Source organism: Equus caballus, chromosome 19 (genome assembly GCF_041296265.1).
Source record: "Equus caballus isolate H_3958 breed thoroughbred chromosome 19, TB-T2T, whole genome shotgun sequence".
NCBI lineage: Eukaryota > Metazoa > Chordata > Mammalia > Perissodactyla > Equidae > Equus > Equus caballus.
The window spans coordinates 30,011,005-30,083,093 of NC_091702.1; positions in this window are offsets into that span (position 1 = coordinate 30,011,005).

Here is a 72,089-nt window from a genome sequence, read left to right on the forward strand (position 1 = left end):
TATGTTGAAGCCCCAATCCCCAGTGTGATGGTATTTGGAGGTGAGGCTTTGGGGAGGTAATTAGGTTTCGATGAGGTCGTGAAGGTGGGGCCTCCATGATGGGTTTAGTGCCCTTATATGAAGAGGAAGGACTATGAGAGTTCTCTGTCTCTCCATGCACACACACTGAAGGAAAGCCATGTGAACACACGACAAGAAGGAGACTGTCTACAAGCCACGAAGAGAGCCCTCACCAAGAACCAAATCAGCCAGAATCTTGATCTTGGATTTCCCAGCCTCCAGACTGTGAGAAATAAATGGCTAGTGTTTAAACCACCCAGTCTGTGTATTTTTTTATAGCAGCTTGAGCAGACTCACACAGCGCCTGATTTAGTGCCTGGAACACTGAAGATGGCTAATACATAACTGCTTTTGTTGAATATATGCTTGACTGACTGCCTGACTAACTGAATGAATGATTATGGTCCTTCCAGGTAGTATCGATATTCTCTGAAAATGTTTCTCATTACTAATATCAGTAGTATTTAAATGTCTTTTATGTCTTTTTTAAATCTAAAAAAATTTTAATTATAAACTATAACATAATACAGAAAAGTACATAAAAATATACAGTTCAATGAATATTAAAAATCAAGCACCTATGTAAACTGCCACCCAAGTCAAGAAATAGAACATCCCATCACTCTAGAAGCAAACTGAGTTGCTTGCTAATCACAACTCTGTCCTTACTCTGGAAGTAACCACTCCCCTGACTTTTTTGAAAATTATTTGTGTTTTCATTAGAATTTTTTGGTTATGTATTCCTCTTATTTTGCTTGTTATTGAACTTTGTATAAATGAAATCATTCTGTATTCTTTTGTATCTGATTTCTTTTGTTTCACATAATGTATGTAGCTGCATAGTAGTCTATCATTAATTTTTCCATTCTACTATCAGTAGAAATCTGGGCTGTTTCTATTTTGAGACTACAGTGAACACAATTGCTGTGAACATTCTCGTACATATGTTCTGGTGTACATATTTTTCTTCAGGGTATATTCCCAAAGTAGAAAAACTGAATAATATCTTCAACCTCAGTGGATAAAGCTAAACTATTTCCCAAAGTTGTTGTACTCGTTTATACTCTTACCAGAAGTATATGAGAATTCCTTTTCCTCCACTCTCTCAGTAAGATTTGATATTATGAGACTTTTAAATTGGAGCCAATCTGTTGGATGTTACCTGAGGTATATTGTGATTTAAATTTGTATTTCTCTGATTACTAATTATGTTGAGTACTTTTTCATATATTTATTGAACATTTGGAGATCTTTTGTAAATTGAGATATTTTTCTTCATTATCTATTTGTTGTATTCCTTATTGACTTCTAGGATTCTTTATATATATGAATCATTTATTGGTCATATGTATTTTTCTTTGACATATTTTTTAAAAAGATTGAAACCCCTTTAAATTACATTTTTGGTCTCTCAATTTTCAAAATTCAAGATACAAACAAATCTAAGTTTTAAAAAAACAAATAATACTGTAAAAATGGTGGAGTGAGGAGCTTAGCAAATCCTTTCCCCAAAGAGCATCAATAAATCTTGAACAAAATGTCAAAAACAACTATGTAAAAAACTGGAAATTCACCAAAGGCATACACAAAAATTGAGAACAGTTTATTCAAGGGAAACTACTGACCACTGCACAAGAAAGGAGTTTGTGGCATTTTAACCTGGGGCTGCCCCACCACCCTTTCCGGCTTCTTCAGTGTGGTAGCTCTACCGGGTGGGGAAAAACTGTGAAAACCAGCAGCTTTGCTGATGGAAGGCACTGACTTGATTTGGTTCAGTTTGCACAGAAATGAATGACAGCAATGACATAAAGGACAGAAGGGAGGAATTAGGAATATTTTGTTATTATAAGGTACTTGCACTCCTTGTGAAGTGGTATAGTGTTATTTGAAAGTGGACTTGGATTAGTTGTAAATGTACATAGCAAACTCTAGGGCAATGACTAAAAAAAGTGAAAAAAGAAGTCTGATGTGCTTCTCCCCAGGAAGGGAGAGAAAATGGAGTCACATAAAATACTCACTTAAAACCACAAAAGGTAGAAAAAGTGTGGAAGACAAAAATAGGAACAAAGAACAAGGGCAAGAAAAGAAAACTGTAACAAATATGGTGGTACTAATCCAACCATATCAATAACCACATTAAACATCAAAGGTCTAAATACATCATTTAAAACAAGACCCAACCATATCGTCTACAAGAAGCTCTATTTAAATATAAAGATGCATATATATTAAAAGTAAAGGGATAGTTAACAGTAATCAAAAGAGTAAGAGTAGGTATATTAATTTCAGATAGAGCAGAATTAAAGCAAGGAAAGTTATCAGGGAAAAAGAGTGGCATTACATGATAATAGAGGGGTCAATATCCAGGAAGATATAACAATACTTAATGTGTATGTGTCTAACAACAGAGTCAAAATATGTGAGGTAAAACATGATAGAACTGCAAAGAGAAATAGATGCATCTACTATCATTATTGGAGACTTTAACATTCCTCTATCAGAAATGGACAGATACAACAGACAGAAAATCAGCAAGGAAATAGTTGAACTCAACAACGCCATCAGTCAACTGGCTAAAATGGATTAGATTATTTCATCAAAGAACTGCAGAATACACATACTTCTCAAGCTCACATGGAACTTCCACCAAGATAGAACATATTCTGTGCCATAAAATACCCCTAAATAAATTTAAAAGTATAGAAATCATATAATGTCTACTTTCAGACCACAGTGGAATTAAACTAGAAATCAATAACAGAAAGATAGCTGGAGAATTGCAAAATACTTAGAGGTTAAACAACGTACTTCCAAATAACACTTGAGTCAAAGAAGAAATATCAAGATAAATAAAAAAATATTTTGAACTAAATGAAAATGAAAACACAAATTATCAGAATTTGTGGGATGCAGCAAAAAGAGTGCTTAGAGGGAAATTTATAGCATTGAAAGCATGTATCAGAAAAGAAGAAAGATCTAAAATCAATCATCTAACCTTCACTTTTAGGAAACTGAAAAAGAAGAGCAAATTAAATTTAAGCAGAAGAAAAGACATAAGAAGATGTTAGAGTAGGTAGCAATGGAATTGAAAACAGGAAATTAATAGAGAAAATCAGCAAACCCAAAAGCTGGATTTTTGAAAAGAGCAATAAAATTGACAAACCTTTAGCAAGACTAACCCTCTCTTCTCCTGCAAAAAACTGAGGAGACAAAAATTAGCAAAATCAGCAATGTTAAGAGGGCACATCACTATTGACCCTACAGAAATTTAAAAAAAAAAACAAAACCTATTTTGTGCCAACAAATTAGACAATATACATTAAATGGACAAATTTCTTGAAAGGAACAAATTACTAAAACTGACTAAAAAAGGAAAGAAAATGTAAACAGACCTATAACAAATATAGAAATTGAATTAGTAACTTAAAATCTATCCACAAAAGAAAGCCCAGGCCCAGATAGTTTCATTGGTATATTCTGTCAAATATTTAAAGAAGATATTATACCAATATTTCAGAAACTCTTCCAGAAAATAGAGGAGGAAGGAACATTTCCCAGCTCATTCTATGAGGCTAATGTTACTCTGATACAAAATCCAAACAACGATATCACAGTAAAAGAAAACTACAGACTGATATCCTTCGTAAATATAGATAGAAAAGTCCCCAACAAAATATTAGCAAACTATATCCAGAAACCTATAAAAAATATTATACCCCAGGATCAAGTGGAATTTATCCCAAGAATGTAAGATCTATTTAAGATGTAAAATTAATGTGATACACCATCTTAATAGAATAAAAGAGAAGAATCACAGTCATCTCGATAGTTGCAAAAAAAGGGCATTTGACAAAATCCAATACTCATTCATAATAAAAACTCTTAAGAAACTAGGAACAGATGGGAACGTCCTCAACTTGATAAACTACATCTATATATTAAAAAACCTCACAGCTAAAATCATACTTAATGGTGAAAGACTGCTTTCTTTCATAAGTTTGGGAATAAGGCAAAGATATTTATTCTCACCACTTGTATTCAACATTGTACTGGAGGTTTTAGCTACAGCAATAAGAAAAGACAGAGAAAAAGAGAGAGAGAGAGAAAGGAAGGGAGAGAAGGAGGAAGGAGAAGGGGGAGGAAAGAAGGAAGGAAAAGAAAGAGAGGGGAGGAAGAAAGAGAAGAAAAAGTGAAGAAAGAGGAGAGAGGGAGAGACAGAGAGAGAGAGAAAGAGAAAGAGGCAGAGAAAGGGAAGAAAGAAAGAATAAAAGACAGCCACATTGGAAAGGAAGAAGTAAGAAATAAATTGTATTCGCAGAAGACATGAAACTTTAAGGAATTCACACATGAAAAACTGCTACAACTAATAAACATGCAATGCTGCAGAATACAAGACCAATATACAAAAATCTATTTTATTTCTCTTTAAATTAATCTGTAGATTCAATATGACACCTAACAAAATACCAAAAGACATTTTTTGCAGAAATTTGACGTACTGATCTTAAAATTTATATGGAAATGCAAAAGATGCCAAAAAGCCACAACAATTTTGAAACAGAAGAAAAACTAAATGTAGGACTTAAACTTCTTGCTTTCAGAATTTACCATAAAGCTACAATAGTCAAGACAGTGTGGCACTGGCATAAGTATAGACTTATAGATTGATAGAACAGAATTGAGAGTCAAAAAATAAACCCTTACCTTTCTGGTCAATTGATTTTGGACAAAGGTACCAAGCCAATTCAATGGGAGAAAGTATCGTCTTTTTAACAAATGTTACTGGGAAATTGGATATCCATATACACAAAAATTAATTTAAAAAGGATCATATCCTAAATGTAAAAGCCAGAATTATAAAACTTCTAGGAGAAAATATTTGTGACTTTAGGTCAAGCAAATAGCTTAGATACAACACCCAAATCATGACCAATAAAAAAATAAATTGGTAAATTAGACTTCAGCAACATTAAAAATTTTTGCATTTCAGAAGACATTAAGAAAATGAAATGACAAACCACAGAATGGGGAAGTATTTTCAAATCATATATCTAATAAAGGATTAGTATCCAGAGTATATATGAAAAACTCTCAAAACTCAATAATAAGATAAAGCAACCCAGTTAAAACAAAAGACTTGAATAAATATTTCACTAAAGAAGATATACAAATGTTTAACAAACATGAAAAAGATACTCATCATCAAGAGCCATTAAAGAAATGCAAACTGTAACCACAATGAGACGGTGGCTCTTTACACTGGCTAGAATGTCATACAGTTGGAATCATACAATATGTAGCTTTTCAGATTAGATTCTTTCACTTAGTAATATGCATTTAAGGTTTATCCACATCTTTTCATGGCTTATAGCTCATTTCTGTTTAGTGCTGAATAATGTTCTGTTGTCTGGATGCACCAGTTTATGTATCCACTCACCTACTGAAGGGCATCTTGGTTCCTTCCAGGTTTGGGCAATGATGAATAAAGCTGCTGTAAACATCTGGTGTGCAGGTTTTTGTGTCAGCCTAAGTTTTCAGCTCATGTGGGTGAATACCAAGGAGTACAACTGTTGGCTTGTATGAAAAAAATGTCTTTTTAATGAAGGATAGCATGTTACCATTATTGCAGAAAAGATTTTTGGGTTTAGGAGGGAAGGGTTCTTAGTAAACTTTTAAAATTTAGTTTTAACATACATGCAGACAAGAAGCAAGCTTAATTCAGAAAACAGCTTATAATAGTATGCATGATTAAGTGGATTCTGATTTTTTTTAATCAACTCCAGCCATCAGAATTTTTTAAATTAAAGTTTTATGGACATTTTTTCATTAAAATCATATTACATGCCCACTTAGAAAAGTAAAGAAAGAAGTGAAGGTCTTCCACAATCCTCTTCCCTAGAGGTAATTATTAGCAGTTTATATATACTCGCTGACATTTTAATGCAGAAACAAAGGTATGTGTAATGTATATGTGTATTTAATATAATCAGGGCTTATACGATATGTGCTGTTCTGCCTCTTTCTCTTTTTATTTTGTCTTGCACGATCTTTCATGTTAGTACAAAGCTTGATCTCATGTTTAAGTGCTCAACAATAATCACATGAGTGCAAAAAGAGAGGAAAGGCTTCATTCTAGGATTGAATAGCTAAAGTCAGAAATTGTTAAGAGTGGTCTTACTTATTTGTCTTTTTACTTGTCTATTTTCTATTTCCTCTGCTAGAATTGAAGTTCCACAAGGGAAAGAACTTTGTTTATTTTGTTTAATGTAATATTTCCAGCATCTAAAATGGCGACAGCCAGAGCACCTACTGTTTCATCTATTTTCTCTCCTTAACTGCTTAAAACAACTTTATGAAGTGGATACTATCAATATACCCATTTTACAGATTAGGAAACTGAGACACAGAGAGGTTGGGTAACTTGCCCCCAACCACACACTATTAAGAGGTGGAGCCATGATTTGAACCCAGGCTGATTGGACCCATGCTTTTAACCACTAAACTAGACATGGAGCTAAGGGGTGCAAGGTCAAGAAGAGACATGCCTGGATCCAGTGAAGAAAAGTCCGTGTCACCTTCACATCCTGAACTCTGACTGGATGCATAAACAGAATACAGCTTTGGATTGTTTCCCTTGTGGGAGGAGTGAGTGCTTTTCTTTTCTGGGTGTATGTGGGATGATTACATTATAGTAGATATGTGTGGAGTGGCGTGGAGTGCAGTGGACTTTTCTGCCCAGCACACCCTCCTCGCTTCTTTTGGTAGTAGCCTCCCCTTTGCTTTGAACTTTCTTACTCCCTGCTCCAATCAGAGCAAGCTGTCCCTCTTGCTTACATGGGCCTATGAGAGCATGTTTCTGGGGTTCTTATATACTAGAGTGGAAAAGAGAAGCCCTCTCTTTATTCTCCTGCATAAGTGAATTTGATTGGCACTTTAACTTAGAGTTTCATAAAGACAGCAAAGAATTTTTCAAGATTGACTGTACCCATGTTACGGAATAAAATTAGATACAATTCACAGTAAAGTTAAGCAAAACTTTTGTGTCTTGAACTACAGTAATTATGCTGCTTTAATTTCCAATTATCCCCTCATTAAAGCATTAGGAAAACACTTAATCAAGTACGATTATTGTCTGGTTCAGGAGGGATTCCTTTTCTTGCGCTAGTTCCACTGGTCTTCTGTGAGTTCTGCGGTGTTCTTGTGTCTCACTGGTCTATGCTGGTCAGCTATTACCTTTCATCGGTTTGCTTCATCCTTGCAGAAGGCTGAAATATGACCTACTTGCTGGAATGTACTAGGTCCTAATTGCTGGAACCTGGAAATGTTACCTTATTTGGGAAAAGGGTCTTTGTAGATGTGATTAAGTTAAAAATCTTGATGGGAAGATTATCCAGGTTTATCCACGTGGGTCCTAAATGCCATCCTATGTATCTTTATAAGAGGAAGGCAGAGAGAGATTTTACACACACAGAGGAGAAGGCAATGTGGAGACAGAGCAGAGAGAAATTTCAAGTGCTGGCCTTGAAGATCAGAGTGCTGTGGCCACAAGTTAAGAAATGCTGGCGTCTGCAAGAAGAGGGGAGAAGCAAGGAATGGATCTGGCACTAGAACCTCTGGAGGGAGCGCAGCCATGCCAACACCTTGTTTTGAGTCTAGTGATGCTGATTTCAGACTCTAGTCTCCAGAACTGCTGGGAATAAATTTCTATTGTTTTAAGCCACCAAGTTTGTGGTAACTTGTCACAGCAGCCACAGGAAATGAATGCAGTTTTTCCTTGATACTTTCTACTTATCCCAAATTCCTTTGAATTTAAAATCTTCATCAGTAAGATTACCAGGGTGACTTTCATTTTCTCCAACAATGTTTTGCAAAATGTTGGCTGCCTGTTCCACCTATTGACTCACATTGTTGTGTGAATCTTCCCTTCTCTCTTGCCTCTCTCTTATGCAAGTACTCTTTGTTCTGGCTATCCGATGTTTTATTTTGGTCTATTTCTGAGTGGTCTGCCCTTCTAGGACAATCGGGAGAGTCTTACTCTCATCCTTTCGGTAAAAAAATAACTTTATTATTGGGGGCCAAATTGATATGGATTTCCCCAATGAGAAAAAAAGTGACCATCACCCCATGGCTGCAAAGGCCTGGCGGTTACTGTTGCATCATTTTATGCTCAGTACCACATAAGGCACACCCTCTCCTTGGGATGTCTTAAAACATTTTTATATACTTAGAAATGTCAAAAGAAAATTCCGAGAGCTTTACTTGATATGAATATTTATTGAGTGAGAAACAAACTGTGAACAAGGAGACTTGAACAGGGAGACTTCAAATGGAAAGTGGTTAGAGCTCAGCTTTCGGTAGTTACAGCTCGGTTTACAAAGCGTGAATCAGTGAGCACATTGTTTTCTTTTGTGATTGGTTACTAGAAACTAATATTCCTTTTCATTACATAAGTTTCCTTGTTTGGAGCTTGTTAGCTAGGAAGCTGTAAGGTCATGCCATAAGAACTTGAAGAAAGCTAAGTTTTGTTTAAGGTCAGAGACAGCATTTCAAGTAAATGAGGACTGTTTAAGTTTTGGTTATGTGACTATAAGTGTTGGTTTAGTGGTATGTTCAGACATGGCCTCTATTTTGGTTTTTCTTTAAGAGCAATAAATGTGAGCATCTAGGGTCAAAGTACCTAGGATTAAATCTCAGCTGTTACACTTAATTACTTGACATTTTGTAAATTAGTTACTTTAACTTGTTTAAGCTTTGGAATTTCTCATCTGCAAGTAGGGGTAGCAGTTAGGTTGTTGTAAGGAATAAAGGAGTTAATATAGGCAAAGCACTTAGAACAGTGTCTGGCTGCTCTTATCATCATCATCATCAAGATCATCATCATTGTCTAGTGTGAGGGCTGTGCCGTCTCATCTGTGTCTCTATCAGAGCAGGGGCAGTTCCCATCTCTTAACCTTATCATGTCTTTAACTTACCATTTCTTTAACTTACCATCTTTTTAACATGGCTCTCCTGCTGAGAGTGGCAGACCCTATGCAGGACATACCTTTCTATTCACACTTGACCAGGAGGAGTTAATAAAAGGCTTTCTGTTTGAGGTGTATCTGATTTTTATGAAACATTGCCTGTCAAAAGCACTAATTTGGTTGAATTACTTAAAAGAATATTTGAATTTATCAGTTTTATTTTGTAGTATAGAAGTTCAGAAAAAATTTACGTATATATATATATATACACACACACACACACACAATTCTCAACCACCTTTGCAATTGAAGAATGACTGTGGCTTTGTTATAGTAATCCCTTCATTCCACATATATATACTGAACTCCTCATGAGTGCCCAGCCCTCTGTTAAGTCCTGGGGGCAGGGAATGAGACAGACATGGTTGCTTCTCTATGAAGTTTACAATCTAGTGAAGATAGATTAAAAATTGAGCTAATAAAATAATAGTAAATTCAGACAAGTACTATGAAGCCCACAAACAAGATTCTGAGATGGGTATGGAGAACAGCAATGTTGCATGTGGCAGGAGGGGTGCTGAGGTAGCTAGGGAAGGCTTTCTGAGGAGTGGACATGAAGGAGAAATTGGTAGGGTAAGAATGAGTCTGACATGAGAAGAGTGCAAGAAGAACATTCTAGAAAGAGGCTGTAGCATATATTTATAGTTAGAAGAAGACAAAAAATACTAGGGTATCAAGAGGGAAGCAGGCAAGGGAATGAGCTGTAGGAGATGGTTTTGTAGGGGTGAGCAGGTGCTAGACCGTGCACGAAATGACAAGTCCTGGGAAGGAGTTTGGATTTCATCCTAAATGCAGTGGGAAGCCTTTGAAGGTTTTTAAGCAGTGGAGTCTTAAGAGGATTACTCTTATGGCTGTGAGAGACCTGAGGAAGGAGGTGGGCATTGGTGGAGGGAGGAGGGCAATGAGAAAAGTCTCTTGGTTGACCATTGCACCAGTTGAGGCACAGATAATGATATATGGACTAGGGTCCCAACAGCCTATAAGAGACAGATTAGCCATATATTTGGAAGGCGAAATCAAAAAAGCTTGTTGAGTTAATATTTGTGTATGGTATAAGATAATGGTCTACTTTTTTTCTTTTGCATGTGGCTATCCAGTTTTCCCAACACCATTTATTGAAGAGACTCTCCTTTCTCCATTGTATGTTCTTGGCTCTTTTGTCAAAGATTAGTTGTCCATAGATGTGTAGCCAACAGACATTTTTCCAAAGAAGATAGACAAATGGCCAACAGACACATAAAAAGGTGTTTAACATACTAATTATTAGGGAAATGCAAATCAAAACTACAATGAGATATCACCTTACACCTGTCAGAATTGCTATAATTACCAAGAAAAAATAACAAATGTTGGAGAGGATGTGGAGGAAAGGGAACCCTCATACACTGCTTGTGGGAATGCAAACACATGCAGCCACTATGGAAAACAGTATGGAGATTTCTCAAAAAATTAAATATAGACATACCATACAATCCAGCTATTCCATTACTGTTTATCCAAAGAACATGAAATCAACAATACAAAGGGATTTATGCACCCCTATGTTCATTGCAGCATTATTCACAATAGCTAAGACATGGAGGCAGCCCAACTGCCCATCAACTGATGAATGGATAAAGAAGACGCAGTGTTATATATATACACACACACACACACACACACACACACACACACACACACACACAATGGAATACTACTCAGCCATAAAAAAGACAGAATCATCCTGTTTGCAACAACGTGGATGGAACTTGAGGGTAATATGTTAAGTGAAATAAGCCAGACAGAGAAAGACAGACACCATATGATTTCACTCATATGAGGAAGGTAAACAAACATGTGGAAAAAGAGCACAGATTAGTGGTTACCAGAGGGGAAGGGAGTTGGGGGTGGGCAAAAGGGTTAAAGGGGTACATATGTATGGTGATGGATAAAAAACTAGACTATTGATAGTGAGCATGATGCAGTTTATATAGAAACTGATATATAATAATGTACACCTGAAATCCCACAATGTTATAAACCAATAAGACCTCAATAAAATAATTAAAAAAAAACTTGAGTGATTAGATCTGGGGTCTGAGGAAAGGAAGGGATCAGGAATTATGTCAATGTTTTAAAGTAATAATAAAAGAAATGTAGTAACTCATGACATCAGTCATGATTCTTCTTGTTGGCAAATAATTTTTATCTAGGATGTAGGCAGATAGGGTTAGTATATGCAGCTATAATATCATATAGCTATCTGTATTTCCAAGTCAATTGGATTTTGCTCTAATACCGAAGTTGTTTCATTGCTTGAATAACTCTGCCTTGATTAGTATCATTAATAGCCATTAATGTAAATAGAAGTGTTTTAAATTTTGATTAGGACAGTTAAACTTTGCTAAATCAGACTGATTGCAAAATTGACTGAAATGGTTTGAGTTATGTAACATTTTCAAGGAAATCAGCTTTATTACTTTGAAATTCATAGAGCATCTCAAACCAGACTAAGAAAATACTGCCAAGTAGAAATCCCGTAGGACCTACTCTAATGGTTGATAAGAGGGTTTTAATTCACATAGCAAGTATTTGTAATTTAATGTTTCTATAATTGTTGACATTTTTATTCTCTGGTAGATTAACCACATTTATTTCATCTTTATTTACATGATTTCCTTGTCAAGATCCTTTTTAAAATAGATAATACAAATATTATTCTATGTTCAAATTGCTCCAATTTGTTATTAATGGAGTAACAATAATAGAGCTTTATATTTTTATAACATCTTAGTCAATATTTAAATGTGTTCAAGGTATACAACATTAAAGAAGGTTGCTTAACAATTGAAGTTGAGCAGAACTGCAGAGTGTCTGTGAGCTTGCATATTGTTGTGTTATTCTCCTTAGTAGGCATTTCTTATTTAGCATCCATCCATGAAACTGTGGGAGGCTAACTTGTCTTCTTGCAAGTAGGCCCTTCACAGTTCTTGACAGACATCTAGATAGACTACGAAACAATACTTTGTTCCCTTCATAACCTTCAATCCACGTGGTAGTGCAGCCTCTGTCTGAACATTATAAATATTAGGAATCAACCCCTAAATGACCTCATTCCATTTCTGGACCGTGTTAATGTTAGAAACTTTTGTTTTGAGGAAGATTAGCCCTGAGTTAACATCTGCCACCAATCCTCCTTTTTTTGCTGAGGAAGACTGGCCCTGAGCTAACATCCCTGCCCATCTTCCTCTACTTTATATGTGGGATGCCTGCCACAGCATGGCTTGACAAGTGGTGTGTAGGTCCACACATGGGATCCGAACCGGCAAACCCTGGGCGGCTGAAGTAGAACGTGTGAACTTAACTGCTGCGCCACCGGGCCAACCCCAATATTACAAACTTTTTTTTAATGTTGGTATGAAATTTCTCTCTGTAACTTTTACTCGTTAATTTCAGTTTGACTTTTGGAGCTACACAGGACAAGTCTATTGCCCTTCTTCACAAAAGAATGCATGGGTCTGCATCTATATCCACCTCTGCCTCCACATCTACCTCCATGCCTGCATCACAGTCTGTGTCTATGTCTACGTATCTATATCTCTTTATTTTTAGAGTCCTCTGGGGCTCCTCTAGTCTGGGTTAAATATCTCTACTTCCTGCAACAGTTTCTAGCTTAAATAGTTTTGGCCCTTTTTCTGAAGACTTTTTGTTTTGTCTGTCTTCTTTGCGTGGCATTAACTTAAATGTGAAGCAAAATTTGCCTTTTCTGAAAGGTGTCTTGGTGGGCTTTGTCTAGTTTCTGAAGCCTTTTTTCCTCATGCTAATAAGCCTCAGGGGAAACAATTGTGGATTTTTGGTTGTCTTCTGTTGGACAGACATCATTGCCTTTAGTAAATTCTGGGGCTATTGCCTCCTGAAGTTCTGCCACCTTAGGTCACTAGGTTCATGACTCTGCCATTCTTAGAATTTAAAACTCCATCTCTACCCTCAGTTTGGGAAATCTGACCTTATGGAAATGTGGTCACTTTTCCTCCTCAACCGTGGAACTCCACAGCCTTTGTGCTTTCCCCTCTGGAAGCACTTTAGCATGCCATCTATAAGCTTAGGGTTTTGAAAACAAAAGCTCGTGTCAGGGTATCCTCCCCCATTGGGCTCTTTTCTTTTTCACCAGAAAAGACTCTTAACTTTCCTTCAGGCCAAGGCAAGTCCAGGTTTGAAGGACATAAAGGCTTGGCTGATAATTCATTTATTGAACAAATAATTATTTAGTGCTTACTCTCCCTACTCTCTGTCAAGTACTATTTTAGGTGCTTAGTAAATAATGGTAACCAAAAAAGACAGTATTTCTGCCCTCATGCAGCTTATATTCTGATAGAGGAGACAGATGCAAATAATAAACAGAATATACAAGTAAGGATTACATAATAGTTAAAAGTGATATGTGCTATAGAGAAAAGAAATAAAGTAAGATACTCTCCTGTGGGGAGCAGGGAGTCCCATTTTCACTCCAGAGTTAAAATAAGAAATTAGATTTTTCAATAGGTTATTCTGTCATGTTAAAAATCCCAATAAATTGCCCAGATACAATCATAACTACTGTCCCTGAGTGCCTACAGTGTGGCAGATATTGTGGTAGATATTGTGATATTTAATTCTTATGCCAATACAAATCCCACAGAGCACTTACTATGTTTTAGGTAATGTGTTAAGCACTTAATGCAATGTGATCTCATCTATCTTACCACTTGGAAAATTAAATATAATATTCCCATTTTTCAGAGGAGAAACTTGAGACCCTGTGAGGTTAGGTAAGTTGTTCAAGGCGACACAGTCATAAGGCACAAAGTAGGGATTCAAAATTGAAGTAGATCTAGCTGAAGCCCACAGCCTTGGACCTTGGATCACCTTCCAAAGGCATGACTCTGTCCCTCTGTTGCCCCCTGCCTCAGCACCAGCAGCTATTGATCTTTTCCTGAACAATGGTAGACATATTTCATTAATACTGTCGTTTATTCATTCATTCAATAAACATTGATTGTGCTAGGATTTGGATTTTCAAAGATGGAGAAGTTGTGGCTCCCACCCTGAAGGAACTCATGGTCTGATGGTGAAACAGACATGCAAAAATTTACTTTCATAAAATCCAGTCAGTTTTATAAAGAGGTTTGCATACCATGGCAAAGCTCTGAGGCCCTTCTGACATAACCTCTGAACTTAAAGAAGGCATTTTACGGCTTTGAGCTTTTTGTTTTCTACCTATAGTAAGATGCATTTTAGATCATGACCAATATGCATGTATACACACACAATTGAAATAAAATTTTTAATTGAAACAAAATTTTCATGAGAAAGTACTCATGGCTAGTACAGACACTGTACTGTACTAGCCACTCAGTAGGCCTGGAATGGAGTCCCAGTTTCTTCATTTCTAACAAGCTCCCAGGTGATGCATTTTTGTTAGCAAGGTTCTGTACCTTGGGGTACCACTGAAAAGTTTTAATCAGAGCAGTGGCATGGCGAGATTTTTCCATTGTTGTAATGTCCAGGTGGAGGATGAATTTAAAGCATTGGAGAGGGGGCCCAGTTTGGAGTTCTAGTTGCTTAAGTCAGAGCTGCTTTAGATCCAAATTATAGCAATAGGAGTTTGATTGAAAAGATGGGGAGAAACTGTAGAGATGTAATTCAAAGGTTTTGGTGATTGGTTTAGTGATTAGATGCTGGGACAGAAGCTACCAACAAGGATGGGCCTGGGATTTGTTGCTTGAGAAACTAAGTGTGCTTTTTACTAAGATAGAAAGGGAAGAATGCATGCTTGCTCTCTCTCTCTCTCTCTCCCTTTTTTTCTCTCACTTGCTCTCTCTCCCTGCAGGGTCATGGAAGACAATGAGGTTGGTTTTTAACATACTGAACTTGAACTTGAGCTGGCTTTAGGACTGATGCTGGAGAGTGGATTTGGGAGTCATTAGCATGCAGATCATAGGTAGTCTTGAAGAGGGAGAAGTGACGAGAAAATGTGTAGAGAGAAGAGGATCAGAGTCTTTTGGGGGAGGAGGGTGAGTCCCTCGCTGAAGTTGGTAGAGCCAGAAACACAGAATTGGAGAGAGTGGGGAATCAGGGAAGTAGTCAGAGTCCAAGAAGCCATGAGGGAGAGTTTCAAGGATGAGTTAGGAAGTTGATAGTGAGTAAATCAAGAGAGAATTACTGCTCTTCCTGAATGAGGCCATGTAGAGAGAAGACGAGAGGATGAGTTGAGGAACTGTTATATTTTCAGGACTGTCTGTGACTTTAGGAAAGGGCTGGAAGGTCTGGATGTAATATACCAAGGAGAAAAATGGACCCATGGTGATTGACTGTGAGGCACAAAGGAAAGAAAGCATTCAAATATGTTGTCAATATTTTGGGTCTGTGCACTCAGGTTAAAACGAGCAGAATCAGAGAAGTTAGGAGAGGGAGCTGTTTTTTTGTGGGATAGGGCAAGTAGAGATATTTTGGTTATGTTGATTTGAGGTTTCAGTGTCATAGCCTAATAAAAATGTCCTGTAGCTTACCGGAAATATGGCATTAGTTTGGATGGGAGGTCAGGGTTGGAAATGTAAATTTTAAATACCATCCACAGAGAAGGTTTGTAAAAATGGGGTTCCCTGTAATTCTGAAAAGTGAGTAGCATTTGTTTTAGACCTTGAGTCAATTCCTCTTGTCTCATTTAGAGAAGTCTAATTATATATTACATGTTATTACTCCAATTATATGTCACTAGAATGGTGCTGTTCTCTCATATGCTTCAGGAAGGGGTATGTTGAAATAATGCTGGTTGTATTGACGGCAGGAAAGAGCATATGAAAAAGACAATGATGAGCTTGAAACTCCCAGTTGGAAGGTTTTTAGGGAATTAGTGGTCCATTCATTTACAAAAAGGACATAACCAACTCTACCATTCAATCAAAATGTTCGTTCTTAATCTACATACCAGCCTGGCTCCCTTCCAAGGCCTGTTGACACATACAGGACCATTCTACAAATTAATAAAAGATGTTGCCTCTGAGCAGAAGACTTACAAAATGGCACCCCTTCCTCCCAGCTGTTGAAATCCAGCTCCAGGACATACCACTTGGTCAGTTAGATTTTACCCTCTCTGGCATCTGGGTGAAGTGTACAAATTGCACAACTGACTACACATAGCGGTCCTTTCCTCCCCACCCCCACCTCTCTTGCTCTTTCTCTTCCTCTTCTTTTCCTTTCCATTGGATGATAATAAGATAAAAGAGCTGAGGAATTCAGGAAGCAACATTTTCATATTCTTTTTAAAAATATTGTAAAATCTACATAACATAAAACCATTTTTAAGTGTAAAGTTCAGCAGCATTAAGTACATTTACATTGCTGTACAACTTTCACCAGCATCCATCTCCAGAACTCTTTTCATCTTGCAAAACTGATATTCTGTACCCATTAAACAATAACTCTAAATTTCCCCCACCCCCAGCCTCTGGCAACCACCATTCTACTTTCTGTCTCTATGAATTAGACTACTTGAGGTACCCCATGTAAGTGAAATCATATGGTAGTTGTCATTTTCTGTCTGACTTATTTCACTTAGCATAATATCCTCAAGGTACATCTATGTTTTAACATGTGTCAGAAATTCCTTTTTAAGGCTGAATAATATTCCATTGAATGAATATACCACATTTTGTTTATCCATTCATGTGTTGATGGACACTTGGGTTGCTTCCACCTTTTTGGCTATTGTGAATAATACTGCTATGAACATGAGTGTACAAATGTCTGTTTAAGTCCCTGTTTTCAATTCTTTTGGCTATATTTCCAAAAGTGGAATTGCTGGATCATATGGCACTTTCCTATTCTTGAACTTTGCTTTTTATTAACTGAAGTTTCTTGAAAAGTCTAGTACTTAGCCTTGACATTTTTTCTTGTAACAAAGGTATAAGACATGTAACTTGTGTACTGAGCAGTAATCTGAATTCAGTTCTCTTTTGTTTGCCTGCAACTATTCTCTGTCACATTCCTGGCTGTTAATATCTTGCGAAATTCCATAAGTTTTCAGTCATCTTTAGTTACTGAAGACTAGTACAGCCCAATTAAACATTTTAGGCTCCCCCTTTCCCTACCCTTCCCCCACCCCCTAGTTCAGGCTTGACTGAGGGCCCAGCAGGGGTGGTGGGAATGGTCTGCTTTTTCTTGCATCTCTCTTCCTGTCCTCAGTGGGTAGAGGGAGGAAAAGGGACAAGCACCTACTTCTTGGCCTTTACTCCTCTTTTCTAGACATTCCCGTAGAGAGTCCTTTCCTAGGCTGCAACCTACAGTTTCCATGTTTAGCCACCCCTGCAATTGATTAGGTCACTACTCAGGCGGTATTGTTGAAACTTCTTATGATTCCTTGGCCTTGTCCTTTGCCCCTAACCGATTGGATCAAAGCTGTGTTACACACATCCTATATATGTTGGAATGTGCCCATCTTCCCAAGTTCATCCCCGAGTCATTTTGCTAGATGACTGTTGTCAGATGCCTTTGGTAACCCATATACTGATAGCTTCTTGGGGTTGGAACTTTTGCGAATCCATTATGTTTGGATTTTACTTGTTTACGTTTTAGAGTTTAAGTTTACTCCCCAGTTGTTGAAGCACATCTCATTTCCAAATCATGCTACTAAGCACTGAGGTGAACTTTGGCATAGATTCAGACTTTCCCTGTAATCTATCCCTGCTAGATAAACATGGCAAGCTGTGTTCTTCATAAACTAACTCATAAAAATAAGAACATATTGGGCATGCTCATGGGCATATTACATTCTATTGTATTTATTTATCACAATTTAGTTAATAATTTTCCAGATTTGGATCATTTAATATAATAATAACATCTAATACTTATTCGGTACTTACTGCGTGCTAGTAATTCCTTTAATGTTTTACGTATGTTAACCCATTTAATTCTCATAACACATTTTTGAGATCCCCGTTTTACAGGTGAGAAAACTGAGGCATATAGAGAGGTTAGTAACAAAATCATAAGATTGTAATTGGAAATTGGTCCAGTTGTAATTGGAATTCAGGTAGCCTGGCTCTAGAACTTGTAATCCTAACCACTGTCCCATTACTGTCTGAGTCGCTGTATAAGTATCTTTGTGGAAAAAGAAATCTTTATTTGTATTTTTGATAGTTTCTATTTGGAAGACATGGGATAAGTAGGTCAAGAGTTATTGAGGCTCTCAAACTCTTGAAGAATGCTCTCCAGTTACCCTGTGGAAAATTCACACCAATACACGTGTACACCAATAATGGGAAGAGCTTTCCTACACAGTGACTTCCACCACTCTTGTTTAAGTCCTCTTAATAACCTTGAATTTGGGATCTCTCTGAATGGTTAAACAGTTGAAGGATCCAGGGCTCCTCCAAAAACAAAGTACAATTTTATACATATGTGGAGTTGTTTGTATATGTATATGCCTCAGATAATACTATCTCCTTGTTTTATTGATCTATACATAAATGATCGTCCTTATGTCTTCACTACTATATGTGTGAGTGTGAACCAAGACGGCTTGTGCCCAAGATTTGGGGCTCATTACGCTTGTCAAGAGTGCCTTTCAAAATGTAGCCTTATTTTGACAACTGCTGTCACGGGTGATATTTATGGTGTTTTCTCAGGCTTTTAGGCAGTTGGAAGTCCTTTTACATTAATAATCTTATACTACTCTTTTGCTTTAAAAAAATAGCACAGTAAAAATATATCCTGCTCACACATATTTTTACTTTGCATTAGCTTGATGTCATGTGCTGAAAGTGTTACACTGTATCTACATCTCTAGGTGATAGTAAACTTTGGTAACCCAGGTTTTATCTCTGGAACATAAATTCTCCACTACTATTCTGAATTCAAGGAACTCTAAGACTAGCGGGCAGAAATCCCAATTATTTTTTTTAGAAAAGTTGAAGAAAATTCCATGGAAACATAACAGGGAAGATAATTTTAGTAATTTCTAGAGTAATTTGGACAACTTTGGGAATCTAAATTATTCCTTGTAACTGGATGAAAATTAATCACCTATCCTTCACTAGTTCTTTGGATTGGTATTTTATCATCTCTCTTTTCTGAAGGAATCTTCATTGAATCACATGTTTTGTTACGCTTCACTAAGATTCTGTGTCTTTTAGTTGCAGGTACAGCTCAGTCTTTGAAATGCTTTAGATTCTAAGCGAGTGCATGAGAGGCTAGTAACCTGGAGCAAATAACAAATGCACATTCTACTGTGTAATATCTTCAAGCCTGTATTGCTTGTAATTCTTTTTAGTTTTTATTTTTAAGTGCGACTCTTGGTAGAAGCTTTGTCTTGGACACAATGCCGTTGTTAATAGCGAATGAAATGACTGGAGCTGTGCTGAGAAAAAAAAGTCAGCTGAAGGATTTAAAGCAGACCACTGCAAACCAAACGTTGCAATTATCTGCAGCTGAAAACAAGTAGCTTTTAATGTGTCCATTTGGCCAAGAAGAGAGAGGAGAATTACAGACCATTGCTGTTTCCTTTCTCACTCTCATACTCTGTCTTCTCCTTCTTTATATAGTTTATCATCCATAATTTCAGGATGTATTTTGCTTCTTTAAGCTGTTTTATCTGTAGGCTTATGAGGTCACTCATGTGTGAATTCCTTTGTTAGTCACCTCACCTTTTGCCTTGATGATAGAAAATTGATCAGGCCTAAAGTACAAGTTCAATAGACAACCCCCTTGGTCCTTTGTCTAGGAGAATAGCTACCATTGAAGGCCATGAGCAGGTTGCTATTAATATGACAGCCTGCTCTATCTCCCACTGTAATTTATAATGAAATACCTAATCTCCATTATTTTGATCCAAGCAGGCGATCCCATGAAAAAGTCTTTTCATCCAGTTCCCAATGGCTGTTACATGAGAAATGGCAAACCAATAATTTTTGTCAAGTTTTTTAAGCCAACAGAAATGCTTTTCCACTGCTACAGTTTCAAAAGGCACAGATAAAGCTCATTCACTGAGATGAATGAAAAAGCCATCTGGGGTTTTTCTTTTTGACTTCCTTTCCTTTTCTCCATCCTTGTAATCAAATTTGAGCAAAATCAAATGGGGCTTTCTATGAAAGTACCTTTTGTTGATCTGAACGAGCTGGTAATTTACAAAATACCCTTCCTTTGTGAGGAAGGCTAAAGAAAAAAAGAATCAGTAGCTTTTAAAGCTGGGCCTTAGTGGGACTCTAAATGCAATGAAAGCAGTCTGTGTTGAGAGATTGAAATGCATTTCAAAGCCAGGCCTGACTCGGGGTACAAGGAAGAACAGACCTATGTGCATTTTGTAGGAAGAAAAATGTGAATGGAAAAGGGAGAAAAGGAGAGAAACGGGGGGAAAATCTGGATAATACATTAAAGTAACCATAATTTTGGAGATGCATTCGTCTTATTGAAACTCTGTGTGTAACCAGTGATACCGGAGTCGGATATTTGCTCAATCAGGATGCTCAACAATTTGAGCCTTTACTTTAAAGTTTGGAGCTGCATAGGTTTGTGGAGAAAGTCGACTCGTGATGTGTGTGATGTTTTTCTCCAACTTTTTCTTTTTCTTCTTTGCTTTGGGATCTTGTGGGAAGTACCTCAAGAAAACCTGAAGATGCTAATTTCAGACAACTAATACTTGCTGTTTTCCCTCTTTTGCCTGCTAGATTTCCTCGGGGCAGTGATTCTTTTTCACCCCTTTGAATTCAGAAGGATGGCACAGACATCTAAAAAACAGTAAGTAATGTGTGATGTTTTCTTCAGTTACTATTAATAGTTAGTTGTAATAAAGCAGAAATTTGGTTATTGGAGGAATTTGGAATCATGCATGCATAGAAGGATAATAGGTTTTGTGCAGTATTTGCATTATTTGATATGAATTACTTTTGGTTTTATTTAACTGTTTATCACAATGTTACTATTATAACAATGAATGTGTTTTTCACTGCTGCCCTACGCTGTGTATTCTGGTGATAGATAAGTATTGTGTAGCATATAATATATGCATTCTTATCACAACAGTTTAGGAAACAATGCAAAAACTGCAGGGAACTATTTTTGGAGATGGTCAGTTTTCTTGATTCATACACCACACAATCTTCCTCACACATTTATAGTTTTGATTCCTAGCAATCATGTTTTCTAAGAACCTTTCTATTTGTGCTTGAAATAAAATTCTTGTATAAATTACATGAGCTTATGTCTTCAAAATAAATATCCAGAGAGTGGCAGGAGTTGTTTTGATATTACAACCAATCAAGCCATTTTTAAGGAGGTTTAAGCTGTATTTCTTATAATTTAATCAAGCATTTCACTAAAATAGCAAAGCTTTATTTAGAGATATTTTCCCCCATAGGAAAGTGATAAGTCCATTTTCAGCTTCCTAAAAATAAGATAGATATATTTTATCTGAAGACATGATACTTTGAATTAGAGTATATGTCACAAGTATTTTTTTAAATGTAAATGCAGCATTGGCATTTTTAAGTGATTATGGTGGATGTTTTAAATATGTAAATGCATTAGTCAGAATGAAGCCATATGAGGCAGAATCAGTTCTAATGTCTCCGTGATGGTTTGAACAGTATCTGTATCAGTGCGGGCACTGCCAGAGCAGGCGCAATGTGAGAAGTCCATGTAGGCAACATGATACCTTTGTCTCTGGAGCCAAGAAACAAACCAAGATTAAATGAAACCAAGATCTATGTTGTTTAACCCTTAAGGTGACCATCAGAACTTTTTAGAGATGCTGAAATGGGGAATGGGATCCAGACAATTTCACAAATGTCTCTACGAGGGTCAAACACTTTTCCCTTCTAACTGTTCCTCACAGCATATCTGAATTCCTGGAAGTTTGTATTTAAGATGAAGTCTGTCTTCTATGCTTTTGCAGCTTTAGGTCCCATTTCCAACTTCCTACAACATTTATCTTTGCCTCTGGTTTTGAGCCATTTGCTGCCTCCTAATGCCTAACTTTAAAATAGCATGCATGGCAAACTGCCAAGAAAGTGGCAGTGGGGTATTGGTTTGTGTTGGTGTTGAAGTTCCAAGGTTGTTGTTACCCATAATTTACAACAGTTGCTACAAAACAGATGATTAAAACCTGAGGGGCGGAGGGGAGGGAGAAGAGTCAAATTAATTGATGCACTTCTTGATGGATCTAAGTGCGGTTTCTTCCTGTGAAAGCAAGTTGTATTGCTGTGCTGTGTCTGTGGACATGATGTCTAGACGATCTGCACAGTGCCGTTGTAACCCTTGCCTACAGTCTTAGATTGACAGAGAAGCACCATATAAAAGAGCTTTTGTTTGAGAGACATAAGTAATTAATTGTGCAGTTATGCAGAATTTTTCTCATTATATTCATTTCATTCCCTTTTATATTAAGATTGTTGTTAAATTAAGATTGTTGCTGTTTCTTTTTAGTTCTTGGAAACAGTGTTTACTTTTGAGGAGTGTCGTTGTTTTGTTACTAATCCAAGTTAGTACCTGGGTGAGAATGCTTTCTCTTTTGCTTACTGGTTTCATGTCTAGTCAATCTCGTAAGCATTTTAGGAAATTTCTCTTCTATGTTATCTTTAAGTACTGGTGGTAAGAGCTAGAGGTACTTTGCTTTGGTGTGGTTGTAAAGAATCTCTGTAAAGACATGTTGAAGAATAGATAAGCGAGCCTGAATATCAGCTAAAGTTCCTGCTTGCTCAGTTTATCAAGGATGAATGGTTTCAGGGCTCTTGTTAGCGGAGCAGTGAATGTTTCCTCTTTCCCTCAACATAGCTGTAAACATTACTCTGTAAGTACCTGCATTTGGGGAACTGGAGAGCTAGATATTTCCCACTTAACCATTGGGATAAGGGGAACCTTCCCAAATCTTTTGCTTGCAGGCTTCATATTCTTGGATATAACAACTGATATACTATACACTTTACCCTTTGCTAAACCAAAACAAGAACACAGACAAACAAACCAACCAAAAACCACCCCTGGGAAGTTTAGAAATCCAGATCTTTTCAGTGTCTTCAGAAGTTATCAGAGGAAAGGAAAAGGGGGACACATTTGTAAAGACTCTCAAGCATCTGAAATTGACTTTAAAGTTTCATTTTCCTTTTTTGTAAAATTAGAACTTCCTTGGGCTTTGTGTCAGAAACTGGGTCCTACCTTTCCATTACAGTGATGGTATGAGGTTTCAGTGCTTTCATGGACTAGTAAATAGAACCCAAAGGTGGAGGTGAGGCTCATGCACCCCCAGTCCTTCCAGGGTAGGAGCCCTGGCCCCTGCATAAGCTCTGCCAATAGAAGCTATTTTGTGAAAGTCGTTCTTTTATAATCTTTGGCAGGATCAAGTAAATGTGCTGTGCTTTGATGTACCGACAAGCCATGGATTGCTTGACTAATTAGTGTGTGTTGATGCCATACTTTGTAGTGTTCCAGAGGCAGGAAAGTACGTGGCCTGGTTTTAATTCCGGTTTGGTATTGATCATGGCTCTGGGCTGATCACTGGCGTCTTTGGGTCTCACTTCCCTCAGGTGTAAAATGGGAATGTTATCTGTCCTTTGCTTGTTTCTTTTCTTGCCTCTTGAGGGCTATGCAGACATTTTGGCATGAATATGATGGTTGGGTCTGGTCAGCTTGGTTGGAGAAGACGTAATGACAAAGAAGAGAAGACCAATTTTCCAAGACAAGACACTGCTTCACTGCTAATCCCGGTTGGGAGCCAACTTTCAATGACAAAGGCGACAAACCAAGAGAGTAGAGGCAGGTTTTGATCAATGCCTAAGTCATTCCAATTATTGGCCAGACAACACTGTGAAACTAAGCATGACAGCAGCATCTGAAGTGGAAGAAAATGCACCAAATTGCATCATGCCCTAAAATTCAGTATGGAGAGACTGGGAGCATAATAGAGAGAAAAACTCTACTTGTGTAACATCACTTTTTACAAGGGCTTTGATGCAGGTTGTAATAGAGTGCAATAGATATAAATAGTAACTAAACAATTAGGATTAGAGAAAATATAAATTAGTTTAAGACTCAGAAAAAAAGAACAGCACACATATGAAAATCATACATGTTAAAGTTTTGAAGTTTTTAAAGTCACAGACTTAGGGTTTTCAGCAGCTAAAACAAAAATAGAAAAAAATCATCATCAAAAAGGGTAACTTCCATGTAGTGAGCATTTTATGCATATTATCCTTAATTCTCACAACAACTCCAAACCTGGCTATCATTACCCTCATTTTACAGTGGAGAAAATGCAGGATCAGAGAGATTCAGCAACTGGCCTCGGGTTACACAGGCAGCCTGTGACTATGTGGATTAAATCTGGGTCTCTCTGACTCTCACAGCCTGGGCCTACCTTGGGTAACACAGATGTCAGCTGTCCCTGCAGTTTCCTGCATGTGCATATCTTCTTTCTGTTTTTGTCCAAGATCAACCCATAGTCACGGACCACAGCTCTTCATTAAGGTTCTCTAATAGAATCCACTTTCATAGAAGAGTGAGTGAGCAATGTAGATTTTACTGAGGGGGTGATGGGGGGTTACTTTGCATATCCCACATCAAACCACTTGAACATTCTTATTGAACATCTGGTCTGCAAAGTGTCTTCTTAGTTTGCCAACACTGGAGGTTCTTCTCTTTGACCCTTCCCTCCGCCCCGCTTCCCTAGCTGTTTTCTTCTATTCTTGGATTCCCCTTTCTCTCTCCATCTTTAAATTACTTGTACCTCTATTATACAGGAACAGTATGGTTTTGCCCCAGCTCCTAAGACTAAACTGGCATATCTAAGCCCAGCGCCATGCTTAGCACACCCCTAAAGGCCTTCCTGGTAAAAGTTCTTACCATTTTTTTTTGCTATGTACGCAATTATGTAGCAATTCAAAAAATGCCACTACACATTTTCCATTAGGGAAAAACATATCAGTCTCAGCTTTTCAGGCACTTGGTTCTGAAAGAATATTCATCAGTGAGACTTCGTGGAGGATGCAGAGCACAGTGTCTCCATGAACAGGCATAACAGGAGATTTCATTATGCCTTTTGCTTGTAGCTACCCCTGCTGATGAGTCCAGGTTTCCATAGCAAAACTTAGAACATGCTAGTTTGTGTGGGGCTTTGAATGGAAAGTTAAGAATGGAGGGAAAGGTGAAGTTAAGAATGAGAAAAGAAATGAAGGTGGGAGAAACAACTTACCTAGTAATGCAAGGCTAGAAATGAATTTGAGTCTCCTTTTTCAGTTGTGTCTCATAAATTCCATTGTACACTACCTTTGGAAACTCAATTCTTAATTTACATATTAAATGAGCAATGTCATGTTCACTTAAATGATAACAGAATGCTAATGTTAGAAAGAGAAAGGCAGCAGACACTGAAAAATGGGAACCAAGTCTTCAGCTTTCACATCACAAAGGTTTAAACTTGTGGTAATATGTTGAATCATGTGATTAGGTAGTAGGGCTTTTATCAGTTCAGCTTCCATGTACTCTATTTAGAAAATGCGAAGAGAGAAGTGCATGAATCAACTATAATGGCTCAACACATATAATTTGTTTGGAGTTTGGGGCATGGAGTGAAAATTGAGAAACATTTTACAAAAGCGTTTGAAACCCCAGATTTAGAAAGCTTTCAGCAAGTCATTTGCCTGCACACTGGTATACTTTCTGCATAGGTTTTCTTTTAGGTTTCTCAGGTCTTTGCTTATGCATTTTGCCGTAGACAGTTGATGTTACAAGGTTCTTGGGGCCTTGAACTTGATTGCCAGCCAGTGTAGCTCTTTTAGGAGAGGATGTCCAATCTGCCAGCCATCCAAAATTGCCTATATTGTCACAACTCTAATGATTATGTCCTTCAAGAGTGAATTGGAGGCTAAACATAAATGGCTTTTGAGGTTCACAGACTCCTTGTAAAGTGCTCTGAAACCAACATGAAAGATTATAATTTTTTTCCCACTAAGACAGTTACAAGAACAAATTTACTAATGTATAATTTCTTTCATTGGAAGGGCGAGCTCTCTTAACAAATATGTGCTAAACCATTGGGAATGAAAAGACATGGGTATAGTGACAAAAATGTGCTGTGAAAAAAATGCCCCATAGCTATTTTCAATTTCTTTTATAAACTGAAGGAAGGATGAAGCACCTCATCCAATGGAGTTGTTTAGCATCTTAGTACAGTAAGCCTTGTGTTTCCACAGGTTCCGCAATCATGGATTCAACCAATGGTTGCTTCTGTACTGAACGTGTTCAGACTTTTTTTTTCTTTATTCCCTAAACAATACGGTACAACTATTTACATAACATTTACATTGTATTAGGTATTATAAGTAATCTAGAGATGATTTAAAGTATATAGGAGGATGTGCATAGGTTATATGCAAATACTATGCCATTTTATATAAGCAACTTGAGCATCGTGCATTTTAGTATCCATAGAGTTGAGGGATAGGGGCTTGGAACCAATCCCCCACAAATACCCAGGGAGGACTGTAGTTCAAAAGTAGGAGCCAGCAGGACTCAGTGAATTGAAGATGTGAGCACAAGGAAAGTTAAGGCTCCCCCTCCAGCTTCTGCTGTGTGGAAAGTTTGAGTTTAGCTGTGGCTCATGCATGAATTCAGGATTTCTCTTGTCTGTCAGGGAAGCCAGATCTGAATATAAGACCCCTGAAGCATATAGCAGCCTTCTCGTGTCAACCTTGCTTGGATAACTTTCCCAAAACAACTTGGAAAATTTTTTCTTTTCCAAGGAGATAGTCACTTATATTTCCTCATAGAAAACAGACAAGCTACTTTTCTAGCCTCCAGGAAAACAAAGGCCAGCTGCTCACAAGGATAGCATGATCTATGATCAATAGAGTGAAAACAAGGAAAAAAGACGAAAGGGGGAGGGGTTAGGAGTATAAAGGGAGGGTAGAGGACAGAGGATGAGAGCGAGGAAGGGAAAATTCCCCGGGGGCAAAAATGTTTAAAGGCTTTATAACTTAAAGCCATACTGTTTTAGAGCTGCACTCTGCCTTAGAGAGCTTCCAGCACTGGGATTGTCAGCTGGGACAACGAGCAGTAGGAGAGGAAGGGTAACCTGCCTTCACCCCAGGGCAAAAGGATCTCCAGGTTGCTGTATATTGTTTCAAAAAGCCTATGAACATATTTAATATTATAGTATAATCTTATGTTTGGAAAATTCAACAAATACTATTGTTTCAATAATTTAAACATCAGAAACCAATGCTCCATAAAATCATCTTGGTCGATGTCTGATGGGAATATGCAGAGAGTTGTCATTCTCAGCCTGCAAAAACCTCTGGGTGAAGGGTGGGCAACTGTGTCAGAATGTATTTCATACTAGGGGGAGCATAAGGTTTTACATGTTTATTAAGAAGAGAGCATAGGATAAAATAGGTTAAGAAACACTAATCTAGACCAAGAAGAGCACGCTTAGTAAATACTCTTTATTCAACAAATATTTACTGGATTTGGCACTCACATGAGGATGTCTAATACACAACTTGATATGTAAATATGGAACTTAGGTGAGTTCTGGGCTCAAGACAGAAACTTGGGACCATCTTTCAACAGAAATGTCAAGTAAGTTAAGGACTGAGAAGGACACACTGTATTTAGCAACCAAGAGATTGTGATTGACTTTGTGAGAACATTTTGGGTAGAGGGATGACGTAGAAGCCAGATTGTTGTGGGCTAAGAAGAGAGGGTAAAAAGAACGGATTAGTGGTTACCAGAGGGGAAGAGGGCTGGCGGGTGGGCGAAAGGGGTAAAGGGACACATATGTATGGTGATGCATAAAAATTAGACTACTGGTGGTGAGCACAATGCAGTCTATACAGAAATTGACAAATAATAATGTATACCGCAAATTACAAAATGTTATAAGCCTTTATGATTTCAATAAAATAACTGGAAAAAAGAAAATAAGAGTGGGAGGTATGAGAGAGGAGACTGCATCTGTGGGTGATCTTTTCAGGGAGCTCCACTGGGAAAGGGAAGAAAGGGCTAGGGTCAAAACTGGAGTGGAACTTGGGAATTAAGAGAGAGTTTTTTAGATGGGAGACAATTGAATGCAAAGTGTTTTTATACACATGACATAGTTAAATAACTATTAATTCACTGAATGTTCATTGAAAATGCATTATGATGTGGAATATGAGATGAAGAATGCATAGTTCTTGCTCTCAGGGAGTTTGTAAACTAAGTCACTCAGTAAGGTCAATCACTAATAAAAGGCTGGAAACATTATGGCTCATCAAAGTAGTATAAACAGTGCTATGTGGATTACAGTATCAAAGATCAAAAGTTATTCATCCATGTGGGATCAAGAAAGATGTTATGGAGAAAGTAGAATTGGAAAGGATGAAAGATTGCTACAGAAGGAATTCGGGAACCAAAGCACAGAGAATGTGAAAAGCCATGTTGGGTGTTGGATTATTACACAATAGTCTTAAAAGATCATGCAGGAAACATGGGACTTTCATTATGGAGGCTTTGAATTCCAAGTTCATTGATTTGGTTCAATTCTGTGAGCAATTGTAAGGTTTTTGAATAAGATAAGGACATGATCCAGAAATCTACATTAGGAAAATGAACTTGGCATTCATATCTGGAAATGTTTGGAGCAGACTGAAAGTGAGGAAGCTAGTTAGGAAACTTGTAAAATAGGCCAGGTGATACCAGAGGTTCAATCAGGGTAGAGACAGTAGGAATGCGATGAAAGAGAATTAATTCACTCATTAATTCTGGATTAGTTGGTTAGATATTTACTTAGTGCTTACTATGTTTTAGGCAGACATAGCACCTCTTATCTCAAGGAGCTCCCAGCCAAATGTGTGATGTGAATAAGTTCTATAATACAGGGACATACCCAATGACAAGAGATTACAGAGGAGGGAATGTGTGTGGAGGAAACCAGAAACCAAGGGAGTAGACTTTCAAGAAGGAAAGAGAGAGTGACATTACCAAAGGAATACAGTAAAGAGAGACCTGAAATGATTCTGTTGGGTTTTGCAACATGGAGGATGTTAATGATGTTAACTGGAGGAATTTTGTTGAAGCAGTAGGGAAAGAACTAGAACTGTTATGGATCAAAGATTGATTGGGAATTGAGGAACTGAGGATAGGGAGAGAGGAGAAGCATTTTTAGAGGTAAACATGTGGCAGCTATGAGGTCAAGGCAGTGGAGAGTAAGAGATAAGAGATGATTCTTTGATTTTAAGTCTCCAGGAATGATGGTGTCATCTGGCAAAATAGAGGAGTCAGGAGAAAAACTTAATTTTAAGGGAGCTTCGTCTTTGCCCTTAATTGAATTTGAAATATGGATAGACATTTAGCTCAGGGCTTGAAAAAAGAATTAAAAAATTTTGAAGTAATATTAAAGTAATGTTAAAAGCTATGTTAGGGCCAGACACTGCTAATTTAGGTTTGCATAATACAGGTAGTTGAAGCCAAGGTTATAGAAGGTAGAACTGTAGAGGGGGGAGAAGAGTACAGAGGACAGGAGAAAGGGATGGGAAGGAAGATTAGAGCCCAGTGAAGCTGATTAAAAAGGAGTGGTCAGAAAAGCACAAGAAACCACTAGAGTGAGTTGTTACGGTAGCCAAGGAGAGTTTTGCTTTCTTGGTTGTTCAATCTTTGGTGGTTAGAATGTTACTTTTCTCTAAAGCAGAGTAAGTACCAAGAAAATGCCATTGATTTTTGACAGCTAATAATTATTGGTAATCTTGGGAACCATTTTTTCCTAATTGGGAACTGCCGTTTTAGATAGATCAAAATAACAGAAACCGAGTTGAGAGGAGTATAGGTGTGAGTAGGATTTCTTTTTTATTGCTTCAGGGAAAGTGAGGGAAGATCTTAGTATGAGATTGTGGCAAGGCTGAGAGAACTGAGCATGTTTATGTGTATATCTGTATGTGGAGAGGAATAAAGTTATCAAAGGTGAGAACTGGAAGAAAAAGGTGGATAATTGATGAAGCAAGTTTGGGTAGACAGTATGATTTAGCTTCTATCTTGGTGTTTCTGTCAGAATTTAATGAGATAACGTGTACAAAGTATCTGACACATGGTAGGTTTTCAATAGATGTGACCATTAGTATTTTGGAGTCAGATGGAGTGAAGAACCTGCTCTATACCAAGCCCATGGTGTTTCGCTTCACCTTCACAACAGCCCTCTGAGCTAGGCATCGTCAGCCACATTTTATACGTGATAAAACCCAGAGGTTGAGGCCTTGCCTAGGGTCACAACCAACCACCTGCAGAGGGATTTTAACACAAGTCCATCAAATACTAAGGATACTACTAAGCCTTGTGAGTTTTTTGAACAGTTTTAATTTCATATAGAAGTACAGGAAGTGAGGGAAGTAACTTGAAGGAACCCTTATTGAACCGGCTCTATAGTCTGTGTAAAATTAGAGGTGAAGTATCTGCTAAGAGTGAGGAGGTCCAGGTAGAAGAAGGGGATTAAGGAAAGTGAAGAAGACTTGAAGCAGCAACTTTAGGGAGTTAGGACATCAAGAAGAGATGAAGAAAAGAAGTGAAGTTTAGGTAGCATGGAATTTGAGTGAACCTTGTTACACAAGGATATCTCAAGATAAGGTGTCTAATATTGCAACAGGATCTTCTAAGTCAGGGATGAGCAAACTTTTTCCATAAAGTGCCAGATTGCAAATATTTTAGAGTTTGTGGGCCATGTGGTCTCTGTTGCAGCTAGTCAATTTAGCTGTTGTATCATGAAAACAGCCATAGGTAATCCATAAACAAATGAGTGTGGCTGTCTTCCAATAAAACTTTATTAATGTTGGACAGTGAAAATATTCTGCATGCTATTATAATGATGCAGACATGAGACATTTGTCCAAACGCATACAATGAATACAGCAAGAATGAACCCTAATGTGAACTGTGGACTTTGGGTGATAATGATGTGTCCATGTAGGTTCATCAGTTGTAACAAATGTCTCACCCTTTGAGTGATGTTGATAATAGGGAAAGCTGTGCATGTGTAGGGTCAAGAGGTATATGGGAAATCTCTGTACCTTCCTCTCAATTTTGCTGTGAACCTAATACTACTCTGGAAAAATAAAGTCCTTAAAAAAATCTTTATTAATGGACACTGAAATTTGAATATGCATGTCATGAAATATTCTTCTTCTTTTGATGTTTTTTCAATCACTTAAAAATAAACCATTCTTGGGGCCGACCCGTGGTCGAGTGGTTAAGTTTGCACGCTCCACTGCGGCGGCCCAGGGTTTTGCCAGTTCGGATCCTGGGCGCGGACATGGCACCGCTCATCAGGCCACGTTGAGGCGGCATCCCACATACTACAACTAGAAGGACCCACAACTAAAATATATACAACTATATATTGGGGGGATTTGGGGAGAAAAAGCAGAAAGAAAAAAAAAGATCAGCAAGAGTTGTTAGCTCAGGTGCTAATCTTTAAAAAAATAAAAAATTAAAAAATAAACCATTCTCAGCTTGAGGGCAGTACAAAAACAGGCAGTAAGCAGATTTGGCCACTAGGCAGTAGTTTGCCCACTCCTGCTTTAGGTACTTGTTAGAATACAGATTCCTGGGTTTTACACTAGATTGATTCAATCAGTATAATTGGGGGTGGGACCCAGGAACCTGCATTTTAAAAGTGTGTGTGTGTGTGTGTGTGTGTGTGTATGTGGTTTTTGTTTTTTATACCTCTCTGAGACTACCGCTTAAGGACAGAATTCGTATGTGGAGAATGATTGTACATGGTTCCCTGAAGAAAAAAGCAGAATCTCCAGGTCTCAAACCACTGAGTTTGCAGTGCTCAGCAGCACAGGACTGGAGCCAGTGAGGACCCACAGTGATCTGGTGCTTAGCATGGAAGGAACAGCAGAAGATGCAGGGGTGGAAGATTCTAGACTTGTGGTTAGTGCTTCACTGTGTGACCTTCTGAGCGGCTCATACTTGGTAGGAAGGCGAAGGAAGACAGGAGGAGACTGATGGAGTAAAAAAGTCAGGAGGATTGGAGGGATTCGGGCTTATTAGAGTGGGAAACAGACTTGGAAGGTCAAGGGTCAGAGGCAGAAGAGCAGATACGTATGGTTAGAGCAGACTTTCAGAACAGATGAGGACCATGTTAGAGTATGAGGCAGGGCTGCATTAGGACTAACTAGTGTTATGGAAGTGATGTCACTGGAGACGAGAGATCAAGGACTTGTGAGGCAAGGGGCCTAAGGAGAGTTAAGTCAACACAATTGACAGCATAACTAGATGGAGTGGCCAGCATGAAAATGCAGGTGGGCCAGAGAAGTGAGAGAAGAGGCTTGTCAGCATGGGCTAGCCTGGTCAAGGAGGCGTGGAGAAGGGTGCATAATATTTAGACAGGTAGAGAACAAGGGAGGAGGAGGAGAAGAGATGTTCACCAGTTATTTCCTCTGTGCCTCTTTAGTAGCCCTTACACATATAAACTCATTTGACCTTTGCAGCTAACTGCTGAGGGGAGCATTATTCCCATTTCAGAGGTGAAAAAAATGAGGTTCATAGAGGTTAAAAGTCCAAAGTCATACAGAGAATAAAATGAGAAATTGGTCTTTTTCTGTTTTATTTTGTGTATCAACTCTGATAGGCTTGTCAGTAGAGTCCTCAAGCATTCTGTTGAGAAAGATTCTGAGGTGGACACTAAGGTTAGAAAGAGAGTTGTGAGTAATTAGTAAATTTGTCATGGGCACAGAAGGGGAGAGCTGTAGCTTCCACTCCTGTATTTGCTGTCCCTTATGCATGTTAGCTGCCTGCCCAAAGGGGAAAGATGTTCCAGTTTGGGTCGGGAGAGGGTGAATGATGGAGAAAAGCAGTTGAAAAGGAGCATGCTATATTTAATAGACTATGGCAAGACCAACCTGGTTGAATGGAGGACTCAGATAGAGGCCTGGAAGGAATCAGGCTGGTGAATAGGATGACAAGTTCCAGGTTTTAAGTTTGACTTGCTTCTGGGAACAATGGAAGGTTTTTTGCTTTGTTTAAAACAGGAGAACCACATAATGAAAATGCTGGTTTAGGAAGTTCAGTGTGGTGGTTGAGATAAGAGGAGCAAGGGAGTTAACGGAAAGGCTATTATCCAAGTGTGAAATGTTAGAAGCCTAGATCAGGGGAGTTAAAATAGTGTATGAATGGCAGGAATGGAAAGGAAAGAGATATTTCAAAAGAATTATTAGGGTTCAGTAACTACTTAGATACAGAAAATAGCATAAAAGAGAAGGGAGAGTTAAGGATGACTAGGATAGGATTTTGTTATGTCTGTTTCATTGAGGCTGGTTCTTCCTGAGAGAAGCTTCCAGAAAGAGTCCCATAATCAAATATTTTTGCAAAAAATACATACTTAATCCCCATTTTGGAGACATACAAAGCTTATTAGCATATAAATGGCTCTGAGAAGTCCTGCAGAAAAGAAATCTTTTTAATTGTTATTAACCCACCTTTCCTCCAATTGAACTGAACATGTATCTCTTTCCTACCTACAGTAATGGTATTCAACATATACTCTGGAAAAATGCTGGAGAAAATTGTGATGCCATAGATAAAAATTAAGGAAGCTCTTTTGAAGAGAACTAGTGAGTTCTGTTTGGGGCTATGATAAATTTAAGAGCAGGTCTCTTAGAGTAGAGACATTCTAGAGCTTGGCGAGGAGGTTAGGGCTCGAGGTATAGAGTGGAGAGTAAAAAGTATAGAGGGGACTGTTGAAGTTGAGATGGTCTAACAGAAGCAGTTTCCTGAGGGAAAGAGAAAAGGGGCAGCGGGGCATAGATGCTTGTCAGTCCTCCAAGTTAGAGAATGGGAGATGGCAGAGGAGGCAGCTGGAGGAAACAAGGATCAATGCTCAGACAAGTATCAGGAGAATCTGGATAGGGCAGTGCCCTATCCAGTAAGGGAGGAAATAATTTCACGAGGATTCTATGGTGTCAGATGCTGTAGTGTATGAGGAAAGGCCACTGCTTTGACAAGAAGGAGGTTACTGGTTACCCAGAAGTCAGTTCATATTGGTGCTTAAGTGCTCATTGTGCAAAAGGGTACTAAAAATTCCTGAAGAAAAAATATGATCCCTGCCCCTCAGGAGCTCAAATCATCTCCTGTGGAGACGGTCTTCCCGTGAATCACAAATGTACTAGCAGAGGTGTTAAGTGCTACTAAAGCATGGGGGAGGGAGAAGCCATTCCTACTGTCAAAAGCCATACATGCCTTGTTAACAGGGGTGGTACTTGGTGAAACTGTGAAGTTGGGGACGTGTGTCTGTGGTGGTCCCTAAGTTCAAAGTCTCTGGCCTTGTTATTGGTGCCTCTTCTTCACTTGCCCAAGCTTCCCCAGGTTCCTCTTGCTCTCAGGCAAGGATCTAAATCATTCATCCCCTTGAAGCCATCCATGATGGGAAGTTTGATATATTACCTCTTTCTAAACTTTATTGCATTATGAAAAATGACTGGAGCCAGCCCTGATGGCCTAATGTTTATAGTTTGGCATGCTCCGCTTCAGTGGCCTGGGTTCAGTTGCCAGGCGCAGAACCGCCCCACCTGTTTGTCAGTAGCCATGCTGTGGTGGTGGCTCACATGGAAGAACTAGAAGGACTTACAACTGGAATATACAACTATGTACTGGGGCTTTAGGGAGGGAAAAAAAAAGAGAGGAAGATTGGCAACAGATGTTAGCTCAGGGCAAATGTTTCCCAGCAAAAAAAAAAAAAAAAAAAAAAAACCCAAATGAACAAAGCCAGAAATATATCTAAACTTCTGAGAAGGTGTTTTTTTTTTCCTGAATACAAAGTTGTTTAAGTTTAAAGTAGAAATATTTAAATGACATTTTAGAATACTAATAGTATATGGGAAAGTGGTTAAAATATTATAGATATCATATGTACACAGCATATATGTGTGTAAATATATATTGGTACAGAAAAATAAATAAATTTAACAACTTCTTGTAAACATGCTTTCAGTTATATTCACCAAATGATTGGAAGCCTGTTGTCAAAATAGGCAGTCCAGTATGTTCAATATTTAATTGTTCTACTACTTTCAGGGTATAATATGTGGAAATAAAATAATTAATAGGATATTTATGTTAATTATTAGAAAACTGTGGTGAGAACAGAGAAAGAAATGAAATGAATAGCCTAAATTTAGTATAAAGGAGACCTCATTATATACTATCAATAATATTGATGTTAAACTTTGAAAATTGAAGTATATTCCCCCCAAAAAGCCATACCTGTTTATAAAAATGACTCTAATATGTTGTGTTGGCTTCAGGAAAGGTTAACGGTTTCATAGAGTGACCCAGAGCAAGAAGACTTGCAGCTGGGTGAGATTTTCCTGCCTCGGAAATGGGAATAACAGTAATAACTGTCATTTATGAGCACTTTGTGCCAAGCAACTTATAAATTATACTTTATACACTATCTCATTTACAACAACTAGCAGATAAATGTAACAACCCAGGAAGTAAATATTATCATCGCAAATTTATAGATAATGAAACCGAGGCTCAGAGAGGGCAGGAAACTTGCTCAGCATCACAGAGCTGGGATTTGAATTCAGGCTGGGCAAAGCCCATGTTCTTTCCAGCTCTCCACCTGTGAAGTCCAAATACTGTGATGAAATGTCTTTTTAGTTTTGTCAGCATCTTCACAAAATGACAAAAGGGAGTGGTGGACTCTCAAAAGTTTATGATAAAACTATACTGGGCCATCTAGTTATTAGGGTAGAGCTCCAAGACATTCTTTCATCACGTTATGCTCAGGTGTTGAATTGTAGAACATTTTGAAAATCCTTGAAGGTAGTCTTAAAATTGAAAGAGGTATAAAGCCAGAAAGGTGAGTAAATGCTGAAGTCAGTGGGGAAGGAAATTGCTTGTCAATTTTGTTCTTGCTGGAGGTATACCGTGAGTTTGTCATAAACACCAGATGAAATTACACACCATCATGGGAAGTAGTGTGCAGGAGTATTGGCCAACCGTGTCCCGTGTTTCAAGCTATTTAACCTGTAGGAAAGAAAAGTCTTACAAGGTCATGGTTAGATTCCCTCTTGTTTTGAAACGATTTTACCCAGGGTAAGGTGAACTCAACAGCTGTGCATTTAGGGAAATTTAATCCTCGCTTCTCTATGCCCAGAGTTCGGCCTCCTGTTCCCTTGATCTCTTACCTCTGCTCAACATGGAAAGAGTTCTCCTTTTCTTACCTGAACTCTCTCTTTCTGCTTTCCTTGCCTGAACTCTATCGTTCTTTTGTTTTCATGTTTGCTTTACCTGCTCCTACCTTTGGATCGTCATTATTACATTCTCCTGTTTACATTTTGTTTTGCCCTTTGTGGGAGGTACATGTGCATCTTCTGGACAAACCCCTTTACTAACAGTTTGCTCTTTGCTCTTGCAACTTCTGTTGTAATCTTGTACAACAGCACACACCTATTCTGTTTGTTTGTTTTTCAAATTGGTCCAAGACCTTGTACAACTTCCTCCAACTCTCTCTAAAAACTTTATAGCTTGTATTCTTACTTTGTTTTTCAGGTGTTCATTTAAGACATTGTTGGCCAAATTCTCCAGGATGGTCTCTCTTCATCCTTCTCTTCTTGATTTTTCTTTATTCTCTCATGCTGCCTTCTTTTTCTATTTTATTTCTTTTCTATGTTTCCTCTTGTTTGTGCCTTCATATCCCTGCTTTTGTCTCTTCTAGAACTCTGGGGCTGAATAAACTTCTCACTATTGTATTCTTTTTTTCATATCTTTCTTCTGAAACTCTGCCTTATCTTTTAAACTTAATTTTCTTTTACTCTTATTAAATTCCCTCCCAAAAAATCCATTAACTTTTCTTCATTCTTCAACTAAAAACCTTCCCTTCAATCTATTCCAAACCCATCAGGTGTTTGAATCACTTCTTCACCTCTGACTTTCTTCTTGACCTTCTCCCAACTACTTTCTCACTATCCTCTACACTGCAATTGTACTTACCACAGAAGTTCTAATGACTTCTTCCTGGACAAATTGAATGTTCTTTTTATCTATGGTCCTCATCTTTCCTGGCAATGACTCTATCCATAGACTGGGAGATCATCTTTGAAATACTTTTGAAGCAAGATAGGCTTTTTTTTTTTTGAGCTAACAAAATATCTTTTAGAGTGTGTGTCATTTTGTCTATTTTGCTTATGAGAGTCAGAGATAACTTGTTTGCATTTCTAATAGCTGTCTGTAAAAGTGTTTTGGCATTTCAGTTGGTTTTAAATGGTCAGTAAATGGCTTTCTAAATTTGGGTAGGGTCCTCTTCCCTGAAGGACAGACTTCTGAGTTAGTGTTATATCCATACACACGCAGACACACTGAATTCCCCTAAATCTAATTTACAAGTCATCATCACAGTCAGGAAATCTAAATAAATGACTTTTTGGAAATAATTTCCTTGGTCATTTTGGTTTTTATAAATAAACTTCAAACCTCCCCAAACTCAAATTTAGTTGAAAATTAGAATTTTAAATATTTCTGAATTAAACTTGAAAGAATGAAAACTCCCTTCCACAATTCTAATTAATGATGAAAATTACATTAGCCTTTACTTGGCTCCATAAATATATTTTTTAGTTTTTTTACTGTTTTTGTTCTTGACAAATTTTAATCATCATTATGAATAACAAGAGTAAAAATTTCCAGTGAAAAGGAAAAAATATGAGTTAGAAAGTACGAAGATTGTGGCTCTGTAACAAAAGCCTTAGAATTCCAAGTTCAGGCTGCCAGTGTCTATTTTCCCCTGCTAAGTGCAAGGGGATGTGGCCTTAGACTTCTCTGATTCCTTCGTGCAGGTTTATGTCACTCCTATTAACATTATTTAAATATAGCTTTCTTAATTCCTGAGACTGGTGCTGAAAATAGTGTTTTGACTAGTAAAATGGAGAAGACAAAGAATCCAAAGATGAAGGCAAGATATGCACTGACTGATTTATGTCATTTTAATAGCATAATTACTTGATAAGCACTTACATGATTTAGTTACAGTACTGATCTTCAACCTTTCAGAGCTGAGGAATGAATTGCTGATGTATTGCACCCAGGTACTGTCAAAAATTTGGAGCAGTGGTGTATTCTGAGGTATTTAGGAGGCATATTCCTGAGTTGTTTTATTGAGTAGCTCATCATATAAAATAGGGCAGTTTAATGAAAATATTTCATATCAGAACCAGGTTGTTTTCTGAACTAGTGCTCTCCTTAATTTCTCCAGGCTGGAGACATTTTAAAGTAGAGAGAGAATAACGTGCCATCTTTTTTTCTGATTATGAATAAGTGAAAATTTAGAAGTGTGATCTGTTCGATATTCCACCAGGATTATGCAGCTGACAACATTTTCCAGAACATCAAGACTAGGCACTGTCTCTGCCTTGAACTTAGACACATCTCAAAGAAGTGTATCTTCCATGGACACGAAGAGGAAATACTGATGATGCTTCCTAGGAGCAAGCATCCTAGTTATTCTGCCTGCAGTGAAATGCTATGTTTAGAGCCAATCACTGAATGTGACTCTGTCCAACTTCTCTTACATAGGTAAAGTCAGATTGAAATGATTAGTATGAGCAGTCTGTGGGAGGTAAATGTCAACATCCATTTATTCACCAACTTGTTTTTATTGAGCACTTATTTAATGCAGATACTCTTCTTGCTGGGGATGAAGCAGTGAGCAAGAAATTGTCCTTAACTCATTAGGGGTGAAAAGTATTAAAATTACAGGTAAGTCCTGGTTTTATGGACAATTACAATACAGTAGAATAAGTGCTACAACAGTTTTAAGCCATTAGTACAAGAGGAACACACTGGAAGGACATTCAGCTAGGTCTGGAGGTACGTGGGGATGGTTCAAGAGATTGCCTAGAAGAAGTAGGGGTCAAACTGATATTCAAATAATGAACAGTGTTGGGTAGATGAAGAGATAGCAGGGCAGGGAGAATATTCCAGGAAGTGGGAACAGCATGTGCAAAATCTCAAAGATGAGAAAGTGTGACTCACTCAGGGAATGTTGTACAGTGAGAGAAGAGATGTGAGGGGAAATGAAGATGGAAGAAAAGTAAAGCCTAAGTCATGACCAGTTTGTATGTCCTGCTAAGGAATATGGTATTTATTTTAAGTGTAATAGGGAGCTATGGAAACATTTTAAACAGAGGAGTGACATAGGCATATTTGTATTTTGGGAAGATCACTGTAGTCATATAAAGATAGGTGCAGTGGGAATAGGGATGGAATTGGAAAGCAGAGTCTGGTTAAGAGGCTTTATAGTCATTTAGGAAAGAGATGATAGTGCCTGAGATGGGGAAAGTGGATAGAGTTGGGGGAGATGTAGGATATAGAATTGACAGAATATGATGATTGGATATTGGGAATGAGAGAGGGAAGACAGTAGAAGGACTCAACAGTATTTTAGGAAATTTGAAAAAAGTCGGCTCTATTTAGTGAGAGAGACCAGGGAAGGAGTGGTATGTTTGGGGATGGAGAGTTGAATTCACCTTTGGTTATATTGACTTTGAATGAGTATGTAAATAGAGTGGGACGATCCCACTCTTGTTTTGGGATTGTTAGAGGAAGTTTCTCATGGTCCAATTGTAGAAATAGTATCAAGAAGTCTTCTCAGCATTAATTTTGTATTTTGTAACTATTTCACAAAGGAAAGCTGATTACTCACAAAAATAGAGTTGAAGCCTGGATAGGTAGTTGGTCTTTGCTCTTCTCTCAAGGTTGGAAACAAAGGAGTGCATGGGTCAGCAGACTCCGTTGACAGTGGAGTTTCATTGCCATGAATTGCTGACAGGCCACCTGATCCATCTCCTTGAAGGAATGTAGGCAGGTTGGGTACTGCGGAACCCAGGCAGGCTAAGAGATTGTCTGTTCTTGAAGCAGTAGTCAGAAATGTAATCAAGGTAAGAATTGAAATTAGGGTGTGTTGTGGAGGTGAGGAGAGAGGTAATCTAGAGAGGAGAGTCTGCTGTGTCATGTAATGAAAGAAGTAAAGCAGAAAATATGAGCTTGATCACCAAGCAAGAGACGTGAAGATTCAGGGGCCTACCACAGAGAGTAATAGGTTGGGTTTGTAAGCAAGTGAGCTGCTGTGGGCCTGTCCCAGAGGCTGAGGCTGATGCTAGAGGCTGCCTTTGAATATTCTCAGGGACATAGTGCTGACTGCATTCACAAGGTCGGAAATAGGGCAGATACCCATGTTTCCGTAATTGAGTCCCCTTTTCCTGTAGGTCTAGAGCCTCTTCTATTTTGAGGGTAGTTTCAGTGTTAGAACTTCAGGTCTGAATGCTTCTCCTGTGGGCGAATTACTTGACTGGGATTTTGAGATAGAGAAGGATGAGTGGTGTGGGGCACCTACAGGATATGTAGGCAAAGCTGGTGGCCAAACTTCGGGGAGGAGTGTAGGTGTGGATATTATAGGAAATTTCAGGGTTGTGGGAATCCTTTTAGGAGAGGTTGAGAGTAAAGTGCTGATCTGGACAATAGACAATAGTTAACGGCAGCTTCTTCGTGTAGCTCCTGTGTGCAAGGAGGTGATCTCTTGAGTCACTGGCCCTAGTAGGGGAGCTCATTAACATTTGCCTTATAGGGAGCCTGGTTAGGTAGGAAACTGAGTTTCTGGGATGGAGCTCTGCAATGGTTAATTTTATGCGTCAATTTGACTGGGACTCAGGGTGCCCAGGTTAAACATTATTTCTGGGGGGATGTTTCCGGATGAGATTGGCATTTGAATCGGCGGACTTGATAAAGCAGATTGCCCTCCTCAAATGTGGGTGGGCATTGTCTAATCCATTGAGGGCCTGAATAAAACAACAAGGTGGAAGAAGGGAAGAATTCACTCTCTCTGCCTGGCTGCTTGAGCTCAAACATCTTTCTTCTCCTGCCCTCAACTGGGACTTACGTGATTGACCTTCTGGTTCTTAGAACTACACCACTAGATTTCCTGGATGTCCAGCTTACGGACAGAAGATCATGGCTCTTCTCAGCCTCCATAATCATGTGATCCAGTTCATTGTAATAAACTACACACACACATACACACACACACACACACACATATCCTATTTGTTCTTTTTCTCTGGAAAACCCTAACTAATACAGGCTTAGAATGAAGAGCTCGCCTTTGCCTCTCATTATGTTCTGGCTTGGACATTGAAGCAGGTGCCTATTACCAGTAAAAGGATGCAGGATACCTCTGCTGATATCAGAGAGGACACTGCCATGGAGACAAAGGGCAACTCCCAGAGGTGATGAATGTAAAGCCTTGTGAACTTGGACTGTGCTGAGTGGTCAGACCATTAAAGCACAAGCAAATCTGGCTTTCTTCCCATACATCAGTTGTATAGACACCAGTGAAGGGCAGGTTTGGATGAGCATTCACGTGAATTTTTGATTCTCCTTGCTGCCCTGGCCCATGGTACTAATAATTGGGAAGAGATGTGGGGAAGGCCCAGGTATGCTTCTAGTATTGCATACAAGTTGTATTCAGAGAAGTCAGAGGGGCTCCTCATTCTGATAAGTCACTGTACAGAATCTTCCTTGTTGAAACTAAGGCTCTAAGTCAGTTAACACTGTCGGCTGTGGAATCCAATGATGTACTGTCCCTATTGAAGTCTATAAATCATGGCTTTGGATATATTTTGGTTTATAGGCATATCAGGGCAGTAAGAAAACCAGGGAATTTACTGTACAGGTGACATGAGATTCCTGCATTCTGCTATTGAGCATTCCTAGATAAATGTGAGATAAGAAATGCCTCTTGCTTGAATTTCCAGAGAACTATTAGTTCTACATTTCTCTAAAAACAGCACATACAGTGAGAAGCAGCATGCACTCGTAGGAGCCCCTCTAAGAAACTTGGGAGGAATGACTGTGGGTGACATACACAGGGCTCTGGCCAGGAATATTTGTGAGCATGACTTCTACCCCCATGGAGCTGACATCAGTTAGTGTAGACCATTTGTTTTCCCCTGAGGGTCACTTCCCTGAACCAGTGCCCAACCATCTGGTCACCTCAGCAGACTGGCTTGGGGCATTCCCTCTAAAAGATCCTAACGGACACTCATTCTGTGTAAGATGGTCTTGATCACATGTAGGCAGAAATCCTAAATGACGTTTAATGGGCTTTCTTTTCTATCTAGGAACCTGTTGGTTTGGCTTTTGTGGGAATCTACTTGGGAGGCGGTTCTGAATTTGCTATTAGCAGATAATTGTGGTCTCTTGTCCTAGTGATTTAGGAGCTTTGACAGAAGGTAGGGGTAATTAGTGGTGGCAAGGAAGGCCTGGATATATTTGGATGGTGTCAATGCACATTTAACAGGCCAAATAGATTTTTGGCTTATATTTTTTTAAAAAACAGCAGCCTTCATATGCAAGGCTGATATGCTTATTCTGAAAAAGTTCCAAAGGGACGAAATCCCATCCAACCATTATTCATCCATTTCAGTGTCTACCAGCTTTTACATATCCTCAGATGTTTTTTGTTACATAGACAGGGAGCCATGTTTAGAGTACAGAATTAGTTAGGATTACAAGGGATGATAGAAATTATAGTTTATTAGTTTCAAACTGTTCTTGGGGATGGAAATGGAGGTCTAAGCAGAGGAAACTGCAGGCCCTGTCCTCACCCTCGTTACCTAGATGTAGTAGTTCCACTTTCATCTGGACTCTCGGGTAAGATTCTCTTGTACAGTGAATTTCTTGGCTAAAAATAAAAAAAATTTTAGGCTCCTTACTTCAGTCTGGTTCCTTCCTATTTGTCTCCTAAATTCTTGGTATGAGTGATCATAGAACCGATGGCCTCAGTAATCTAGTCTCAAAGGGATACACTAGTTTCACAGAGATACACTAGTTTCATGAGAGTTTATTAGCGATGATGAAGAGAAAAATGTAATATGTTAAGTAAACTTGGGAGACAGAGAACTGACCAAAGTTATACAGTTTTATCTAGTTTAGTTCTCCCTACAATTTTAAATATACTAATTGAGTATCAGACCTTTATCAAAGAGAAATAATGTTTGCAATTTCTCAAATTTATTTGACTGAGGAATCCTCTGCTCATGGAACAACTTAAGGGGCCAATTTTCCATGAAACACACTTTGGGGAGCACTCTATTCAAATATAAAGTTATCACTGAAGATCTTGAATCATTAGCAATCTAAAAATATTTTGGATATAGAACATCTTAAGCAAAATGTGCTCAGGTTGAATTGCATATGTGATATAAGGGACTGACCAGTTGAAGTTGAGGGAGAAGTTATCCAAGAAGCCAAATAACTGCAATTGCTGAAGATATCCTTTAGGGAACTAGTACTGGACAGTGCAAATCTCCCCATGATACTGATTGTATAGATGTTGCAGATGTTCTTTGGGGGGACACCACAGATCCCTTTTCTAATTCCAAATGGCTTCAGCACATTTTAAGTTTCCACCATTATAGTCATTCTTCTGGGTTTTTATCATTCTAGGTAAAAATACTGTTATGATTCCCAATATCAAAGCACTAATTAACATGCCACTGTAAAGTATTCTATCATTTTACTAGCTTGATTAGTAGTCAGCAGAGACTGTACTGCACATAAATTAATAGCACAGACTTCAATAGCAAACTTCCCGGGTTCAAGTCCCTACCCTGCTGTTTACTGACTCTGTGATCCTGGGTAACTTCCCTAACTCTTCCATGCCTCAGCTTCCTCATCTGTCAAACAGGGATACTAGTTTTGGAATGCAGTTTTGAATTTTATCATGAAGGTTTTTGAGTCTTTGAAAAGAGGTAGTACCTAAGAGAAGAAGCACTTCATCAAAAATGGAGACTATGATATTTTGAAATTTTTCTTAGTGTCCTTCTCAGTCCACACTGTGTGACCTGCTTTGAAGCCTTTCTAGCCATTATCTTACATGTACTGGTTAAAAATAAAATCTCTTTTGAAATTACTATTTATTCCTCAGAATTCTTTATTGGCATTCTTGACGTTTATTTATATAGCATTGTCGTCATCTTTGAGATCACTTCCCTTTTTGAGCAGTAGAAAGGGTGTGATATGAGAACCAGACTGTCTCACTACCAGGACAGGGGATGACCATTTAGGAAAAATCTAAAATACTTAGCGTTGGTCAGTTGGAATAGTTCACTGTGCAGGACCAGGGTTAAAGACCAAGATGAATAGTTCTGCTGCTTGACTTCCTGAGAGCTCTTTAAGCTCTTTCAGGAAAGGAAGAGTAATGCTAAGAAATAGTAAAAGATACTGAAGATATGGTATGAGATTGGACTAGACTTTTCCACAGCTGAGATTATTTGTTAATACTTAAAGATGACTGGAGAAGTTATGATTGCTACCTGAAGTATTTCCAGTGGAGAGGGGAGATTTGGCAAAGAAGGGATGAAATGCCATGCAGGGAGAGCAATAAAGTTGGTATCTGCTCTCACTCTTAGGAATCCAGCTCATCTAATGAACTGATTACATCTATTTGCTTGTCTGTGTTCCCATTGGACAATGGATTTATGAATGGCAGGAACGATACATCTTAATTTCTCATTCAGCTTTGTCTTCTTAGCAATTGACATCCTGTGGCTAATCTTATGTTTTTACTGAGTGTTCAAATAAATAGTAGATTTGGATTGTAGGATGGATTTTCTCAAGCAAGATGATGTAATCATTCTCTTAAAAGAGCATGAAAGAAAGTGAAGGCAGTGTTTTCTAGATGAAATCTAGTTGCTCAAGCTCAAAGCTGAGAATATTATTTTCTCATTTAAAACTTGTAAAAGTCTACGAAATAGAATGATAAACTAGTTGGGAGGACTGATCCTACTTGTTCATAGATGCAAGGTAAAAAATATCCTAACTCAGAAATAACCTAAAATGGTTTTTTAGTCTAATCATTGCCTCCATCAAACAGTCCCACATGATAATCTTATAAAGAGCTTATTCATAAATGTCTCAGTAAGTGAAGTTTTATAAACTTTCGGGGAAATTTTAATTTTTATTTGTAATATTTATCTTTATTTCTCAAGTAATTTGAAGCTTCTCTTAGTAGTTTCACTTTTAATTAATGAAGTTCATCTTCATTTAGGACCTGAATCATTCTTCATTTCCTCCCAAATATCTGCACAGTGATGTTCTATGATCTCAATTTATTTTGGAATTTTACAAAAGAATAACGATCCCAACGATTTTCCTTACAGATTGGATTTGTACATTCTTCTAAGGATTTAATTGCTGTTGAGTAAAGTAGTAGTATGATTTTCAAGTTCTTTTATTTAATATTCTGTATTGGAATGGGGCCTCATATGTAGAGGCATCTGGTTTTCTTCTTGCGCCAGATTCTCATGCTGCTTTGACTGTCAGTGGCTGAGATGAAGCATGGCCAACCCATGTGGGCGGCAGTTCCAAGACCTCCTGGTACTGTCTGCAGATCAGTTAACTGTAAGCACATGGTTGAATAACTTAGTAATACTGTCAGTTAATTAAGAGTCCCAGAAGAAAAGTCTTCTATTCTCCAACTGCTACATTATAATCATTGTGATAGCTATAATAATTGTTAAGTTATTTTTAATTATATTTTGTTTCAAAGTAGTTTACAATTATAGTATTTAAATTAGCTCTTCATTGCAAGAAACATTTCTAGGTGTTTTTCATTGTTCTCATTTTGCAGATGAGGAAACCTGTGAGGCCTGGGTTTATGACTTTTGTGAATTCAAGGGATCATCTTTACATTTCATTATCTTTCTATTAGCTTAAGATATTTGTGGGATTTGAAAGGGAAATAAAAAAATAGTATTTTGCTTAAGTGCTAATTATCTGGTAGTAATTAATTCCTATTGACTTTAAAAATATGTTTGTGTCAAATTCTTGGGGATATTTCATTTTAGATCCTTAATATTTAGTCATGTTCAATGGGCTGGCAAGGAGGATAATTAGAATGGTCTTATATTTCCCAGTTCATTCCATTTGGGGTTTGTTATTTGTTAAACAGAGGTTGGGATACATAGTACATGTACATCCAACTTTTTAAAATCTGAAAACCACTATTATCTGAGCCATTCCCTGCATCATTGACTGTAATTAAACAAATATGAGGAAAAAATAAAGTTCTAAATCTGATATTAAATTCAAAATAGAGAAATTCAGATTTCACGTCAATACCCGAGAACTTTTGTCCAAATATCTTCTCTTACTCTGTTCAATGTTGCTGTATGTTCAATGTTGCTGTGTTTCACTTTCTTTTATATTTATTCAATGGAAAATCAGAGCGAAAGAAACAGAACTCAATCAGTCGTCAAGGTTTATGGAGCAACTACTGGGGCCAGAACATCGTCCCTGATGCTCTGGGGAATTGTGAAGAAGCCAAGTTCCAGGTCCTTAGGAAAAAATCTGCTATCTAATGGAGGTGGGGATAAATAAATAAATAGCAATCCTTAAACCTTATCTCTATATCTCTAGAAGGTATGAGATGGGATTATTCCATAAGGCAAGGACAGAGAAGGCTCTGGAAGGGAAGGAGTAGCAGATTTAAACAATGAAAGTAGAAGTGGACAAACTGTGAGTCAAGGATGTGTGTTAGTGTGATAACAAACTCTTTTCTAATTCCAGAAATTAGCATCAGAGTCATTGGCTCTTTAAATAAGTGGATATTTATGAAGAAACACAGGCTCATAGAGTATGTATAAGTACTGTTCTTATCTCCCCTATTTCCAAGATAAAGGAAGGTTTTCTACCTAAAGAAGCTCAATGGGTTACAGTTTCTCACCACTCCAGACAGGGTTTTGTGCCCACCAGAGGGGAGGAGGGTGAGGGGAATTGTTTCAACAGTTGAAAGATCCTTGGGAAAAGAGGGTCCTTTCTTGTCTAGTCAGAGGAGGAACAGCACTTCCATCAGCCAATTGGTGGGTAGATAAGCAATGGTACAGACTGGCAGTGTGTTATTTTGAATGCTGGTTTGTAGAGGAGGCCTTTGGGCATCTTCTCTTATAAGGCCAATAGATGTAGTCCTGATCCTTATCTAATTGACCAGATAGTCAGTGGCTGGACTGTCCAGATGAAAACAACCTCTCAATCACTTTAAAACTTGTAGCCAAATACCACTCACGCATGTATTTTAAATATTGCATTTGGGCTCAAATGCAGACTCTTGTAATATAATAAGGTTACATCAGCCTGCAAGGTCTATAACTTCAACTGCTTTAGGGGACAGTCTGTTGACCAAAGAAAGAAAGTTTCATTACAAAGCATCAGTTTCTTGGGGGGGATCCCCAAGCCTGACAAACAATATGGTGAGGTGACTAGTTTTCTTGCTGGAAGCATAGAATATTATCCAATAATGTGTTAAGAATAAAGAAAAGTTAGAGGAAAAAAGGGACTAATTGGCAAAGAACAGTGCTGTCCTCAGTTTTGAATTTTGAGTAAATATTAGGAGAAATTTGGAGATTTTGTTCTGGTAAGATATCAGACAGTGGCACTTGATAAAGGTAATTTTGCTACTGCTTAGAGAGAGGATGGTAGAAGGAATGTAATGCAGCGGCTGCTTATCCAGATAGTAGGTTTTTTGGATAGAAGGGAGAGAGATGAGAATGTTCATTTTACAGGTGAGAAAACTAAAGCTCAGAGAGCTTAATTATATTTCTTGAGGTTATATGGGTAATTAGGATGGATCTGGGGCTTGAACCAAGGTGTTTCTGACTTCAAAATCCATGCTTTTATTCTTGAGATAATAAGGTAGATATGATAAATATAATAGATGAAACAATTATAGAATCTAACAATGGATTCAGAGACAGGGAAACTGAAATATGCTTGAGAAAACTCGAAGACAGTGATACCATACACAGCGCTGGGGAAGTATTTCTCTGTGGGACCTCACTATTATTGCTCAATGCTGACTTTGTTTACATCAAGATGCTTTAATGCCTCAAGAGTGTTTCTCAAAGTTGAATAATGTGTGAACTCCTAATTTTAATTACATAATAATAATTATTATTAATTATAATTAAACTTTTTATTGTGAGACATCTCAAACACAAAAAAGTACAGTATAGCTCCCATATGCTCATTGTCCAACTTCAACAGTTTTTGACATTTTACCAATTTTATTTTGCCTATTTCCACAACTTTATTGTTGTTGTTTGTATGACTATTTTAAAGAATCAGACATTCTGTTGTTTCACCTATAAATATTTCTGTATGCATCTCCAGCAATAAGGGCTTTAAAAAATATAACAATGATACTATCACCCTTAGTAAAATTAATAGTAACTTCTTTATATGATTATTTAATTAAATAATTAATTTACTTAAATTCAAGTTCAACTTGTGTTTTGAAGAAGAATATTTTTTTTACTTCCTATTGTATCACATTATGAATCACATAATATTTGTTGTCCTACTTTTAGTTTGGGCAGCGGTTGTGGTATGTCGGCCTGACCCCTCCATTATAGATGTTTCCATCAACATTTTGCTAATGGTTTAGAAGGCATTAATATTCATTGCCTAAGTCAGTTATTCCATTAAGAGTGAGAAGATGGTGATTTTGTAATATTGGCATTCCTGTCGCATTAGCTGGAATTCTTCTGTAAATAATTTTCCTTCATCAGCTCTTTGTTACCCTGAGATATAGTTTGTACAGGTAGGGCAAGGTACATGTTTGGTTCCTTCATCTAATTTATCAATTTTCATAGTAAGGTGTTGGTACTGGAGCAATCTCCAATGGTGATCAATGAAGCTTTTTAGTATCATTATGAACTTGTGTGTGCGTATGTACAAAATTTGATACATTTAACTCAGGTACAATCATTGTCCTTTTTGATGCTCAACTGACCCCTTTAGGGCCCATGAGAACCCTGTAAGTTGGCTCCTGTGTTCTTCCAACATGACCACTTTAGTCTTTAATTAATTTCTAGCTTTTTGCCATAAGAGATGCTGAAGGCTCATCTTAAGCACTTCCTGCTCCACTTTGGAATCAGCCATTTTTCCAGGTATCCCTGGTTCCTTTTATTGGGAAATGTATTTAGAGACAACAGTCTGAGAGTTAGAGAAAAAACTTGGGTGTTTATGCTACTATTACAAACCACTTCGCTTCAAGACAGCTATGTTAGACATGGTAGACATATCTGGATGGCGCCAGAACATTCAGCACCAGTTGATCTTTTTGTTGTTGTTCTTACTTTATGAACCAAGGAGATATTTTAATGCTCTATAAAAAATACCAATGTTACATATCAAATATCAGAACTCAAAGGTTTAAAAATTTAAATTGCATGTATATATATATACACATATATATATATATATATAGAAGAAATCACATTGAAAAGGACACATTTATCCCCGAAATAGAGACCAGCCTGGAGAGTCTGGGTTGCTTCAGTCAATTTGGTCCTCAATCTTCAGAGTATTCTTACCAAATACCTGCCTCCTCACACAGGCCCAACAGTATTATGCAACTGCTAGCTTGAACCCTCAGGGTCAGGAACAGCCACTTCTACAGGACGTTCATGAGCAAGTTCACTAAGTTTTCAAGTGGAAAACTATGGATTTTTTTGCTGAAGTTTTATATTTTATACTTGTATTTTTTCCTCTTCCAATAACAATCTTGGCTTCTAACAACATTAGAATCATTACTTATTTGCTTTGTGCTACAACGTACCTATAATAGCTACACTAATAGTAACAACACCATCATTAATGCTAACAGTAAGATTTATTTGAGGTTCTTTTTGTCCTTACAGTATATACCATGAGAGATATACAATCAATATTCTGTTTTGAAGTTATTTCAAGTATTTTTCTTCTCTGTGCGGTTATGCCACCAACTTGATGTACAGTTCGGTTCATTTCCATTTATTTTAATTTTTAAGAAAGAATTTTTTCCATTTTGAATTGACTTTTAATTATGTAAAACATTTACATGGTTACAAATTCAAAATTATATAAAAAGATACATTAAATCAAATGTTTTCATCTCTGCCCCCTCCACATTCCCCCCTTCTGCCCCTGTAGAAACCAGTTTTTATTAGTTTTTGGTTTATCCTTCCATTATTTCTTCTTGAAAATGTAAGCAAAACTGTATACTCACATTAATATTCCTCTTCCCCTTTCTCACAAAAAAAAAGAGCATACCACAAACATTGCTCTATTCCTTGCTTTTTTTTTTTTTTTTAACTTAGGGAGTGACCTCCAAGATATATTGTTATTAGTATGTAGAGATGTTGCTCATTGCTTTTTACAGTTGCATAGCACTTCACTGTGTGGTAATACTATAGTATATTCAGCCTGTCCCCTATTCATGGACATTTGGTTTCTTTTCAATTTTTTGCTATTATAAATAGTGCCATGATAAGCACCTTTGTGCATAGAAATTTTATAATTTGCTTGTTTATCTTTGGGGTAGATTCCAAAAAGTAGATTTGTGGTGGATCCCAAAGGTGAAAGACAGCAAAATTCCCCTCCATGTGTGATTGTACCATTTTGCATTCTTGCCAGCAATATAAGAGAGTACTGGTTTCTCCTAGACTTGCCAATAGTATGTGTTCTCAAGCTTGATTTCAGGACAGACTCCTTTTAAAGGGGGAAAATTATTGGTGACTCTCAGTATTGACTTAAGTGATTTTTATTATTATATTAATATGAGAAAACATAAAACGATATATAAATTCTTTATGCTAATAGTTTCTATAAAACTGAAGCAAAAGCAAATATGCATTTTAAATATTAACTATAAACCCAATACAATTTATATTAAGAAAATTAATTTAATGTAATGAATGATGTTATTTTACTGAGTTGAAATGACCATTTAAGACTGTGAATATGTTATTGACTCTTGGAACTGCAGATTCTTTTACACTGCGTATGGATATGCTACTGTGTGCCCGGTATATTGGTCAAGATGCTTTTGGTTACAGGGACAGAACCCCAACTAAAACTAGCTTACATAAGATAGCAACAACAAAAAATAGCTTTTGTGAATATATTGGATCACATACATATATTGGAAAGATGAAACCAGATTTTAAGAAATGAGTGGACCCAGGGCTTATAATTCTTTCATTTAAACTCTGTGTCTACCTCTGCCCCTGGTTTCTTCCATGATAGCTTCATTCTCAGACGGACTTTATCTCTTCCCATTCGCCTAATAGCAAAGATGGCCCACGGGCAGCTCAAGCCAAAGTCATCTTTACAGATCAAGATCATCCAAGAAGAAAGACCCCCTGGTTCCCTCCCAGTATCCATAACTACCCACCCAAAAGGAATCTGATTGGCTTGTTTGGATCACATGTTCTCCTTTGAACCAATCACTGAATCCTCTGATTAGCCAGCCTGGGTCATATGCTCAGCTCCAGGGAAAAAGGATGGTAGTTCTTGATTTTCAGCCCTACCAAAAATTCCAAAAAGAAGACCTACAAGACAGGTAAAAACTTTCAGATAACTACACCACTGTGGAATGTCTCAATTTTTCCACTACTTTTCTCTCCAAGAACTGTTGAAAAATCTTAGTTTGGACATATTATACCATTATGCAACTTACTCTTCACATGATATTCATCATTTACACATTAGGTCTGCCTTTGCTCTTTTTTTTCAGTCAGACTATAACACTGAAAGTAGAATCACTTGAAAGAAAAACGGTCACTGAAATGACATGATGGTTCTCAGTTCTAAAGGGTCATTCAGAAGATATTTAGGTGATTTAATTTGAACTGTTGTAACAATGAGAACCCAAGATTAAAATATTCTAAGAGAAAACATCCAGATTCCCCCCAATCTGTGCAGATGCAGTTTGAGGATTAACCCTTTAAAGAATGGCTAAATATGGAATAATTAATTTCCTTAATATAATTTTCTAATGATTTGATAGTACTCTAATGTACTCTAATGATTTGAGTGTTTTAAATATGCTAATAAACTGAATATTAAATTAGGCATCTAACCTACAATTTATAAAAGCAAATATAAAAATAAATATAATATTAAAAATTAATTATAAATCTAGATGCCAAGTACAACACTTGTGCCCACAAGAGCTCTAGCTTAAGTGGATTTACTTTAAACTCAATTTTCTGAACTCTCTCTTCAGCGTGGCAAGAAATCCAAAGTCTCTCTGAATATCTCTTGTGATTTTGGGGACTGAAAGGGCTCTATTTTCTCTACCTTACCTTAATCTCTCCTCTCCTGTAATGTGGAATTAATTGGGGGTGAAATTTAAAGACTAGAGAAATCTACTGTACTGCCTAGAAAGCCGAATCCCAGAAATTGAGAAAGAAGCTTTGAGAAGCTCTTAAATATTTTGAAGGTGTGTAGATAAAACTTATGTGGGCATTTGGAAAAAAACTATCTTTTTAAAAGCTATTTCTTTTTCAAAGGGAGTTGTCATCACTTCAGGATGCAACAGAGATAAAAAGAAGCTTACTGGCTTTGCTGAGCTATAGAAGTCCTAGTAGAGGACTGAGAATATCTAGCTCATTCAGCAAAGGCTCCTCGTGTACCTGACCCTAGGCTACCTACTGGCCAAGGCTTTCTCATATGTAGAAGGATAGGTGGACTATATCATTTCCACACATCTTTGGCATCTTTACTAGTTTATAAAGACATGGTCTTTAGTGCTGAAGGAATGAGAGAATGGATTAATAGGGAGGTTAATGCAGGATATCAGAGAAAATTTGTTCCTCTATGAATTTTGACTTTTAGCAAATATACCTTTTCCCTCCCATAAGAACAGATGTGGTAAAATGGTAAAATTTGCAGAACCAGCTATGTGGCTGGTTTGAAGATGTTAGACCTTTATTCTGAAGTACCAAATCTCCTCTACCTAATGCCACAGGGAGTTCTTATAGAAATGGAGGCACAGTTAAACATGAACTGGAGTCAGTCGTTATAAAAGTTTACTTTTTCAAGAAGACTCAGATAGTTACATTAAAAAGGAACTCTGACTTTGATGACAGCTTTTACATTTTGAAAAAAAAAAATTTTAACTGAGAGAAATTGCCACCCACAGCACACAGACCATAGTGAAATGACTGTGAAAAGGCTGAGGTGACTGAACTCAAGAATAGACATATTGCTTTGCAAATGTGTTCCGTGTTGGTGAAAAGTGTACGATGCCAAATCCTGGAGTAAGGTTGACTTTGTGAAGGGCTCATTTCTATGCAGATGCTTGCAACTTCTTAATCTGCCAGAAGTTTTGTGGGTAAATTTTATTAATGTTAATGTGACTTAGGTGTGCAATACCTTCTGTGTATCATTGGGAGATGGGAATCCTTAGTATGCAAAGTCTCTGTTGAAATCAAAGGTGATTTGCATAAGATCCAAATTGGTGGCTTAATGCATAGTGTGGCTGGCACCTACCGCATGCTGAAAAACAACCTAAAAATCCCAGACACAAAATGGCTTTGTGTATTAGTGCTGCTCAGGAAAGTGATAGCTATTAAATATTTTCACAGTATTAAATATCTTGATATTTTATCTTAAGCAAGATTTTAAAAATCACTTATCATCACATTGCAGTTGATATGTAAATTTTTAAAGCAATATTTCAAAGGGAAGCAAAATAATGCAACTGAACTGTTTATACATGCTTCCATTTTAAAATAGTTTTGCATCATATAAGAGTTAATTCCAACTCTCTCATACTAGTAAAATAATTATTTCATCAAGTGGAATTGAATCTTAGTTTCTCAGTTTTCACAAAAAAAGAAAATTCAAAAGCAGAATCAGAAATTAAAGTGTAAGCAATGTGTTTTTAGTAAAAAAGAATAATAATAACATATGGCTGTTGTTTTCAAAGCTTGGTTTTTATTTTATTTTAAATTTATTTTCATTTTAAGGCTTCAACAGAGTTTTCCAGCAGGTGTCACTGTAGGCAAATATAAAATGATAAATACGTAGTTTATACAGCTTGCCGCCAGCAGTTCCTTGAGAAAAGAGCAGGTTTATTTTCAGACTTCTCAATTATTATTTCAGGGTTTTTTTGTTGTTGTTATTAATATCAGTGTTCTAGAATTATTTTCTGTTCCTGTTGATGCATTCATAGGTTAGAAACGCTGCTCAGATGAATGAACAGATGCGGCAGTGTGCACTGCGAAATGATATGACCAACATCATCCATTTTGGGAGGTAGAACCTTTACCATTTTATAAGAGAGAATCCTAAAATCTTGAAAAGCCAAAGCATAATATTTTAATTTTGAAGTCTTTTGGGCATCTTCCCATATAGTTTAATTAATAATTTCTGATTTCTGTATAAGCTTTGTTACAAAAACTAAAGATTCATCAGGAAGGAAAAGCTTTAAAGGTGTTCAGCAAAACATCATTAGTCTGGGATAAATGTAAGAAAGAGAAGGATAGTAATAATGTTATTGGTTCCTTGAAATTGTCTCAGTAGTTGGGTTAGAATTGAATTCGTATTATTCAGCCTGCAAAGAACATCTCATTAGACACCGGAGAAACCATTTCTGAGCATATTATCACAAGGAAATCCAGACAATCCATTATTTCTCTTTCCCCTCTCTGTTTAGTATGCACAGCACAGGGAAAGGGAAGCAGAGTGATAAGGCATTGGCAGGAGAAGTTTTCAGGAGTTCTTTCGGCTGATTTCAAAGTTTTCCTGTTTCCTGGTCACTGTGAGCACATCTCTGCATAGCTTTCATAGCTTCGCAAGCAGTGTTTGGTCTGCATCTGTAGACCAGATTTGGTGGTTGACAATTTGATATGTGCAGATAGAGTTTAAAGAGAAATGCACAAAACAGAAAGTAGTTTGGAGTACCTTCCTCGCCTCATGATTGAAAAAATGACGATTTATACAGTTCATTCTTAGGAGGACAAAGTTGTATTCCACACATCCAAGCAGGTAAGCAAAAATATTGCTTTTTCCATTTTATAATCAACTCACAAGCTCTCAGGGAAATTGCTGGTTCCTGTAACTACGGTTCTGGAGCCCAAAATAGAATCCACATCTCCTGACTCACTTCTTTCCTCTAGAACACGTCGCCTAAAATAGGGTTGTTTTTTGGGATCTGAAAGCATATTTTCCTTTTAATAATACTAGCAGAGTTGGTGGAGGCCCAACTCTGTACCAGGACTGGGCTGAGCACTTCACACATGTTCTCCCAATTAGTTTTCTCCTCATTCCCCTTTCCTGGGAGGTGGGTATTGTTACCTGCTGACACAGGAGCAGATTCAAAGAGCTCAACGTGCACAGGATCCTGCAGCCAGGAAGGACGAAGGTGTCTGGATTGGGGTTTTTCAAGTCCAAAAGCCTTTGTTCTTAGCTACGATAGTCCCAAAGCAAAAGCAGCATGTTATTTAGGAGCATAACAAAACTATCATTGGGAAGTCACATAGAAAAGAACAATGCACTTTTTCCTGTATTTTGTGGGCTTTAGGTTAGAGCCAGCCTCATCTTGTCTAAGGTGTTCAGAATCAGAGTGACTAGCTGTGGGCAGAATAATGATCCCTTGATCCCTAGTGATATTTCTCTGATTTTTCTTATTGAGTAGAACCATATAGCTATACATTTAAGGCAAACTTCTTAACAAAATCAGAAGCTCTTCTCGGAAAAGAGAGAACTCAGTAACTACAAACTCTAAGCATTATAATCTCATAGCATATCACATTTTAAGAAAGTGTAGTGCAAATAGCAAAAGAACTTCAAATAACTTAGAACTGCTCACAGTTCAGTTTGCAGCATGTTAGAGCATTTCCATTTGAGGCCTTCAAGGCATTTGGACTGCAACTTCTGTAACTGTCATGTGATTAAGAGTTTACAGCGGATTTGAAATCAGAGAATCATGGATTGAAATCCTGACTCATTTCCCTGAACCTCAGTTTTCTCATCTCTAAAACAGTGATAATAGCAAATAACAGCAAAAATGTAGCTAGTGGTTGTTATATGCTAGGCACTGTTCTAAGTGCTTTACAGACATATCTTGCCTTATCTTTCAAAAACCCAGTGGGATAGGCACTATTTTATCCCCACATTACAGAGGAAAGAACTGAGGCCGAGATGTTAAGTCCTTTGCCTGAGATCGTGTGGCTAGTAAGTAGTAGAAATGGGATTTCAATGAAGCTTTTGATTCCTAAAGTCTCTGAAGTCCCACAGGAAATTGCCTTATTACACAGTTATTATGAATATTAAAAGAAAAATTTAAATGAGGTAGTGTACATAAGGAACTTTACATAGTACTTGGCATATAGTAGAAAGCCAATTTTTTTGTTTTTGAAACTAGAAAGGGGAATCTGACAAACTCATCACTAAGATTATAAGGGAAATTAAGAATTTGTCTGAAGGAAACCAGGAATCTATTTTAAAGAATCACTGGATATTTGGATTTTATGTTCTCATTTTCCTATTAGTTCATTAATTCTCACTTAGTTGGCATGCTTCTGTGGATGATAATGACTGGCTCACCACTGTTTCTGGAATCTGTTTTCCTGTCTACCTTCTTGTTTTTCCATAAAACTACTGTCCTTTAAAATGGCCTGTGGCCTGTGTTCCCCATGGCCCAGTCCCCTGGTGGGTGAGGCTTGCCACCTCTAGTTGCTACCTGGACCCAGTACTTACACATCAAGGTCAGTAGTTAATGCTTACAATACAAATAAAGTTATATTCAAGCATGTATGTGCACGCACACACATGCACACCAAGTTTGCAGTTAAAAATAGAATATACAAATTATATTAGAAATCATAAAGCAAATTTAGAAGTTTATATAAAATATCAAATTTACTTTTTAAAAGATAAATGTGATGTCAAAGGTAATATATGCTCATTGTAGAAAACTTGGAAAATATAGAAAGTATGTAGAGAGAAATCATAATCTCAGCAAACAGAAATCACTGCAGTTAATATTGTATTCTTTCTTTCTAAATATATTCTTCTACTTAACCCATGTGATTTTCTGTCCTTTTAAAATATGCTTTATCTTTACATTAAAAATTTGTTATTGATTTACATTTTAAAAAACATTTGAAGTCTCTTGTGCTTCATAATGGTGAGGCATGGCACACTTGGCAATGGAGAAGTCACTGCTGAAAGTGATTGCTTTTCAGTTCAACAATGTATTTCTTTCACTATTTGAATACAACAGTTGTCCAACTGTCTCTCCCAGAGCATGTTAGACATGTCAGGAGGCTCTTGCAGCACCACCAAAGAGAGATGCTGAAGGCTGGAGAAACTGGAGGCCATGTGAGCTGAGGGGAGGCAGTATGCTGGGCAGAGTGTGGAACTCCCACCATCAGGGTCTTGCAGGTAGAGGAAGGGGACTGATCATATAGTTACAGCCTGTCTGTTGAAGAGCAAAAAATGTGAAGCAACAAAGCTCTGTAAGAGTAATGTCTTAGTCTGTTCAGGCTGCTGTGACAGAATAACATAGACTGAGTGGCTTATAAACAACGGAAATCTGTTTCTGACACGAATTCTATTTCTGGAGGCTGGGAAGTCCAATATCAAGGCACTGGCAGATTCAGTGTCTGGTGAGGGCCTGATTCATGGTTCACAGGCAGCCATCTTCTTACTGTGTCCTTACATGGCAGAAGGTGGCAGGGAGCTCCCTGGGATCTCTTTATAAGTCAGTAATCCCATTCATGTGGGCTTTAGCCTTATAACATAATCACCTCCCAAAGGCCCCACTTCCTAATACCATCACTATGGGGGTTAGGATTTCAACACATGAATTTTGGGGGACACAGACATTCAGTCTATAACAAGTGGTTACCCTTTTAAACAACAAGATACAATGAGCTCCAACTCAATAGAAGAGCTAAGGCAACAAATTGATGTTTTCTCTCTTATAAGTATTAGGAAGTTTTTAAAGGCTATAGATGTCAAGACTTTCCAAGGCCTTGAAGCACTTGGACAAAACAACAGAAAGATGTGGTTGTTCTTGGGTCTGTGGTTATTTGATACTGGAATCTTACATGTGAGAACTTTAAAGCTTTCATCTCAAAGTAAAATGGAAGACTGGAATTAGATTAAAATGAATTAATAATGGTTGAAGTTTAACGGAAAAAATACTGAATTTAAATTTCTTTCAGTTTTGCCCTGAGTTATATATTATCATCTCCTTCTTCTGCTGTTTGTGCCCTCCAATCACCATTCCATACAGCACACAAAATGATCTTGTAAAGAATTAAATCAAATCCCATCACTCACCTGCTTAAAAGTTTTCCTAAATGGCTTCTTAAATGTGACAACTAAGACCCTTCACTCGTAACTTCAGTGCCAATGATCTCTTTGAACTCTACTGGGCCACTTCAACTCCAAGCCTGCCCCTTCTTCCCCATTCACTTGGTGGATGTCAGTTCTCAGCTTGGTGTCCCTGCATTCTGGACAAAGACAAACAAAAGTCCTAAAGAGGATAGATGTGTAGTGTTTATGGAAAAGGGAACAGGTTGTCCCAGATCTCTAGGTACTTGGAGTGATCTACGGCCAGAAGATTGTTCATAATAATTTATATACACACCTATATAGGTGTACACACACACATGATATCATTTTCAGGAGCACAAAGACGTGATCTTTAGGATGACTTGAAACAAAAATTAGATGAGAGTATCTGTGAGATTGAAGTAGTTTTGTGATTTTTGTGTGGGTGGCTAACTGAGGTTAAATCAGGAACAAATTTACATAGATTTAAGATAAGTAGAGAAGTTGCTAATAAGGAAGAAAAAGCAGTCACAGATTTTTTGGGGACATTTGTTGCAAGATTTTAATGGTACTCTAGGTAAGCATAACTCCTTTAAGGAAAATGCCTGAGGTGATATCTCATTTATCCATGCATTCCCTTCATTCCTCTATGTATCTTCCTTCATATTCCAAAATGTAATTTAAAGGGGCTTTCTACATTTCCCAGAAGAACTGGCTTTAAAGCATAAATTGAAGAAAAAATTGGGGAAGATTGAATTTGAGAACTCCTTTTTAACCATTCTATACTTTGAAGTGGATCTGTCCATTCACCTTAATCCAGCCATTCATCCATCCATCCATCCGTCCATCCATCCATCCATCCATCCATACATACATTCATACATCAATACATTCATCATTCACCCAACATTCATTAAGCACTAGCTACATTCCAAATGCTATGCTAGGAATTGGGCATTCAAGGACAAATATCGTTCCCCATTGCTAGGACATAAGCTGAAACAGTTTCAAGTTATAGAATAATCATCAAATTGAGAGTCAGAAGGACTGAGTTCCTCTTTGTCTCTCACCGTTACTCATTTTCTTGTTCTCTTTTCTTTGCTGAGCCCTGGGTACTCAGTTCCTTGCCTTGTCTATGAAAGAAAAGTAGACCTCTGACACTTGAGAGGCATCCACTCAGTTTTAAGTATAGTGCCCAAGAGGTAGTCAGCTTTCAACATTTTATTAAATAAATGAATGGACAAATTATTATATCCTGAGGCTTTCAGGAAGCCAAATTTGTGAATATGATAATAGCATACTTTCCCTGTAAAATCAATCAAAATATAAACAGTTGAAATAACCTTTTCAGATGGGAGCAATGGTAAATGTCAAGTGAGAAGCCCTATCATGATGACCTTTCTCCCTAACACAGACTATTTAACCCTTCCTTGCTAAGAGCCATCCCAGACCACCTCTGAGTGGCCGTCTTCTCAATTTGTTCCATCCCCTGCCACTTGTCACACTTCATCTCAACCCTCAATCCTCAGCCAGTTTTATCTTAGTCCTGAGCTCCAGAAAACTCCCTTCTTATGGGCCTTCTCCTGTCATCCTTCTCTGTCCACATTTATTCACCGGTTGAAAAACTCACACTTTCTATAGAGCAGACTTCAAATTGAGGCCTCCACAAAATGAGGAATGACAACATGATGTGGACCAGTCAGGGGACTACTGTACTTCATGGTATAGGCTGACTCTTTGCTCTAGACATTCCTTCTGTCTGGATTTACATACTTTTTTCCACTCTGTGTCTATAGGAAATAATCTACAAAACTAATCCCTCCTGAGGTGTGACTGATTGATAGTGACTTAACCTTCCCCTGGGAAATTAACCTTTTCAAATGAACTCATAGATAACAATGCCCCAGTGCACTCTATGGTAGAATTTTGGGTTCTGTAGCAGGCTGATAGGGGAGATCTGTTTGAGCTGTGGCTTTTCCTGGTGATCTCCAATCAACAACAGCAAAAGAGACTGCTTACTTCTGGACCTGTGGAATGTTGGCTCCATTCATGCATTCATTCATTTATCCCACTTGTATAGAGGTCCTACTGTGCACCAATACTGCATTAGGTTTATAAAGAGGAGGAAAAACAGCTCTACCTCAAAGAGTTCAGAGTCTAGTAAGTGTTTAGATTCACAAGCAGATTATTATGACACAGCATGTTAAATGCATAGAGGTACAGCACAGAATATTGGAAAAGCATCTGGCCTATGAATAGGGAGGATAGAGTTGGATAGAGTGGATCATGGACAAAAAGGCAGGTAAGATCCTGAACCTACCCACACTTAACTTATGGTAGGACCAGAGAGCTTAAGATGTGTCAGTGATTGTAACAGGGTCCAGTCAGAAAAATGGAGCCCATGATAGGTGTTCAGCAAAGGGAATTTGATATGGAGAAGTAGTTCCAAAGGTGTTGGAAGAGCTGAAATACCAAACAGGGGACAGGAAGGCAGTCCAGAAATTAGCAGCAGCAGGAAGCTGCCAACACCTCCAGGAGTTGAAGGATAAAGAATGGAGGTGTTACAAAGCCTAGAAGCCAGGGCTGCCTGGGACTTGCAGGAGGTGGGACCACAGAGGATACATAGCTACTGCCAAAGACACTCTGGAAACAGAGAGATGGGGAGAAATTCCCACCTAGTCTGCTTTCTGTTTGCTCTTGAATCACTTCTCACTGCCTCCCATCAGCCAAACTAGCTGTATGACAGTTAGCAAGAGTGCCTGAGAGTGGAGCTTGTAGGGATCAGCCCTTAGTGATATACAGCAGAGCAGGGGATATGTGGGAAGGGGTCTGAGAGCAAGCAGACAAATGACCAGCACAGTTATCTTAGCTGTCTACTCACCTACTAATTTACAGAGGATACCAGGGCTCACAGCCATCATTTGCCAAGGTTTTCCTATTTGTTTTTAGTAGAGCCGAGTCTAGAACTTGGGTGGGGAGAAAAGTAATGATTTAAGTAGGATTTATGGAGGCATTATTATGTTCCAGGCCACATGCAAGGTGTCTCACATATATTATTTCATTCAATTCTTCCAACATCCTTATATGGTGACTTTCAGATTCCCAGTCCAATTTGTTCCCAAAGCCAAATAATGTAACATTAAAAAAAATTAATGTCATCTTTGAGCCATAAAAGATTTATAGAAAAATCTTTAGGTGAAGGCTAAAGACTCTTGTAGTATTATTTAATATCTATTCCACATGTTATCCTGGAATAGGCTTCCTTCTGTACATTAGCCTTCTAAGAGGGCAAGCCTCAGGGATGCTAACTGTGAGTGGATCCCAGTGTGTGGGCTGGGAGCCCAGGGGCCTGTACATGCACACTCATGCCTTCCCAACTGTAGACTTGGGGCTGTGCTCTGTCTTCTATGGCTATATTCTGCTGCTTTTCAAATGTTTGTCATTGCTAATGTGGTGGGGAAAAATATACATTTGCTTAAAATTATGACTAAATTCAGAGCAGCTTTTTGTGATTTTGCACATTCTCAAGTGTATAGAAAAATGTACAACCACCATTATGTGATGGTCTCAGAAGATGGTTTAGAGTTGAACAAGGGCTACTCATGCTTAGAAAGGTAGGAATATCATCCTGTAAAGTATTACCATGGGGAAGTAGGGTATTACAGCAAGAGCTGGACCAAATTAATGATAGCTGGCACTTGCTGAGTGTTCTGGTGCTTTACAGGTATTAAATCATTAATTTTCACAGCAACCCCATAGTTGAGCCCTGTTATTATTAAGATCCCCATTTTACAGTTGAGGAAAGAGAGACACAGAGGGACTAAATAAGACCTAAGGTCTTTGAACTGGTAAGTGATAGAGCCAGGATTTAAACCCAGCATATCTGATTTCAAGGTTCACATTTTAAACCATTGCTTATTCTGCTTTCAAAATAAGTTTTTTCTCTCCTGCCCTGCTTTCATTAGATCACATCAAGCTAAAAGTTAAACCAAAATGTATAAGGAAGATGGTTAAGTATCTATAAAACCCATTGGCAGCAAACTATTAATATGCATTTTCAGGAATTTTACTTATATTTAAAAACACCATTTGAAGTTTGGCATTCTTTGTAGGTAATGATAAAATATACATATATATTTCTTCTCATTTTCAGACTTACAATAATTATGTAATTTCCTTCACTTAAGGAAGAGCAAACTGTTAATAAATTGAGTGGTTAGTGCTTAAAGACTGTTAAAAACCACTTCAAATAACATGACAATCTCATCTTTACAGTGATACCAGGTTGTTAATTAGCTGAACTACCCAAATACAGAGATTATAGTTAAAATGGTTTTGAGTGGGAGGTGATAATGGTGCGCTGCCTGTTTTACGACATGCTCTATGCTGTGCACTTCAACTCCCATTTTTTAAAATAAAAATTTCCAACACTATTTGAAAGCTCCTTTTCTTAAGGGTGAGATTCTTCTGAAAAATAAAGGTCTTGCTAATTGAGTAGTTCTATAAACAAAGCATCTTGTATCAATGGGGAAATATGTGAGAATGAAATGCTCAAGGTAGAGAATTTTTCTCTACTCTAGACACAGAAGAGAAAAATGTCATTCCTCTTGAATCTTTTGGAAATGCTGGTTTTAGAAAACTTAAAAATGTCTTGATGGTTGAATTTTTTAAAAAAATATTTGTATTTGGAAAAAAGTCATTTTTACTTTTCAATAGTGGCCACCCTTGTATAATTTTAAGCACAGTAAAGATCTCTCCAGTATTAATGTCACTGCCCATTTCCAGAAAAGGACCTGTGATCTTCTTGCTGGAGAAGGAGCCGTGGTCTTTGACGGTTTCTGCTCTCCCTCCAGCAGTGTCTCTCATCAGGGCTGTGTCTTGAGCAGTCACGTCATGTCCATTTTGTTCCACAGCCAAACAGCATTTGTTCAACAAACATTTCTTGAGTATTTTTAGCATACCAGGCCTCGGGCAAGATTTGGGGGATACATTCATGAGTAAGAAATGGGCCCTGACCCGAAGGAGCTACCAGTCTAGGAGAGGAGTCTGATATGTAAATGGAAAATTACGGTAAATATATTTATCATTGCAAGCGAGATCTCAGAGTGCTGTGGGAACAGAGGCAAAAACAATGATCTATTCCTTGGTTGGGGAGAGAAGGGAAATGATGAAGTGTTGCTGGCCAGCAGAACTTTTGCAAAGGAAATAATAGTTGAGCATCTGGAATGACAAGTAAGAGTCTATTGGAGAGTGTCAGGAAGAGCATTTCAGCCAGAAGGAAAGGCATAAAGTCTAAGAGAGGGTCTGAGGAACTGGACAGGCTTGAATTTGAGACCTGTGCTATGCAATCGGAACAAGCTACTTATCCTCTCAGAATAAAATGGGGATAGTAATCCCTGCCTTGCAGAATTGCTGAGAGGATTAATGATAATATATATAATATCCCTAGCCCAGTGCCAAGCACAGACCTTCTCATTGAGGGCTCCTTCTCTTCATTCAGTCATTCGTCTACGGCTCTAATGTCATCTCCTGACCACCCTTTCTAAAGTTACCTGTAACCCCAGCTGGGCTATTTGGGGTTTATTTATTTGGTTACATAAGGATTACCAATCTCCCCCCACTGGAATGGCTCTGAGAGCAGGAATTTGTCTTGTTCACTGCCATATCTCCAGCCCCTGAATAGTGCCTCACACATAGTAGGTGCTTAGTAATTATTACTACTATTACTAATGTTATAAAGCCATGAAAGTACATGGTGATTCATATACATTGTGTGGCTGTAGATTAGGACTCATTGATGGGAAGGAGATGAAGCTACAGGCACACTCAAGGTTTTAACTGTGAGTTCCTAAAGGATCTGCATTTTATCAGGCGTTTCAGTATATCTTTGGACGTGAATCAAATTTCACATTGTCAGTAGGCATTCGGAACAAAGAGTCAGCAGATTCTTGGTAATGTGATTTAAGAAATGCTAAAGCCTCACCTACTCTGACTTGGAGGAACTTCTCCCAATTTGTCTTCTCTGATCTTTTGTCTTAAGGCACTGAGTTTCTGTGTATTTGGGAGGAGTCAAACAGACTTTCTGTTCCAAGCAAACATTGTTCACCTTCTCCATCAAGAAAGTAGAATCTTTATTATTTAGATAAGCAGATCCTTGCAAAGTTAATTGTTTCATGTAGGATCAGAGAGTATTGGAGTTGGGCCCACTCTTAATTTTGTGAGGGGGAAATGGAGTCTACACAGATGGTTGTAGGGCCACTGATTCTCCAGTCTATGTTCCTCCCACTGTGCTTCACTTCTTTCCCTCATGTTTTCTCTGCCTGTCTTCCCTACTTTGGTCTTCTGGTGGAGCTGTCACTCACAAACTCATTGTGCTGGACAGAGTGATTGGTTCCGGGATGGGCACCTGACCCAAGCAGGGCCAGTTAGAGTCATCCCTGGGGCGGATTAATGGATGCCTAAAGAATTACTTAGATGTTTCAAATTAAATGTCATTTATTAAATGAATGAATTGAATTGGCCATATTTATTCTTTGCCAAGTGGAATTGCTATATAGCAACTCATGAAATAGGAATTTCCCAATTTTATGATACGATACCTTCCTAAATACCTGGGGTGTTGTAGAACAGGCTCAACAAGAGCTGTTTAGTTATTTGCTGGATGATGTTGAGTAGCAAACAGGATGGTGAAGGCATCGTATAGTAAAATATGTTTGGCAACACCAAATGAATAGAGCCAAGAAATGAGACCCTACATTTCAAATTTATTTCAACTAGATTTATGCTCAGTGTTCCCAATGGCTGCCAAAAAGTTTTATGATTATATTAAAAAGATAAAATATTAATTTGTCAAAACAATTTTGTCTGAAATTTTGACTCAGGGTGCTTTGACAACATGGATATTTAACCTTTATAATTATTTTTGTATACTTCTCCATGAACAGATAGTTAACCTTGCACCGTAACAACATCTATTTCACAAGCATTTTCTGCCTTGCTTTTCTCTGCTGTTAGCTACTTTAGTACACATTAGCTCAAAGAGTTGTTTTTTCTCCCCCTGGGCTGAGTGGTCCATTTTTCTATGGTGTAGTAAGAGTCATTTACACGTATACTGTAGAAGCGGCGTAGTTTCCAGGGCCTTGCCGAAGGCTCTGTGCCTCATGCTGTATCTATAAAGATGATTAAGACAGCATGTCTGCCCTCAAGAAGTTCACAGTCCAATGACCAGGTTATTAGTACAAAGATCCTCCTTCTGTGGAGGCAGGAGCTATATATATATTCAAGGCATACTTGTCCATGTTAATTCCAATGAATTTTTCTTTAGAAAGCCTACTAATGAAAGTGTTAAGGGATTTGGTGCTGCACTCATCCTTTCTCCTTTTTGAGGTGCTGATCAGTGGACAATGAATGATCCATGACCACAAGAAAAATGAACGTTTGTTCTATTGTTAGATGTAGATCCCCTTTAACTTCTCAAACACGATGCTTCTCGTAAATTCTGTCATACAAGCTGGCCTAAGCTTATGACTGAAATGAGGTTTCCCTCCCACCAAATTGAAATGGCCAGGCCTACAAAAGTCCTGATTCATTTAACCAATAGGAGAGTACCTGGAGCAGAGAGAGATAAAGGGTAGTTCTGTTCTGTTGTGTTTAATATAAAGAGACGAGAAGCACAAGTAGGCCTGTCATACTTGAATGGGGGAAGTGAAGAGATGGGCAGGAGCACACTTGATACGTGAGCACAGTGACCCAAACCACTAGTAAAATGTGTTCTAATGAATGTCACATTTATAACCTTGACATTTACCCCAAAACTAGGCATTATTATAGACCTGAGGGTCTATGATAATCATTGTTTTACACCTTTAATTTTGTCTTCTTTAACATAATATGGCTCAGAACAATCAGCTTAGAAAATTCGTCCTTCATGAGGAATGAGGGTGGCACAAGAGGAAGGCATCAGGGATATTTTCTATAAAAACTCCTGGAAAGGAAAAGGAGCAGATCTCCTCTTCTGTGGATCAAGGCTAAAATGCAAGATGAGGTCGAAGCACAGGGTATTCATGGTAGAGTGAGCTCCAGCAGGGGACTAGAGGTGAAAGAGAGCAGGCCAAGTTTATTGTCTGTCTGGAACTTTAAAGTTCAAGGGTGTGTGATTTCACTCATATGTAGAAGATAAACCACTTAGATAAAGAGAACAGATTACTGGTTACCAGAGGAAAAGGGGGTGGGGGAAGGGCGAAAGGGGTAAAGGGGCACACGTGTATGGTGACGGATAAAAACTAGACTATTGGTCGTGAACATGATGCAGTCTATACAGAACTGAAATATAATAATGTACACCTGAAATTTACACAATGTTAAAGCTAATATGACCTCAATAAAATTAAAAAACTTATGTACTATATGAAATACTGAAGGTGCAAATTTTATATCTTTAAAGTTTAAGAGGTAAATACGTGCAATATATTCTTTCGCATAAAGCATACCTACTAGTATTAGAACTCTACTCTCAATATTCTTGAGTGTCTTAAAACTTTATAATAGTGAAAAGGATTGGAAATTTTTTTTAGCGGTGTAATAAAGAAAAGTCATCCTAAAAAAAATGTTCAGGGGCTGAGCAAGGACAATGGATTATATAGAATTCTATCTCCACATCCCAAATGCCTTTTATCCTGGAGGCTGTCACTTACCCCTGAAAATATGGAAACAAAGGAGCGATAGGATTAGATGTGAATTTTAGTAAAAGCACTTTGGTAGGAGTGGAGAGCAGATTAGAAGGGGTCTGTTATGGGTTGAGCTGTGTCCTCTTTCAAAAAAGTTAGTTGAATTCATAACCCTTAGTACTTCAAAATGTGACCTTGTATGGAAAGAGTCATTGCAGATATAATTAAATTATGATGAGGTCATAGTGGAGTCAAGTGGTTCCCTGATCCAATTTGACGAATATTCTTATAAAAAAGGGAAATTTGGGGGCCCAGCCTGGTAGCATAGTCATTAAGTTCACATGCTCCGCTTTGGCATCCTAGGGTTTGCAGGTTTGGATCCCAGCCATGGACCTACACACTGTTCATCAAGCCATGCTATGGCAGTGTCCCACATACAAAGTGGAGGAAGATTGGCATGGCTCTTAGCTCATGGACAATCCTCAGGCAAAAAGAGGAAGATTGGCAACAGATGTTAGCTCAGGGCCAATCTTCCTCACCAAAAAATAAAAAAGGGAAATTTGGACACGGAGACACCCACGCACAGAGAGAAGGTGATGTGAAGAGACACAGGGAGAAGAAGGCCATCTACAACTCAAGGAGAGAGGCCTGGAACAGATTGTTCCCTCACAGCCCTCAGGAGGAGCCAACCTTGCTGACACATTGATTTTGGACTTTTTGCCTCCAGAACTGTGAGACAATAAATTTCTATTGTTTCAGGCACCCAATTTGTGGTAATTTCTTATGGCAGCCCTATGAAACTAATATAGAACCCAAAACTGTAGACTAGTTAAGAAGACCATTGAGGGCTTGAGCTAAGGTGTTGGAATGGGTTAAAGACAAGGATTTGAAAGATATTCAGGAAGTAGAATTGACAGAACTTGGTGACCGTTTGGATCTATGCAGTTAACATGCTGATTAAGATAGACCTAGATTTTAGTCCTAGCTCTCTTGCTGCTTAGTTGTGTGAACCTGAACAAGTCATTCATCCTCTTTATGCTTCAGTTTCTTTACCTGTAGAGTAAGAGTCATGATAGTTCCTATCTCATTGGGTTGTTGTGACAGTTAGACAAGAGAATGCAAGTTAAAATTCTTTTATAGTGTTATGGTAAATACTTAATATGGTAACATTGGTAAACATAGTGAATACTCAATACATTTTTTTTTTTTAAGTGTGGTTTATATGAAAAGGAATTGAGAATGGCTTATATTTCTGACTTGGCCATCAGATAGGGCTTTGATATTATTCAGGGAGCAGAAAAATATTGGAGAAAAATCAGTTTGGGAGGCAGGTTGATAAATTCAGTTTTAATTAAATTGAAAACATATAAGCAAATTATCTATTATTAAAAAATACACTGCCTTACCTTTTATGTTGGCTTTATATTTTTAACTTAACAAAAAGTTTATACTGTCCATTAAAGGTAATCTCACATGGAAGATGAAGTGACCACCATTGTGTTTCTAGCTTATTAAAGAAAAAGAATTACAAAAATAATATTTGTTTAAAACTCTTTAAAAAATCTCTATTGACTGTCACATTGGAGATAGAAGTATTGACTTTTGACAACTTGACTAACAATTAGTTCTTAATTAACCTGGGGTTGTCAACTTATGAAGACCCTCTTTCTTGGCTGAATGATCTCAGATGTGGCGATCTATAGCAGAGAAATTGAGTCATCGGACACAATTATCCTTGGCTGGGTTTTAGTTCTAGGGTTGCCAGATAAAATACGTCACCTGCTTAAATTTGAATTTCAGATAAACAATGAATACTTTTTAAGCATAAAAATGTCCCAAATATTGCACAGGACATATTTACACTAAAAAGAAATTTGGTCTTTATCTTAAATTCAAACTCAAATGGTGTCCTGAATTTTTATGTGCTGAATCTGGCAACTCTATCTCAGTTCTCTTTGATGGAATGTGCTTTTGTGGAAATATTTAAAAATAGGATAGGTTCGTAATCATCCTGACTTGAGGTATAGTTTGCCTAAAACTTGGTCTAACATGATTTCTCAAGAGCCTTTCTTTGAGCTCAGGGATTTGCAGTTACTGTTTTAACGGAGAACATATAAACAGTATATTGGGAGTTAACACTGCCAAAGGCAATGCAGTATTTAACAGTGTATAGAGGTTGAAAGGGTCAACCACATATTCAGTTTCTCAGAGTGATTTTTTAAATAAGACTTTATTTAACAGATTAATTTCAATGGGCAGCTACTTTGATTTCTCTCTACTGATGAGTAGATTAAGGCATAATGAGTATTCTGCTTGTTTCGTGAAGATGACAAACCTCTATGTTGTGCTTACCTTTGTATAATGTGTTTTCACATACAGTTTATGTGATTATACTCTAAAAAATAAAATCGCAAACTATTTTTAACGTTATTAGAATCCTGGTGACATTTTAAATGAATAGGGGATGAAACGAGATGGGATTAAATACCATGTGACTTCAGTTTGGCTGTAAATCTATCTATTAGGCCCTCTTTGCTTTGTTTCAGCTCATCTGTTTCTAGGCCTTTGGAATTTGACAAAAAGCCGTGATAGGCCCATTTTGTCTCAGTCTTGAACACGCACAACCAAAGAAAGGCATGATGAGAAAACTGGGAAGGTTTGCTTGTAAATCTGGGTGTGTGATTTGGTTTGCTGCAGAAGTTTTAGTGGTTAGTTTGTACTTGTTCACTTAAAATTAATCAGTTCTTTCGCTATAAGGCATGCTACTTTGACTTTTCAGAATGGTTTATCTTCTTCCTTTCTGTGACTTACTCTAATGCTTGTGAAGTAATCATACAGAGATGAAAATTATGCTTCTCACTTTCCACAAATGTTTACCTAAGTATTTTAAAATGGATATTAGTTATTAAAAGACTCTGTGTTAAATTAGAAACAAATATACTGAGCTTCACTCCTAAGGAGAACAAAGCAATAGCAGTAGTTTCCAGACCACAAATTCTCTGAGAAATTTATTCGTAAAATTCGAACTTACATTTGAAAAAAAAAAGGCAGTAGAAGGGGTTGCCCTCACCATTTTCTCATTCACCCACGATTACAGAGCTTCTCAGACTTATCTTGCCACCTTTGGAGGACACCTGTGAGAAATACCTTCCCTTTTCTTCAGCAAATAGCTACTCCTTTATCCCCCCATTTTTTGTTCTTTAGCTCTTAAGGGGCTAGGAGGAAGGATGGAGAGGTAAATTCACTTCAAGAAGCATAAGACTCTACCCTGCATTTATTTGTTACTATCTAAGTTTGGGGTAAAATGGTGCTATAAAGCAAGGTTATTGAACCCCAGCATGCACATGGGGCTTTGGAAGCATTTAGGAGGAGTACCTAATCAATATCATGAGTCAGGGAAGACTTCTTAGAAGAAGTGACCTCTGAGTTGAGAAAGAAAAGATGAGTAAGAATTGATGGTGAAGAGATTATTCCAGGTGGAGGAAAAAGCACGTGCAAAGACCCGAGAGCTGAGAGAGAGTTACTAGTTAGAGAATGAAAATGAGTTTAATTTGCCAAGTGGAGTTCTGGCCAGATTAAGAAGAGTGTCATAAGCCCTAAAAGAAGAAGATTTTATCCTGTGGGCTTTGCTGGAGAATCAATGGCATATTTAATGTTAGGGAGGATATATTAAGATTTACACCTTTTGAAAGATGTGGAGAATGGACTTGAGGGGGATAAAATGAGAGCCAGGAGAGTCATTACCATGCTTTTCCAGTAATCTGGGTGAGGTGATAGTTACCTGAACTGGGAAAGTGGCTGCAGGAATGGAGAATAGTGAATAGGTCCAAGAAATATTTAAATAGAAAAATTGACTGAACTTGATGATTGATAGGTGATGGAGAGTGAAATGAAGGAGGTTGTAGGATGATTTCTAAGTTTCTGGACTGGGAAATTGGATAAACTATGATAGGATAAAAGTAGAAGAACAGGTATGTATTTGGAATACTTAAGGAAGAGATAATGAGTTCAATTTTAAGCATATTTTAGACATTTGTGGATACTGAATTAATTTATTCAGTCAGCAAATATTTGTGGAGTACCAATTACATGCCAGGCAGTGTGAGTGAGGGTCCCAGGAGTAGAGCAGTAGATATAATATTTTAAAGATTATAGTCTAGTTGGGGAGATGTACAATAATAAATATAGTACATAAATGTGTACAATAAGTCTGAGCACTGAATGTAGCGGAGGAAAACACATTTTTGTATTGATTAGTTTCTACTTAAAAGTATCATCACAGACATGAGGTAGACACAGTACTGCCTTGCAATACCTTGTCAATCTCTCTTCCACCTTCTTTTCCCTCAGATTTCTATCCGTCCCTCTTCCTTTCTCACTTTCTACACAATTCACAAAAGAGAAACAGCTCATCTTTTCACCACATCTACCAGCCTAGCTGCATTTGTATCCATGTACTCTGCCTTCCCATTTATGGACAGGGATAAGCTGTCCTTGTCCTACCTAAGGTCATGTCTTCTTCTTGTGCACAGAAGCCAAACGCCTCTCGTCTACTCAAGGGCATCATGTAATAATCCCATCTTAAAAACAAAACTCTTTCTTTGACTTCATGTCTTCCTCTACCCACTGCCTATTTCTCTGCTCTCTTTTATAGCAAAACTTTCTGAAAGAGTTGTCTATTCTTTTTTATTTCAGCTTTATTGAGGTATAATTGACATATAAAATTGTAAGATATTTAAAGTGTACATTGTGGTGATTTGATATATGTATAAGTGGTGAAAGGATTTCCCTCCATATAATTAATTAACATCCATCACCTCACGTATTTATTGTTGAGAACATTTCAGTTATACTCTCTTAGCATATTTCAATAATACAAATTTCAGAGCTAAATTAATTTATGACAAAATACCCAAGATTATGCAACAGGGAAAGGACGGTCTCTTCAATAAATGGTGTTGGGAAAACTGGCCAGCTACATGCAGAAGAGTTGTCTATTTTTGATTCTTCACTTCCCTACCTCCTATTCTTTTTGTAACACGTGGCAAACACGATTTATCCTCACCACTCTACTGTAGCTTCCTTACCAAGGTCACCAACAATTCCATCTTGCCAAACCAATGGTCAGTTCTGACTTTAGTTTACTTTCTCTCTCAGTTGTCATTGACATCTTTCTTCTCCTTGAAAT